Source organism: Crinia signifera, chromosome 6, assembly GCF_055691185.1.
Source record: "Crinia signifera chromosome 6, ASM5569118v1, whole genome shotgun sequence".
Lineage (NCBI taxonomy): Eukaryota > Metazoa > Chordata > Amphibia > Anura > Myobatrachidae > Crinia > Crinia signifera.
Window position 1 is genome coordinate 133,838,985 of NC_139222.1, and position 72,089 is coordinate 133,911,073.

General features: G+C 43.5%; 2 protein-coding genes across 3 annotated transcripts; both read right to left on the reverse strand.

Annotated features, from left to right (window-relative positions):
- Positions 1–6,397: 6,397 nt before the first annotated feature.
- LOC146008211 (keratin, type I cytoskeletal 47 kDa-like) lies at positions 6,398–20,333 on the reverse strand. Its single transcript, XM_083147282.1, has 8 exons — positions 19,926–20,333; positions 14,665–14,747; positions 14,265–14,421; positions 9,538–9,699; positions 9,296–9,421; positions 7,825–8,042; positions 7,441–7,499; positions 6,398–6,498 (listed from the first exon to the last, which is right to left on the reverse strand). The coding sequence occupies exons 1-8, from the start codon at positions 20,331–20,333 to the stop codon at positions 6,398–6,400; spliced, it is 1,314 nt and encodes a 437-aa protein (XP_083003408.1).
- Positions 20,334–45,277: 24,944 nt separating this feature from the next.
- LOC146007085 (keratin, type I cytoskeletal 47 kDa-like) lies at positions 45,278–50,211 on the reverse strand. Of its 2 annotated transcripts, none has more exons than XM_083145467.1 (8): positions 50,014–50,211; positions 48,982–49,064; positions 48,567–48,723; positions 46,816–46,977; positions 46,573–46,698; positions 46,151–46,368; positions 45,687–45,775; positions 45,278–45,378 (listed from the first exon to the last, which is right to left on the reverse strand). In XM_083145467.1, the coding sequence occupies exons 1-8, from the start codon at positions 50,194–50,196 to the stop codon at positions 45,278–45,280; spliced, it is 1,119 nt and encodes a 372-aa protein (XP_083001593.1). In that variant the 5' UTR covers positions 50,197–50,211. The 2 variants fall into 2 exon arrangements, with proteins under 2 accessions (XP_083001593.1, XP_083001592.1); XM_083145466.1 differs by having other exon boundaries at positions 45,687–45,787.
- Positions 50,212–72,089: the final 21,878 nt, after the last annotated feature.

Consider the following 72,089-nt stretch of genomic DNA (forward strand, 5'->3'; position numbering starts at 1 on the left):
TATGTGAGTGTCCACCGCACACGCAAAGTTTGGATGTCGTCCGTAAACACGCCCTGGTCTTCCAGTGTGAGTCCGTCCGTATGCGGAGGTCCGATGGGCGTTTCTTCGGACGATGTCCGCACAGCGTGGCGTGCGGCCCGCTCCGAAAGATTTTGGAAATGTACGCACCGACCAGAATAACCTCCTTCATGTTACAGACAGCAGCGTTTGGTTGGGACAGAAGGAGTGAGGAGTGACTGCTGCAGCTTCTCTCCTATTTTCAGCACACATGCAGCTGTGTGATGTGCTGGGGAGAAAGACAGAGACAGTCAGTACTCTCTCTTCCTGCTTAGTTTGCAGGGGTGAGCAATCACACCTGCCACCCCCTTCCTCTCCCTCTGCCACCACCTCTGCTGCCCACTGGTCCTCATTCTGGTGCCTCCCTGTTGTGGTGCATGCACTTGCTTCACTGCAGCACACATTTAACATTATATTTGTTTTTAAGAAGAGGGATAGCCATTATCCACACCCTTCCTATGGGAACTGGGCCCGGCAGTGCTTTCAGTGCTCCTGCCAATGCTGATCATGCTACATACTCTCAAAAGGGAAGTAGCATATTTCCTACATACAGTACTTGCCTACTTTTGAAAACTAATTTCAGGGAGATTATAGTTATTAGTAGAATTTAGCTCAGCACACCATTGAGGGGGCGTGTCATGCTCCACCCAAAAGGGCGTGTCTAGTTCCATATATGGAGAGATTGTGAACGTGGCACCTAGAAGCGTGGGTGCGTACTGCTACATCTGAGAGGAATCTTGTAAAATGACATATCCAAATGTAGATGTGCCCCAAAGCAGTTAGCAATAGCTACTATACTTGCTAAAATGCTGGGATGATTCAATGTAAATGTATCTATCTCTCATTCCTTTTACCCCAAAAATGTCCAGTGTAATGTGGGCTAGGTGAAATGAGGGAGATTGCTAGAGTAATGAGGGAGAGAGGGAGATTGCTGCTATTTCAGGGAGTCTCCTGCAGAATGCAGGAGGGTAGGCAACTATGATTTCCTATTACTAACTTTTTATAGAATAGAAACATAGAAACATAGAATTTGATGGCAGATAAGAACCATTTGGCCCATCTAGTCTGCCCCTTTTTTTACCCTTCAGGTAAACTCAACCCTTTTTAATCCTTATTTCTTTGTAAGGATATTCATATGCCTATCCCAAGCATGTTTAAATTGTTCTACTGTCTTAGCCTCTACCACCTCTGATGGGAGGCTATTCCACTTATCCACTACCCTTTCTGTGAAGTAATTCTTTCTAACATTTCCCCTGAACCTACCTCCCTCCAGTTTCAGTGCATGTCCTCGTGTTTTATTACTTGTTTTCCTTTGAAGAAAATTTCCCACCTGTACTATGTTAAAACCCTTGATATATTTGAAGATTTCTATCATGTCCCCCCTTTCCCTTCTCTGCTCCAAACTATACATGTTAAGATCTTTTAGTCTATCCAGGTAAGTTTTGTGATGTAGGCCATGAACCATTTTAGTTGCTCTTCTTTGTAAACTCTATAATGTATTTATATCCTTCTGAAGATATGGTCTCCAGAACTGGACACAGTATTCCAGATGAGGTCGTACCAATGACCTATAAAGTGGCATTATTAAGTCTTTTTTTTCTGCTACTGATTCCTCTCCCTATGCAACCAAGCATCTGACTAGCCTTCCTCATTGCTTTGTTACATTGCCTCCCTGCCTTTAAGTCACTTGAAATAGTGACTCCTAGATCTCTTTCCTCCTCAGTAGTTTCCATTATAGTACCCTTGATACTATATTGAGCCTTTGGGTTTTTGAGTCCCAAGTGCATAATTTTGCATTTTTTAGCATTAAACTGTAGTTGCCATTCTCTTGACCAATTCTCAAGTTTACTTAGATCATCAGTCATTTGATTTGCCCCTCCTGGTGTGTCTACTCTGTTGCATATCTTTGTGTCATCTGCAAAAAGGCATACTTTCCCTTCAATACCATTTGCAATGTCACTAACAAAGATATTAAAGAGCACTGGTCCAAGTACAGATCCCTGGGGTACTCCATTGGTAACATGTCCCTCCATAGAATGCACTCCATTTACTACAACTGTCTGTTTACTATCCTGCAACCAGGTTCTTCTCCATTTAATTGTTTTATAATCCAATCCCACACTTTCAAGTTTATTTAGCAGCCTGCGATGTGGGACAGTGTCAAATGCCTTACTAAAGTCTAGATATGCCACATCTACAGCCCCCCCTTCATCTAGTATTTTGGTCACGGAGTCAAAAAAGTCAATGAGACTTGTTTGACATGATCTCCCTGCAGTAAAACCATGCTGTTTTGGATCCTGTAAGTTGTTTAATTTAAGATATTCCTCTATTCTTTCTTTTAATAGTGTTTCCATTATTTTCCCTACTACTGATGTAAGGCTCACTGGTCTGTAGTTACTTGCTTCTTCTTTGCTTCCGCTTTTGTGCAGTGGAACTACATTTGCTTTTCTCCAGTCCTCTGGAACTGCACCTGTATCTAGTGACTGGTTGAATAAATCTGTTAATGGCGCTACCAACACATCTTTTAGTTCTTTTAGTATCCTTGGATGCACTCCGTCTGGCCCCATTGATTTATCCACTTTCAGTCTTGAAAGTTCTGTTAGGACTTTCTCCCTAGTAAATGTACCTTCATCTACCTTATTTTTATGAATGTCCTTGCAACTTAACTGTGGTCCCTTCTCCTTCTATAGTGAATACAGAGCAAAAGTAATTATTTAGATGATCTGCAATTGCCTTGTCTCCCTCCACCAAATTCTCAGTGTCTGTCCGCAGTCTTATTATTCCTCCATTTGATTTTCTGATGCTGATAATGCTGATAATGTCAATAGATCCCCAATTGGGAGGATTAGGGTTAGTCTTGGGGGGGGGGGGTAGATTAGATATAGGCTGTGGGAGAGGGATGTGAGGTTTAGGGCCTAATTCAGACCAGCATGCTAGGTAGCGTACTCATTGTCTAGCAAGCGGGTAAGCTCCACCCCCGACAAACTGCTGCCCTCTTCCGCTCTGCATGTTACGGGAGCAAGCTTCCCCCTTGCTGCCCCCATCCCCAAACACTGCTGTCACTGTGATTGTGGAGTAGGGTGATATACGATTGCAGCAGCAGGGGTAGGACACCAAACACAACTGACTGTGGCGGCCGGCACCTCCTCACTGCAGCAGACAGCAAGGTAAAGGCGCGCTCGCCGGGGCCCCACCTTTAGTGTCCTGTGCTTCCCACATCTGATGCTCTGCCCGCTTTCAGCTGGAGGCTGCGGGCCGCTTGAAATGACAGCACGGGCCACAATTGGCCCCCGGGCCTGACTTTGGACATGCCTGATCTATAGTGTTCATTCTAAAGGAGCCCACACACGCACCGATTCCGGCGTGCGTTGTGGGCTTAACTAGCACACATAGCATCGCATCGTATGCCTTGTGCATACGATGTGCATGCGATGCGATGCTATGCTAGAAAAAGCTAGTACAAAAAGTATGTGCAGCACATACTTTTTGTACCCCAGTCAGAAACCCAGTTGAAACGCCTGTCGGGTCAGCCTTGTTGTACCTTTCTGTGATGTTACTTTGAAATACAAAATACTTTTTTTCACCATTACGAGTGCTGGTCTGCTCCTGTCCTAGGTTGGGTAAGTGCATATATATATATATATATATATATATATATATACACACACACAGGGTCGGTGCTAGGGTGTCCGGCGCCCTCCTGCAAACCATACATTTTGCGCCCTTTCACATTGCCATTGCAACAAGCTGCAGCCCGATTGTGGAGTGTATGCAACATGCGATCCTATGGAGGATCTCGGGTGCATGTTCATGTATGCATACACAATCTCAGTGCTGTGTCCGCAAAATGTTGCAGGCACTAAAGGTTGCAAGAATCGCATACATTATGGGCTAGATCTCATCGCATCGCACAGAGGCGGCACTGCTGCCTGTTCATCATTTGATTGACAGCTGACAGGCGCAGGGAGCAATGGGTAGGGGGCAGATCCGTACATGACATGTCATCCAGGCATTCACAGACAGCGCTACATGCCTCAGTGCAAGTGTCCATGAGGAAGAGGGGGCAGGTCGCCGGAGGAGGACAGTGTGTGCGCGGTGCAGGGAGCTGCTCAGCCTCTCCATACTGCCGCCTGCTGTCAGACAGGCGCAGCGGGCGGTTTGCAGGAGGCAGTGACAGTGAGGGCTGAGGCAGCTTTAGCAGAGCAGGGAGGGAGACAGCCCCTTTTGAGCATGGCGCCTCCCTGCTTTGCAGGAGCTGCTGAGTGGGTAGCGCTGGCCCTGTATATATATATTTCAAACAAAGATAACCCTTTCCCTGCGCTATATATAATAGTGGGGCAGCAACTCTATAGATCCCCCCTGTTAGCGGGGGAGAAAAAGAGATACAAGGAAAGATATAGAGTGTGCCACTCTATGTACCACCACCACCTTAGGGTACAATAGTAAAAGTCACTCTACAATTTGTTAAAGAATCTTTAAAAAGACAGTTGGACAAAATGCTTTTGCAGCACAATATGGTCCAGTAATTCAAGAGTTCATCACAAAGCAACCCGACGCATTTCGTCAATAAGACTTCATCAGGGGTGAAAAAAAATCGATAATAGGATGAATCTATATGAATGGTATAATTGTCCGGATCCACTAGGACTTCTGAACAAATTAAAGATGTTCACTGGTCTCAACTGCGGCCAAAAGATATGATAGAAATTAGCATAATCCCATTTACGCTAGTAAATCAGCACATCCCTATTGGTATCCAAGTGGACTTGACCCTCTAGTGCTGCAAGACTTGCAGCACTAGAGGGTCAAGTCCACTTGGATACCAATAGTGATGTGATGATTGACTAGTGTTAATGGGATAATTTTGTCCATCTGTCTTTTTAAAGATTATCTAAAAAAATGTCTTATATAATTCACTTTAACAAATTGTAGAGTGACTTTTACTATTTTACTCTAAGGTGGTGGTGGTACATACAGTGGAGCACTCTATATCTTTATATATATATATATATATATATATACTAGGTGATTCATCGCGCCCTATGGACGCTCTTCACACCGTCGTAAGGGGCTGCGCCCCCTTAATTTGTGAACGTTTGTATATGAGAAATATGGTTGGAATTGTATGAAAGATGCCCTGTATTGCAACTTGGGTATCCGCGAATTGCGGGAGGGGCGGTCGCGGGGGGTGCCGCAAATTGCGGGAGGGGGCGACGTGGGGGGGTGCCACGAATTGTGGGAGGGGGGGTTGCGGGGGGTGGGGGTGGTTGCTGTGAATTGCGGGAGGGGAGGGGTTGCAGAGAATCGTGGGAGGGGGGTGGCGGGGGGGGTGGGTTACCGCAAATTGCAGGAGGGGGGGTTGCGGGGGCAGGGGTTGCAGCGAATCGTGGGAGGGGGGTCGCGGGGCGGTGTTCCGCGAATCGCGGGAGGGGGGGTCACAGGGTGGGGTGCCGAGAATCGCGAGAGTGGGGGTCGCGGGGGGGGGGGGTGTGTGTGTGCCGTGAATCGTGGGAGTGGGGGTTGCGGGGGGGTGTGATGCGAATCGCCACAAGAAAAAATCAACACAGAAAGGTCAACACATGTAAATGTTGACATAAGTGTGGCACTTCATTGGTATCCATGTCGACACATGAGAATGAATATGAAAACATTAAAAAAATGAAAAATAAATCTTCAAAAACTTATGTCAACCTTTTTCATTGTCGACCATAGCCATGTCAGTGTTTTGCATGTGCCATTTAATCCTGGGGCTGCCGTGAATCGCGCGGGGGGGTGCCGCGAATTGCGGGAGGGGGGGTCGCGGGTGCAGCGGGAGGGCGGGGTTCACGGGGGTTCCGGTGGGGGGTTGCCGCGAATTGTGGGAGGGGGGGTCGCGGGGGGGGGGTGCCGGGGGGTGCTGCGAAACGCGGGAGGGGGGGAATGTGACGCGAAGCGCCACATGAAAAAATCAACACAGAAAGGTCAACACATGTAAATGTTGACATAAGTGTGGCACTTCATTGGTGTCCATGTCGACACATGACAATGAATATGAAAAATAAATCTTCAAAAACTCATGTCAACCTTTTTCATTGTCGACCATAGCCATGTCAGTATTTTTAGTATGCCATGCCACCCAGAACCTTAGTCCACCTGTGATATTTGATGTTTGAAACACATTGGGGATAGAAACTTCAGTTTGACATTCACGCATTGTTCTTTGGGTTGCATGGTAGATTGCAGAAAAAGATTTATTTAATCACATCTGATAAACTTCACAGCTCTTTCAATTTAAGTAATCAAAAATACATCTCCCTTAAGCCAACACCACAGCCTTCTGGCAACAAATTATTTTGTCTTTTTACTTGACTTGTACTTCAACCTCTTCAGTACTTGATGAGACAACCTTTCCATCCACAACTTCTTCAACAATGGTCTTAACCTTCCTGGTTCTGTTTGGATCTGAAAGTAAAATACAGATGAAATTAGATTTCAATAAGTATTCTTTTTTCTCTTGCTTATTTTATCTACAGTATGCTAATTTTAATAAGCAAAGTGATTATGTGTCCTTCCGCCAAGGAATATGAAAAAAGGTGACAGAAACATTCAATACCAAGTAAAATATGATGCTGCAGATATCAGATCTGGAGACTGATGTATTCCACAGATAGAGATGGATTTTCCTTGGATTTTAAATATTTACATTTATAAAATAATTATTTTATTTTCCTGTTTGAACTCTACTTGTTATGATATAACTAGTGGATGCGGGACCATTTGTCTACAACAAGAAGATAGACAGCCATTAGGTCGACACCATTTGTTTGACATGTCATTAGGTCGACATGCCATTAGGTCGACAGTGTCTAGGTCGACAGTCAAAAGGTCGACATGTTTTTTTCACTGTTTTTTGACCCACATGTCGACACAGTCGACATGGACACAGTTTGAAGTGAACCGCAGCCCCTCGCATCGCTCGCTTCACTCGCTATGCTTCAGGCACGGTGCCTCGCTGCGCTCGGCACACTATTATAATCTAACTCCACGCCCTAGTGGATGATAGGGCATGAAATACCGCCTGTCGGCACATGTCGGCTCAAAAAACAGTGAAAAAAACCATGTCGACCTTTTAACTGTCGACCTAGACACTGTCGACCTAATGGCAGTGTCGATCTAATGACATGTCGACCTAATGGTATGTCGACCTAAAAGCATGTCGACCTATTGAGTTGTCGAACTAATGGTGTCGACCTAATGGCTGTCTATCTTCTTGTAGACAAATAGTCCGGATACCATAACTAGTACCCCTGGAAATGTATGAGAATGATTAGGACTCTAAAAAAAAAAAGGATTTACATTCATATAGTTTATAGTTAGTTATCAACATCTATTAGATCAAGTTACCTTTTTTAGAGTCTACAGAAGATGGAGTCTTAATGGCTGAACTTCCTATTTCCAACACACTGCAGGAAAAAGTTTCATATCGTCAAAATCATTCATCATGTGTCAAAAGCTTTTAACATAGTTTCAAAGTTAGGTGGTGTGAGGAACGAGCTCTTGAAGAATACATAATGGATGAGTTTTTAGAAGCAGCACAAAAATGTAGGTAATGTCATACATGGTAGAGGGTGACAGAGGGTGATAATTTTGTAGCCACATCACAAACTCTGCTTTAAACCCTCAACCTACAAATGACACAAACACACTTTTACATGATTCTAATATTGCCTGGATTATTTATGCATAAGAGCCCAGCATCTTTCTGAATTTAGCTTTCTATATGCTTACGTTAGATTTCCCTCCAGCAGGCGGCGATATGTTTCAATCTCTTGCTCCAGTCTGGTCTTGATATCAAGAAGCTCTCTATATTCCTGGCTCTGGCGTTCCATGTCTGATCTGACCTGTATGAGCTGATCTTCTAGACCACTGATGTGAATCTGTAGCTGCTGAAGTTGTTGTCCATAGCGGCCTTCTGTCTCGCCCAATGTTTCTTCAAGGGATTTTTTCTAAATTGTGTCAAGAGTAAATTGTGATACATAAATATATGTTCTATTTTTCTCTAGTTAACACACACAACATATTATTACTGGATAATATATTTTTTACCTGTAGAAACTTTAACCATAACTATTATGCTTTTTTTATAGAGATGAACACTTTAGTAAAGCATTGTGATCACTACAGTTACTTTCTACAACTATACAGTCAATCATTTGTGTAAATATTAAGTCAGAGGTTCCCAAACTTTTTTTAATCACGGCACCCTAGAGTATCATAATATTTTTCAGGGCACCCCTAGGCCAAAGTTTGTTACCAAGAATAAAAAAAAAATGAAATAAGTTGTGCTTAAATGTCATCCTTAGGTCCAGTTATGTGGTGAGGAACACGATTCACTTCTATTTCCCCACAAATTTTATAATTCGAAGCCCCAAGCACTGATTTTGCCTGTTTCATTGGCCATAAATAATTTTAATTGGTTCTGGACCACCAACCTGAGGCACCCCTGCAAGTGTTCCGAGGCACCCCAGGGAGCCTAGGCGCACAGTTTGGGAACCACTGTATTAAGTATTTATGGTAAGTTGACTTAACCCCTTCCCGACATTTGACGTACATTTACGTCATGGTCGGGATGTACTTCCCGACACATGGCATAAATGTACGTCATGATGTCCCTGACAGCAGACATCTTCCCTCATTGCCCCCCCCCCCATCGGCGATCGTTGCGATTGGCTGTTCAAATGTGAACAGCCAATTGCAGCGTTTTATGAGTTATGTGTATAATTTTGACTCTGCTGCCCCCTAGTGTCCCAAAAAAATAAAAGGAGGTTGAAATAATGATTAAAACATAAAGTATACATATGGTCTATGTTAGTTATTAACTATTTTGAGTGGTATGATTATTTGTCTCACAAGCAGAAAATTTAACATTTTGCAAATTGCAAAATGTTCAATTTTTTTACGACATTTTGGTATTTTTTCACAAAAAAAAAGACTGTATCGACCAAAATTTACCACTAACTTAAAGTACAATGTGTCACGAGAAAACAATCTAAAAATCACTGGGATAAGTAAAAGCAATAAAAAGTTATCCCCACATAAAGTGATACATGTCAGATTTGAAAAAAAGGGCTCTGTCAGGAAGGCAAAAACAGGCTGCGGCGGTAAGGGGTTAATGGACATCACTTAAAATGTTGTTATGGTCATAATACTGAGGTAACAGATTACATGTTTATTTAGCAATTTAGTGTTTTTGGCTTACCATTACTAGTAGAGATTGGAGCTCAATCTCTAATCCTTGGAGGGTACGTCTGGTATCTGAGATTTCAGTCTTTTGTGTTTCCACTAGTTCCACACCAACTGAGATTTCCTGCCTTATCTCTTCACTCTGAAATGGTAAGCAATATCTTGTTTGTGTTTCTTCTGATATTCCTCTATAATATTAGCAATACTATATTCAGATTATAAGCACACAAATCAGTATGCCATGAGTAGTCATCTTACTTTTTTTTTGAACCATGCCTCTGCTTCTTTACGGTTCTTCTCAGCCAATATTTCATACTCTTCTCTCATGTCATTCAGACGCTTGGTGAGATCCACACCTGGAGCAGCATCCATGTTTACGGTAACTTCACCAGTAGCACTTTTCCTTGCATTTCTCACCTCCTATAGAAGGATACAGATAAAGTTGTTCAATGTTTAAACAAAATAAATAATTTCCATATAAACTGACTGACAGAGGCTTGTTTGACAATTATTAGAAGCATTATATTCTATTCAGTCTGTAGTAGACTAGCAATACATTGACATGCCAGACATTGCTGCTCTTTCTAATTTTATTTTCCTGATCATTTATGTAGTAGGCATTCCTTATTGTAAATACATGTGACAGAAAGTTAATACTTTATGAATTATACTTGATTAAATGACTGCATGAACAATGGCCTCCACATTTATATATTCTATGTTGCATTTATTGGCCGTATTCGGACCTGATCACAGGACACATTTGTTCTCAAAATGGACAAAACCATGTGCACTGCAGGTGGGGCAGATGAAACATACGCAGACAGACAGTTAGATTTGGGTGAGTTATTTTGTTTCTGTGCAGGATAAATAGTGGCTGCTTTCTTTTTACACTGCAATTGATATTTGTATTTGAACACAACCCAAAACTAACTCTCTCTGCACATGTTAGATCTGCCCCACCTGCAGTGCAGCATGGTTTTGTAAATTTTGAGAACAAATTTGCCCTGCGATCAGGTCTGAATTAGGCCCTATGGCTTTTCAACAACCCCTGGAGATTTTGGAACCATAATGAGACATGGATGTGTGATGAGTAAATTAGATTGTGATAAGAATTTAGACATTTAGTTTATCATCAAGGACAAGTATAAGATTGAATGTTCAAAAAAGATGCCCAAAGCCTTTCTCAAGCCAGAGACTGGTGAAAATGTGTATTATAGTGCAATCTATGGTAGATTATAATTTATAAGTACAGTATTCATCCAATATGTGAGGAGTTTAATGCTAAAAAAATGCAAAATTATGCACTTGGGACTCAAAAACCCAAAGGCTCAATATAGTATCAAGGGTACTATAATGGAAACTACTGAGGAGGAAAGAGATCTAGGAGTCACTATTTCAAGTGACTTAAAGGCAGAAAAGCAATGTAGCAAAGCAATGAGGAAAGCTAGTCAGATGCTTGGTTGCATAGGGAGAGGAATCAATAGCAGAAAAAAATACGTAATAATGCCACTTTATAGGTCATTGGTACGACCTCATCTGGAATACTGTGTCCAGTTCTGGAGACCATATCTTCAGAAGGATATAAATACATTGGAGAGTGAAGGGCAACTAAAATGGTGCATGTCCTACATCACAAAACTTACCTCGATAGACTAAAAGTTCTACATGCATAGTTTGGAGCAGAGAAGGGAAAGGGGGGGCATGATAGAAATCTTCAAATATATCAAGGGTTTTAACATAGTACAGGAGTGAAATTTTCTTCAAAGGAAAACAAGTAATAAAACACGAGGACATGCACTGAAACTGGAGGGAGGTAGGTTCAGGGGAAATGTTAGAAAGAATTACTTCACAGAAAGGGTAGTGGATAAGTGGAATAGCCTCCCATCAGAGGTGGTAGAGGCTAAGACAGTAGAACATTTTAAACATGCTTGGGATAGGCATATGAATATCCTTACAAAGAAATAAGGATTAAAAAGGGTTGAGTTTACCTAAAGGGTAAAAAGAGGGGCAGACTAGATGGGCCAAATGGTTCTTATCTGCCGTAAAATTCTATGTTTCTATGTTTCTATGATTATACACCTGCATCCATTTTTGAAAGCTAATACTTTAGTTTGACAATCAAAACCTTTCAAGCAGTTTCATTGATCATATTTTTTCTCTAATTTGTAAGTATTTTGATGAGGCAGTTATAAATACAAATCATAAAATTATAAAATCATGACTTGTAGTTATAAAAGGCAAGCATTTGGGGGGTTTCAATCCCAAGTCTGACTGTCGGCATGTCCCGACAGCCATGACCTTGGCCCATTTTCGTTTTGCTCACCTGCATATCGTTTTCGGCAAATAACTGTACAGTTCAGTACGGATGGTGTAATGGTTAGCATTACTGCTTCTCAGCACCGAGGTCATGGGTTCAATTCCCACCATGGCCCTAACTGTGCAGAGTTTGTATATTCTCCCCGAACTTGCGTGGGTTTCCTCCGGGTGCTCTGGTTTCCTCCCACAATCCAAAAATATACTGGTGGGTTAATTGGCTCCCAAAAAACGAACCCTAGAATGTCTGTGTGTACGTGTACATGTTGTAGGGAATATAGCTTGTAAGCGCGCCCGCCTTACCACCCACATGCTTGTCCCCTTACCTGCTGGCTTCTCACAGTGCAGTTTCCTGCAATACAAGCCTTCTTTCTGACCATTGCACAGGTAGGAGCCAGTTCACTTTTTTTCTGTACTGTCTTTAGTTATAATGGGGTCCATTGTATTTGGATTACTGTGCGGGGAAGTGTGTTTGACTGACTACTGTGGGCGCCACTGCGGTCATACTACTGTCTAAGTCTGTTTGCACTACTGTGGTGACACTGTTGACTGTTGTTTAAACACTGCGATAGCTACTGTGTGTTTATGTGTGTGTTTGTTTTTCCTGTGGGGATTTGATGGTGTGCCACGAGTTGAAAAAGATTGAAAATCACTGTATTAGGGTGTCAAACTAGACATCAGTGTCATATAAGTTTTATAGGCGGGAGATTCCTTAAAGGTGAGCTATGTCACTCAGGTGGTCATTAACCTAGAGGACAACATCTGAGATACAGAGGTGAGGCCTTCTATAGTCATGAAGAAAATTTCTTTATCCAATGGGATATAGGCAGTTGTATGGAAGTTCTTCAAAAACAAGATGTGGTAGCCCTAGCTGCATTCATGCTGAAGGTCTCTATGCCAGTCTTTTATGAAAGAAGGAGCTGGAAAGCAAAAGCTTGTCAAACTAATTTGGTATAGCTGTGAGATTAGATATCTAGATGTGGAGTCAGATAAGCATAAGTTTTCAAAGGCAGTAGGCTTCCATCATACAGTTCACATTGGTGAAGAAGCAATAAAATGTCTTAAGTGTAGGTAAGCCAAAAAGCAAGTAGAGTGTAGGTCAAAGGTCAGAGTCAGTTCAGTAAAGGAATGGAGACCAGTAGGATTTATCAGGAGTGACAATCTTGTAATACTTGCCTTAGACCATGCGGATAGAGAGAGTGGAGTGAGAACGTTAATTCAGAGTGAAATCCAAGTGAAATAATAAGGACGTTGGCAAGGAAAATCTCGGGCTAAAGGTTGGGAAATATTTATACTTATTCCAACAGTGCAAAGTTGGGTCTAGACTCAGGTGTTTGAGACGTGGGATTTTAAGGAGCCATGGGAGTATATGAGAGTGAGTGTTGGCAGTGGAACCCACGATCAGTGGCCATTGTTTATAAGCAGGGCAACGTGACATTTCTATAATTCTTGCAAGATGTGTTGCATGGAAATAACTGATAAAATGTGGGAGCTGTAAACCGACATTTCTGCATCTTCTAATTAAAATTGATTTAGCCAGCCTATAACCTGTTGTACCCCAGACAAATTGACCCACCACGGCCTGAAGCTCCCTAAACAAAAGGCATCAGTTATGGCAATGGTTAGTGCCTGAAGAAGGTACAGGACCTTTTATAGTGTTAATTCTACCCAACAAGGATAATCTGAGAACTGACCCCTTATTAAAATAAATCTTAATTTTATGTCGTAAAGAATGAGCAAAAGTCTATATAAGCCAGCAACATCAAAGGACAAAAGAACCCCTAAATATCTGAAATGCATAGGGTGCCAAATAAATGAAATGAATCCATGGATCCCCTCTATCACCTGTGGTAGGGTAGAAGTGTTAAATGCAATAGATTTAGTGTATTTTATCTTAAAATTGGAGAGGGTGTTAAACCTACTGAATTCAGACATAAGTGCTTGGAGTGAGATAAAGGGGCCCAAAATTGTGGCTAGAAGATCATTGGCATATAGTGCCAATTTGTTGTCATGAGATCCCACCCTTATGCCATGGATGTCTTGGTTGGCTCTAATTGCTCTGGCAGAGCACAAAGATGAGTGGAGAGAGAGTACAACCCGGTCTCATCCCATTTTTAATTTCAAATGGATTGTAGAAGATTCCGTTAACTCTAACCTTTTCTGCAGGGGAGCTATATGATGCCAGTGTATGCCAAAGACAAGTAGAACCCAGACCTAAATGGCTAAGGACACCCTCTATGAAATGCCAATCAACTCTGTTGAAGGCCTCCTCAGCATCGGTGGATAGGAAGACCACAAGGGAGGGTCCAGAAGGGGCAGCATGAGTGAATAAACCACATTTTTCGATAGCCAATTTAAAAGAATGATAAAAAATAGCCATTTTCTTTTTTAATAATTTATACATTTCCTAAGTAGTATAGCTTACATGGGCAGTATGGACATTTCTTCTCCATTCAAGATATCATATGATAAAGTACAGAGACAATATTTAGCAGTTACTGGTACATTTTGCATTTCAGGCTCTTAGTACCAAAACAAGCCAAGTGCCTTCCCCAGACAAGTGCCGCCCCTAGGCACATGCCTAATTGCCTAATAGGACATTCAACACTGATTTTGTTCTTTCAACAATGTTACTGTATTTACTTAATAAAGCATAAGCTAGTTCTTACCTCGGCATGGTTCTTCTTCATGAAGGCAAGCTCTTCAGACAAGCCCTCAATTTGAATCTCCAGATCTGCTCTAGACAGGGTCAATTCATCAAGGACTCTGCGTAAGCCATTGATGTCAGCCTCCACATTGTGGCGGAGACCCAGCTCATTTTCGTACCTTAGAGTGGAAGGAGAGAAAGGTATATTATAATAAAAAATAAAACAATAAACACACTGGACATATTAAATGCTGCAAGAGTGTATTTCAACCGAACTTAGACGAGGTCTTAATTTATCAAAATAATCTACTGTATTTTATGGCACGTTTTTAATAGTTAGCAAAGCCTTTTAGATTAGAATCCTTTCTAAAAGTCATTAAATAATTAAGTATCTTTGACAATAAATACAGTATGTAGCTTACTTCAGCCTGAAGTCATCAGCAGCCAATCTGGCATTGTCAATTTGCAGAACAACTCGAGAGTTTTCAATAGTAGCAGCCAGGATCTGTAAGATGGAAAAAATGTAAAACAGCTGATTTGTGTAACATGTATGCAGTAGTTATGTATAGCTTTGTATTCATGCTGGAAAAGTCCATGTGATGTTCTGTATACTGTTTCAGTGTACAATATCTTCATGTTTTAGGATACAACCTATAACTGTTCCCACTTTATGTAGATAATTCATAAGAATGATAGACTCAGAATACAATTTCAGCTCAGCTGGATGAAAACTTTTTACACCACAAACTAATTTATAAAGTATAATATATGAATATAGGTACATTCAATCAGGGTCCTAACTAGGTTACCTTGCCCTCAGTGCATCTGCAATATAGGTGCACCACTGGCACACACCCTCCTACCCTATCAGCGCTACACACAGTGATAGGGCGTGCCCCCCCCCCCCATGCTGCACTGTGTTTCCAAACCACGTGCTGAGCAGAGCTCTGAGTCTAGGGAGCAGAGGGGAAGCATCGAGATGATGCTGATCGGGGCTAACCGCTGTATCCTAGACTCGGCGCTCTACTCAGCAGGCAGCACTGTGACCGGACCTGTGATTAAGTGAGGATCTGCTGGCTGTCAAACAGTGCAGGTTCAGAAGGGACATACTGTCAGGAGAGCAGCAGGAACACACGTGGGCACTGGAATGTAACCCATCACAAGGAGAGGAAATGTGACACGGGCAGGGAGGAGCAGGGGCATGGCTGACACTGGGGGAGGGCTGGCACTGGATAAGGAGGACAGGATGGACACTGGGGGACACTACTCCTGTGGGTATTATGCAGTGTGTCTTCCTATACCCGGTACAGTGTGCCTAATGGTGCCATTCATGGAGCGTTATTCCCATACAATGCGATGCGTGCTAGCGTGCACATCACATCGTACAGCACAAGTCTGTACTTTTTGTACTAGATTGCATCACATCTAGGACAACACTCATGCTGCTGTAGCGTATTGCATGCTTTTTGTACTAGATGCAATGCAATCTAGTTCAAAAAGTACTGAGCACATCATTCCATGGATGGGCATCTTACGGGGTTCTACCTGGCACATTAGGGCAGATGTATTAAGCCTTAACAAGAGATAAATGCAAGGGTGATAAGGAGAGATAAACGTCCAGCCAATCAGCTCCTTACTGACTTTTTTCAAACACAGCCTGTAACATGTAGCAGTTAGCAGGTGATTGGCTGGACGTTTATCTCTCCTTATCACCCCTGCATTTATCTCTTGTTAAAGCTTAATACATCTGCCCCATGGTGTCTAAGGAGCTGTACCTTGCACAGTGTGTCTAAGGGGCTATACCTGGCACAATGGGGCAGATGTATTAAGCCTTAACAAGAAATAAATGCAAGGGTGAAAAGGATAGATAAACGTCCAGCCAATCACCTGCTACAGTAACCGACTTTTTTCAAACTGTGGGGCAGATGTATTAAGCCTGGAGAAGAGATAAACTGGAGATAAAGTGGAGATAAAGTGAAAGGAGATAAAGCACCAGCCAATTAACTGTGTTTAAAAATGACAGTTGGGAGTTGATTGGCTGGTACTTTAGCTCCTTTTACCTTATCTCCACTTTATCTCCAGTTTATCTCTTCTCCAGGCTTAATACATCTGCCCCACAGGCTGTAACATGGCAGTTAGCAGGTGATTGGCTGGGCGTTTATCTCTCCTTATCACCCATTTATTTATCTCTTGTTAAAGCTTAATACATCTGCCCCAGTGTGTCTAAGGGGCTGTACCTTGCGCAGTATGTCTAATGCCCCTTTCCCACTGCAGCCTTAAAACGGTATATTGACGATTTTTGAGGGCAAAATACCGTTTAAGGCTGCAGTGGGAAAGCGCCAGAGTTGAAATACCGTTTAAAGTTAAATGGTATTTCAACCCGTTTTTAAAGCAGGGTTTTAAACGGTAATCTACCGTTTAAGAGGCAATGGAAATGCATCTTAAACGGTTTTACCAGCAGATGCAGCGAGGATGGCTCATATTTGAGCCATCATCGCTGAATGTGTATACAGCAGCCGGGCTGAAAGATGCGCGGCTTTCAGTCCAGCTGTCTGCTCCCTCCCTTGCCACCCCCCTCCCCGCCCGCAGCGTCATATACTCACCGCTGCTCACCGGCGCCGTCCCGCTGTCGCTCACCAGCGCCGTCCCGCTGTCGCTCACCGGCGCCGTCCCGCTGTCGCTCACCGCCCGGCAGTCCTGCTCCCCCGCCCGGCCACACAAGCTGGGCGCTCCGCCCCTCCCGGCCTGCTCGCCCCGCCCCCCCGCCTGCTGAACACGGAGACCTGCTCGCCCCCCCCCCCCCGCTGAACACGGAGACCTGCTGAACACGGAGATTATTTATCAGCCAGTAATATATACATTGCTGGCACAGGCCAGCAATGTATATATTATTGGTACCACTGCACACCAATGATTAATTATCAGCCAGTAATATATACATTGCTGGCACAGGCCAGCAATGTATATATTACTAGCACCACTGCACACCAATGCTGTAAAAACGTTTTGAAGAGCTAAAACGTTTTACCTGCAATGGGAATGGTACTTAAATGGCATTTAAAACTGTAATCTGCTGCAGTGGGAATGCTAAATACCGTTTAAGATTACCTGTAACTTAAAATGGGTCTGCAGTGGGAAAGCAGCATTAGGTGGTTGTACTTAGGCAGTGTGTATAAGTGACATAATGTGAATATCTGACACTACTGTTTGGCCTAATATAAATTTGTACTATTATGTGGCCACACTCTTCCCCATGAAGCCACACCCTTAAAAAATTGCCACAGCATCAAAATGTCTAGTTATGGCACTGCATACTGTACAATGAAATATTTATATCACATTATATATATTCATCAATTAGCTTTAAAACATTATGAATGATAGTTTTATCGGTACTTGTTTCCTAGCACGGCCACAATCGTATGGATCGTGTACCTTTAAGTTAAGGTACACGATCCATACGATGGACCCGATTTCCTTTGAAATCAGGTCCATTTGGCCGGCTAGGACAAAATATCGGGGGCATTGCGTCGGTCGGGACCGTTAACAATGGTCCCGACGCGACCGACGCGATGCCCCCGATTTCCCCATAGACTTCAATGTTAAAAAATATTTTAACATTGAAATCGTGTCGGGAAAGGTAAAATATCGGGGGCATCGCGTCGGTCGGGACCATTAACAATGGTCCCGACGCGATGCCCCCGATTTTTCCATAGGCTTCAATGTAAAAATATTTTTTAACACTGAAATAGTGAAAAAATGTGAAAAATGTGAAATGGGCCAATATGACCCATTTCACATTATAGATGTCCCCGTCGTCACCCCACGATAGACGCCAACCCGAAGCGTGGCGAGCGCAGCGAGCCCGCGAGGGGTGGCGGTGCGCGTCCTCCGACCTTTTCATTCCCCTACTATCCACGTCGGCGTGGAGTTGAGAATAGAATAGTGTGGCGAGCGCAGCGAGCCACCGAGCCCGAAGCGTGGCGAGCGCAGCGAGCCCCGCGAGGGGACGCGTATAACTTCACAGGTATACGCGTCCCCTCGCGGGGCTCGCTGCGCTCGCCACGCTTCGGGCTTGGTGGCTCGCTGCGCTCGCCACACTATTCTATTCTCAACTCAACGCTGACGTGGATAGTAGGGGAATGAAAAGGTCGGAGGACGCGCACCGCCGCCCCTCGCGGGCTCGCTGCGCTCGCCACGCTTCGGGTTGGCGTCTATCGTGGGGTGGGGTGTACGCCGTTAAATTTGGGGGGGTTGGGAATATTTTACATTGAATCCAATGTAAAATCGGGTCCCAGGGACCCGATTTACATTTCATAAAAAAAAAAAATCGGGTCCAAAATCGGTCGGTCGCGTCGATCGCATCGCATGCGACCAAATCGCATGCGATGCGATCGACCCGATTTTTCCGACACGACCACCCCGATGTAAATCGGTGTGGCCGTGCTAGGAAACAAGTACCGTTTTATCAGACATAATTTAACTTTGACTAATTATTTGTTTCATGGGTACTTGTTTCCTAGCAGGGCGCCTAGTACGCTGTAAGCGTACAGGTCTATTCTCCATAGTAAAATCGCATTGTGCGATGCGATTTTTTTATGTAATTTATTTACTGTTCTGTTGACCCCAGGGGATCGCATCGCGCCTCCCGCAAAATCGCATGAGATCGCATGCAATTTTATAGGGTGCGATGCCATGGCATTAGCTATACACTTGTATGAAATACAATGATGTTTCACTGACCCCCCCACTATCAGCGCCACCCCAAAACATAGAGAGTGCAGTGAAACGCGTCCTCCCGACCTTTTCATACCCCCACTATCCACGTCAGCGTGGAGTTGATTTTATTTGGTGTTCCGCGTCCGCTCGCCACGCTTCGGGCTTGGTGGCTCGCTGCGATTGCCACACTATATAAAATCAACTCCACGCCGACGTGGATAGTGGGGGTATGAAAACGTCGGGAGGATGCTAGGAAACAAGTACCGTTTCATGTTATAGCTTTAAATAATTGATATAGCTAATAATGTTCCCCTCCTTCAGTTGTACAGTGTTTGTTTCTATTCCTAATGCATTCTAAAATATTGTGTAACTTTTGTGTGAGTCCAGAAAGCAAAGGCCAAATGTAATAGGGTGTGAGAATCAGCAAGTAAGAGATTTTGGGATAATTTTCCCATTTTTTTTAAAGAGAAATCATTTACACTGATAAAAAAAAAAAAAAAAAAGATTGATTTTGGCATGTAAATGATTGCCGCGTTAATAAATGGGAATATTCTCCAAAAATCTTTCACTTTCCGATTCTCTTACCCTGTTACATTTGTCCATATAACCGAAACCTAGCATTTTATATCCAGCTTCCAAATGTATCACATATTAATTTGTAGATTTTGTATTTATCATACAGATGTAACAAAGCTCATCTTACACTTTTCCACCGGCAATGTGAGGCAGTGGTTATCGTATCCCACCGTGACTAGTTTGTGTGTTTTTGCGCTATGCATTCCTATGGAAGTGGCAAATGAGTCACCTGGCAAATGAGTTAAGATCAGCATGGACACATATGTATTTGTATGATTTGTATAGTTATCACCTTTACCATATATTGATTTGTACAGTATACAGTATAGTAAATACTAATTTAATTTTGTTATTTAAAAAACATTTAAAATTATGTACAGAACTTTACCTTCCTTCTCAAGTCATCGATGGTCTTATAGTAATGCTTGTAATCTATGCCTGCTGTAGATTCTGAATTCTTAGCTTGTTTTTCATACCATTCTCTGATCTTAGTCTCCAGGTCAGTATTGGAAGCCTCCAGTGCCCTCACTTTATCCAGGTAAGAGGCTAGACGGTTATTGAGGTTTTGCATTGACTGTTTCTCGCTTCCAGCAGTGCCACCAAAACCACTAGATACACCCCCACCAAAACCAGCAGCAGAGAATAAGGAATACCCACCACCAGCTGCACCACTATTACTGCTAGCAGAATAACCACTTCCAGCACCATAACCTGCGCCGCCTCCATAGCTGCTACCCCCAAGCCCTCTTGAGCTTGATATTTCATAGGATGAGCTTCTAGTAGAGTAATTAGCCATGGTGATGTTATGGTGGAGTCCCTCTGACCCAGACAAGTGTGGATACAGAGAATAGAGGTTCTATTTATATGGGTTATAGTGGGAGTTTCAGTTTTAACATCCTTTCATAGAAAACAAAATCTGGTCAACACCTGTTTAACTGCTATAGCGATGACCGATTTATTTACCCCTATAGAAGTTATGCAGCCCTCATGCTATTTATTATACGTTGGCTAGAAACTGGGAGAGGCACATTCTTTTTTCTGTGGAAGCTTATTCCACATTCTTTCTCACCTTGCCTTGTTCTTCCTTGTATCCAACTTACAGTTTTCTGTCACCTTAGGTACTTTAAATCATGCAAAGAAGAGGCCTCACCATTAAATCTTTAACTCTACTACTTTGCAGATGAACTTAAATGTAAACTTCTTACTTGCAGTGTCCATTTTACTGCTGATATCTATATACTAAAATGTATATAAGGAGAAGGAAGACAATTATGCTGCGTTCACATTGCCTAAATGTTTAAGACCCAGTATTTCAAAATGGTATTTAAAACGGGTCTGAGCCACTAAACCCCTTTCACATTGCAGGTGAAAACCGTTTAAAAAAGCATTTAATACCATTCACACATTCAACCCGTTAAACCCCAAGGAACAGGTTTCAAGCCAAAGAAATAGAGCCGTCCACACTGCCAAAAAACGGCTAGGACACTGCTTTTTAACCGTTTAACAAATGCCGGTGTTTGTTAAATGGTTAAAGCACCCTGGAGCTTTCACACTGCAGCTCTACCCGTTTTAAAAGACTAAAAAAAGGTAAATTTACCATTTAAGAGCTGCAGTGTGAAAAGGGTATTATACATATAGATTGCCATTTTTTTAATTGCATATTGCAGTGTGCAGTATATTAGAAATGTGCACAGTTAAGGAAAAAATACTTATTTTAAAGTGAAAAAAATGGTTAACATAGCAAGGTTTTGTGGCACCCTAGGCAAAAAAAAACTGTTGCCAGCTGTGCTGCGCCCCCCGCCCCTTTACAGGCCTGATACACTGATACAATGGACCACAACAGGTGATGAAGATGACGTGGGGGGACTTTTGTCAATCTAGGAGGGTGGCCAGCGTGGATATTGTAAAAATGATCATTCTATTACTTACTGGCCTAGTCTGCCTGCCCGAACATGAGGACTCCACTGAGCCTTGGGTCCGGGTCGGGTGTACCATTTTTACCACCCTGTTGCCAGTCCTCCGTCAGTTCCATCAGCTTATAGCACCACTGGCAGGGTTGACGCTGCTGCTAAGGGATGAGAAGGCAGGACTGATGATGGTGGCGCTGCTGCAGTTAAGGTGCACGGACGGTATAGAGGAGGATGCTGCTGCTAAGGAACGGGCGGACAGGACTGTTGATAGCGGCACTGCTGCTAAGGGTGCACGGACGGTATAAAGGACGCCGGACTGCTACTGCTAAGGGATGGGCAGGATTGACGATGGAGGAGCTGCTGCTAAGTGGCAAGCGGGAAGGTGGGCAAATGGCCGCAGATTGCTGCAGTCCAGTATTACTTTCCTCTATCTCCTTGCTCGTCCGCCCGCTCGTCCGCCCTCCTCTCACTTTCTCTGCCCGCTGGAAACCGCGGATATGTTTCTGTGTGCTGGCTGCTGGGTGAAATGTGGATGCCACAAAAATCAATATAATTAAATGTTGGGCAGAAGTAAGTGGCGACCTCCAGTGGCTTGCGCCCTAGGCAGCTGCCTAAAGCTGCCTAGTGGTAGCTCCGGCCCTGCTTGGGTCTATGATTCAACTTACAGAATTAATTTAGCATTCTAAACATCTTTTTGTAAAAGACTTGAAGATAACATGCACAATTATAATAGTTAAATAGGAAGCATCAATAGTCTTTTGAAAGAAGGCTCAATGGATTAAAAAACATAAGCTCAAGATTATAATACTAAAACATAGTAATAGTGGCCATATACAAGTTTGAGCAGATGGTCCAAAAAATGAGAGGCTGAGGGATTTCAGGAATTTCCCCATGCCTCCATACACTTAATGATAGTAGCATCACAAGGGTGTGTAGGCTGCACCTGGGTGTCACCCATGAAAGAGTAACACCTATCGAAGGGTGACACCACAGTGCCGACTTCTCCTCATTGACCTGTGCTGCAATGTAACATTATATGCAGCATCTGGCTACTGTCAAAGTGTAGGAGCCAGCATTGCAACCATAGCAGTCCATGGCACACCAGGAGTGACAAAATCAGAGAGAACACATTCCCTCTTTATGAGGCCATGGTCCTCCTAGCAAGGCCATGTCTACAGCATGTTCTGGTACACCAGGGGTGAAATGTAATAGGATGAGAAATTCAGAAAGTGAGAGATTTGGTAAGATATCTCCAGGTTTTTTTTTAAAGCGGCAATCATTTACAATGCAAAACCAGTTTGATTTTGAAGTGTAAATGATTGCCACTTTAAAAAAAAACTGGAGATTTCTCACCAAATCTCTCACTTTCTGATTCTCTCATCCTATTACATTTCATCCCAGGACTAGGTACACTTCAGGGGGCATGGCCTAATTATGGAAGATAGATAAATCCCCATAGAATAAATAACCTAATTCAAATCTGATCGCAGGACAAATTTGTTCTCAAAATGGGCAAAACCATGCAGGTGGGCAAAAAGTACATGTGTAGAGATAGTTAGATTTGGGTGTTATTGTTTCTGTGCTGGGTAAATACTGGCTGCATTTTTTTACACTGTAATTTAGATTTCAGTTTAAACACATAACACCCAAATATAACTCTGCACATGTTACATCAGCACAACCTGCAGTGCTCATGGTTTTGCCTATTTTGAGAACAAATTTGTCCTGCAATCAGGGCTAAAAATACTGAAACAATAGTACTTTAAGCCCTTCCCTGGCCACACTGCAGACCAGCACACATCAGCATGTGCTGGGTTGAGAAGAGCTGCTTTAACTGTTGTTGCCAGATAACAGGAGCCCCACTGGGCCGCTCCAACAGACCTGGACCTGGGTAATTTGTAGCCCCTCCCCCACTCTCTCGACACTACTGGGTGTCACCACAGGTAGTGTTGCCTCCGTAATGATGTATGGATGGACATAATGTACAATTCACTACTTGAGTCACCAGAACAATGTTTGGGATGATTAGACAAGCTTGATAATCAGAACTTGTGAATTTGAACTGCCATTGAGTAAGTGCCATTTTAATAAGTGCAGAGTTATATCCAAGAAGGAGTGGTGTGTTTAGAAGGTGAATTGTGGGATTAATCTGAGGGGATTGTATATTTTGTGTGTTTAAACTGTGTATTTTTTTTATTTTTTGCTCAGTACATTGCTGCAGGAGGGAGTGTGGGAGTGGTTATCTGCTCAGGTGGGTACCTGATTTGTAGCAGCAGTATAAAAATAGCAGGGGGCAAGTGAATGTAATGAACTTGTGAATTTGAACTGCCATTGAGTAAGTGCTATTTTAATAAGTGCAGAGTTATATCCAAGAAGGGGTTAAACCAGGTTGCAAGAGGCTTCTCTCCTTTCTGTTTGTTTCTGTTTTTTTTTCCTCTTTGCTTGAAGCCCAGGTGCCTGACCTGTTAAAGGGTCCACAAAGTGCAGGTAAAGTGTGCTGCATGATCTGAGAGTGGGCCACTGAGGAAAACGTGCAAATGGAAGAAATTACAGAGGAAGCGGACAGATACAGAGTGATGTGTCAGCAGACTGCAAGACAGCTAGTATCAGCAGGAGACCAGAGGACAAGATAAGAGCCCTACTGTCGCTGCTGCAGACACATCAGGTGTGAGGACACCAGGAGTGTGACACAGCTGCAGGAACAGATAAGTATCAACTTTCTTATATTTTGATAGAAATTAACTTGTAGTGTGTAATTGCATTGTAATTTAACTTTCTATTGTATACTAGGGGGTTAGTTGCAGGGAGGTAGATAAAATGGGTGGGGCCCAGATTGAGAATCTCACTCAGTGCATGTCATGCAAGATGTATGCGCACCTGGAGCAAGAGTCCCAGTGCGAATACATCTGCACGAGATGTGAGCAAACGTCCGCCCTGGAAGCCCAGGTCACTGATCTAGAGCGGGCCTTTCAGCGACTGAGAGACATTTACAATCTTGAGCAAAGCCTAGATAGAACGGTGGAGGAGTTGCAGTTGGGGTCACTGGTAGAGGAGGAGGATCAGGCAGCCAGCTGGGTCACGGTTAGAAGGGGAAACAAGAGGGACAGGAGGGACAGGAACGACATCTCGGATCTATCACACCTGAACAAATTTGCCCGGTTGGACGAAGTTTTGGGGGAGGATAGAGACAAAATGATGGAGCTGGGGGAGACTGCTCCCTCTAGCAACCAGAGGAGCGGTCCCTCTAGCTCAAATGGGATGACAGTTAGTGAGGTACCAAGGCAGATAGTGGTGGTAGGGGATTCCATCATTAGGAGAACAGACAGGGCAATCTGCTATCGGGACCGCGATCGCCGCACGGTATGTTACCTCCCGGGTGCTCGGGTACGGCACATCGCGGACCGAGTCGACAGATTGTTGGGAGGGGCTGGGAGCAACCCGGCGGTCTTGGTGCACATCGGCACCAACGACAAAGTCAATGGTAGGTGGGATGTCCTCAAGAAAGAGTATAGGGAATTAGGTAAGAAATTAAAGGCGAGGACATCTAGGGAAATTTTCTTGGAAATATTACCAGTGCCACGTGCTAGCTCAGGGAGGCAGAGGGAGATCAGGGAGGTAAATGTGTGGCTTAAGGACTGGTGTAGAAAGAGGGATTCGTGTTCATGGAACACTGGGCGGACTTCTCGTCAGGCGCCATCTTTTTTGCCGTGATGGATTGCACCTGAACGAGGAGGAGGCTGCGGTGCTGAGGGGAAGGATGGTTAGAGGGTTGGAGGAGATTTTAAACTAGGCGATGGGGGGGTGGGGGAAGCAAGACATTATGGGACCATCAGGGATAGAAGCCGGACTGGGATCAGGAATCATATGGGGAAAGGAGATGGGGGGGGGGGACAGAGACACAGACAAAGTCCTGGGACATAACAAGGGTATAATCGGGGGGTAACTGTCAGGGTGCATCAGGAATATCATGTAATAAAATGTTATGTTGTAACAGTCAGGTTACCCCATTACAGTTCTTAGGTACAGATGATCTTAGTATACAGGAAGGAGGGAAGGACAGAGGAAGAATTCCCAGAACTATAAATAGGGCAGGCATTGTGCATGGTGGGGAGGGCTGTATAGAGTCTACTGAAGGGGAGAGAGGAAAGAGGAAGCTAGTAAAGAATTCAAATGGGTCCTGGGGTGAAACTAATCACAATATTAGAGCCATATCTAAAAATAAACATAAATGAAAGTGCTTACTGGCTAATGCAAGAAGCTTAGTGAGTAAAATCGGGGAGCTAGAAATGGTGATCAGTAGGGACGACTACGACATCATTGGTATTACAGAAACATGGTGTAATGAGTCGCATGACTGGGCATTAAACATGGAGGGATATACACTCTACAGGAAAAACAGGGAAAATAGAAGGGGTGGGGGTGTGTGCCTATATGTAAATAATAACTTAACATCATGTGAGAAAAATATGAGCACAGACCTAGAAGAAGACAACTCGGAGACAGTGTGGGCAGAGATAACCGACAATAACAAAAAAACAAAAAACAAAATTATAATAGGGGTATGCTATAGACCACCAAATATAAATGAAAGGGAAGAGTCTCTTCTTTTAAACCAAATCAAACAATCATCAAATCAGGGTCAGGTATTAATTATGGGGGATTTTAATTTACCCGACATTGATTGGGAAAACGAAACAGGTAAATCAGCAAGAAGCAATGGGTTCTTAAGCTTACTTAAAGACCAGTTTATTACACAAACGGTAGAAACTCCAACTCATGATAAGGCACTCTTGGACTTAGGCCCTTATTCTGATCGGTGCGGCCCGATCAGAATATGCGGCCGCAACCGTGCAGGCGAATCCCCGCCTTCCATACGGATCGCCACCTGCCGTCCGTACGCGGATATGTGGCGATCCGCATAAAATTGGACAGGGATACGCCTCCTCCGTCTTGGGAGCTGCCCCTGCATTCGATGGTCGTCGAACATCGAATGCAGGGCCGCACGCTCCACCAGGTCCCGCAACACAAGACCACACGGACACTTGTCCGTGTGAAATCATGTATGGGGGCGGGCAACTGACATCCGGCGATGTCAGATGCCCGCCCCCTACACACGCGTCACGGCTTCATTACCATGCATACGCCCTGCGTTTGCATGGGAACGCCCATGAAACGGGGGGCGTATGCATAGGGTAATGAGGCTAAGTAGCCCCTCACGCCCCTCTACGCCCCCTGTGCGGCGTATAAAGAATCCATGCGGCGAAATCGCCTGCACATGCGCAGAGTGACCTCTGCACATGCGCAGACGATAAACATCGGCGGGCCGTACGCAAGCGGGAATATCCGCACCGATCAGAATAAGGGCCTTAGTATTAACAAATAACACAGACTTAGTTTCAAACACAAAAGTAATTGAACAATTAGGGAACAGTGATCACAATATGGTTTCACTGGAAATCAACTTCAGTAAATTACATCAAAAAGGATCTGCAAAAATACTAAACTTCAGAAAAGCGAAATTTGAATTATTCAGGGAAGCCCTGAATAACAGGAATAGGGTGGGAAACGGTTATGGAGGGAAAAAATGTAGAGGAAATGTGGGATACTCTAAAAAAAGTGCTTGATTCACTAACTATTGAATACATTCCTAAAGTAAATAAAGGTAAATTCAATAAAAAAAAGCCACCATGGTTGGACAAAAAAGTAAGGTCAGCTATCAACAATAAAAGAAGAGCATTTAAATTCTATAAAAATAACTTGAATGAGGAGGCGTTCGAAAATACAAAGAATCAAACAAAACTTGTAAAGGGGTAATCAAAGCAGCTAAAAGATTATATGAAGAGCGCATAGCCACTGAAAGCAAAACCAACCCAAAGAAGTTTTTTAAATACATAAATAGTAAACGTTTAATTAAGGAAAACATAGGCCCACTAACTGATACTAGTGGAAAAAGTGTTACTGAGGACAAGGGAAAAGCAAAACTGTTAAATGAGTTCTTCTCATCAGTATTTACTAAGGGAGAGCAGACTGTGGAACGAACATTTACCACAAACGGGACAAATAAGCCAGATCTCATTGTGGATTTCACACCAAAGGAAATAGTACTGAGGCTAAGCAAACTCAAAACAAATAATTCACCAGGGCCAGATGGGATTCATCCGAGGGTATTAATGGAATTAAGGGATGAACTAGCTACCCCCCTACATTATATCTTTAGCAAGTTACTATCGTCAGGTATAGTACCAAAAGATTGGAGAATAGCAGAGGTAGTGCCAATATTAAAAAAAGGAAAAAAGGAAGATCCCGCTAATTACAGACCCATTAGTTTAACATCAATTGTGGGTAAACTATTTGAAGGATTTTTAAGGGATGGTATCCAGGAATATTTAGACCATCACCGTCTACTCAGTACTAACCAACATGGGTTCGTGAAAAATCGTTCATGCCAAACTAATTTACTAGGGTTCTATGAAGAGGTTAGCAAAAACCTCGATAATGGAAATGCTGTAGATGTGATTTTCCTAGATTTCGCTAAAGCATTTGATTAATAAAATGGAGAACCTAGGATTGGGTGAAAATATCTGCAGATGGGTAGGGAATTGGCTATGTAATAGAGAACAAAGAGTGGTCCCGAGCATTTCAGATAAGGGATACTCAACTTGTATATTCATGTAATACTTGCAGACATGGCCATACTGGCCCACAAATTCCCCCCAAAAATGGGTATGCCACATTGTCAGACCCTTCTTTCTAACACATAAAAAATAATATACATTCCACAAAGAGAGGTGCAGGTGTTTGGGCATGCCTGCTTTTTCTTGACATTCCCAGAAAATGGTCGGTTACCATCCACAAATGACACATTCCTGTCAGTCAAGTTGTGAGAGAATCGTGATAAAAGTATTTGCTGATTTTTTTGTTGCTGTTTGGCCTTGCGCAAGTGCACTATGAACTGTACACATGCACATCATCGATCCACAAGTATAATAACTTATCTTACCTTAAGTAGCACCCAAATGAAGAGGCCAATCACGCACCTGAGCGGGTGGCGCAGCATGATGACATCATCAGAAACAAACCATGACGCCGTCAACCTAGTGTGTCCAGTGACATCCATTACCATGACAACAATGTAAACAATGCAAAATACAGACACTTTACTATATCCACAGAAATTTTAGATACCACAGAGGCAGAACTCTGGGAGGCAATGCAGTCATCTGCCGCTGGGCTCCTGCTCCCAAGGGGGCACCTCTCCGCCTCCTGGAAGTTGAAATCAGTTATTTAAAAGTCAGTGATGTTACTTCTGTGGCTGAGTTCTGAAATATATATGTGTTCTCTATCTATCTATCTATCTATCTATCTATCTATCTATCTATCTATCTATCTTTCTAAACAGAAATATACATTTATATAAGGTTATATAGGGTTGTATGTCTTGCCTCCTGGAACGAACTTACGCCACTGAGATACCATATTATCTTGTTAGTGATTTATATGATGATTGAATGTTCTACACTCTACTGCTTAAGTCTACTTTATTCTGTGTAGATCTATATTCGTTTGCCCATGCCTAGCTGCTTTTGCGATGTGATAGATCAAAGGATGATATCCTCCATTTTACATACTGTACTGCTTCAGTTAATCTAGGATGAGATGCTGAGAAGCTATGATACTGCAAGTCTGCTTACCCTACAGGGTTATATCTTACCAATAACCACAAACACATATATGTTTGTGTACCCATGCTATCTTATGTTTTACATGTACATTGATGTACCCTGGAGAATTACAGCTATATTATATGGACAATCATTTCAGTCTGTATCAATAAAAGTTTAAAGTTCCAGAAGTTTCATTATGCATTAAGAGAAGATGGGCTTGGTTAAGCTGTCTGAATAGTTATACACTCCACAATGAGGGTCAGTAATAAATCAATAAAAATACATTTTCCACACAGCTATTAATAGGAAAGCATAATTATGAAAAATTAATTGATTAACACAGCCAGACCAGATTGCTTTTTAAGCTTGTGGGGCTTATTATTGTCAGCACATACCCATAGTGGTTTTTAGTCTCAAAGGACTGGCTCCAGACTCCCAGTGTCCTGTGGATGTTTGTGCAAACAAGTATCTTTGCCACTCCATATGCAGGCAAAGTGGTCAGCTTTTCCAATTTGGTGAACACAAGCTCGATCGTCCTGGATCCCATTGGACAGGGAGTCCATGCATTGGGCTCTCACACTTGTCCACTGATAAGTGGGGCTCCCTTCTGGTGCTGTAGCGGCTGGCTGGTATAGCCATATTCACAAGCAGTGTGGCCGCGATAATTCTCTTGGCAGGCTGACAGCGGCAAGTGGGCTCCAAAATTTCACATCACCTGCAGCTTCATGCGTTTCACCGCTCACAGAGTGGCTTTAAAAAAAAGGCAGAATACAATCTGTATTCCACACTGAAACCTACTTGATGGTTGCTTGGTGGTGAACTGGCATCAGGGGGGAGCCGATGCCGATGGGGTACCATAGCAGCAGGGGGAGAGCCAACACTCAGATGGGACTTGTCAGTAGCAGAGGAGAGCCATTAGTACAACATGTGGATGCCCAGTGGGGATCTAGCAGCAGCAGCAGGGGGAGATCCTATGCTCCGCAGGAATCCAGAGCAGAAGACCCACCACTCAGAGAGGACCTAGCAGTAGCAGGGGAGCCCAGTGTACAACATATCTGGATGCCCGGAGAGGATCTGGCAGCAGCAGGGGAGAGCTGATGCCTAGCAGGGATCCAGAGTAGCAGGGGGGAAACCAACACCGGTCAGAGACCCGGCAACAGCAGTGGGAGAGTAAGGGCTCCACACATGGATGCTGCAGTAGACTATTTCTTCTGCACCCCAGCATCCCAATGGTCAGCAGCAATGGAACTCTGCAGCCATCCCTACCAATGCAGAGCTGTGGTTGACATACCTATTCTACAGTCAGTGAAGACCCAGCTCCACACTACAATCTGGGCAGGTCATGGAGCTCTGCTCTGGGGCTTGATAACAGCAGTAAGAATATGTAATGGGGGACAATATGCAATGGGGGACAATAGTCAGTTCTTCTTTAGGCCAGGAGCCCAGCAGCAAATTATCCCATTACCTCTTGGAGTTCCGCCTCTGTATGTATATAATGGTATATGATAGCACTCAATATGAGTATGCTTCTACTATAATTCACACTATGGCACGAAGATTTGCTTTCTTTGCTTTACAGTACACATATTTCTCGGTAAAGTGTTCTTTTTTTTCTATAACTTCCAACAATCAAATGTTTGTCTTAATTTTTATAATGTACTAGTAAGAATTTATTTTACCAATTCTGTTGTTCTGTTCTACTTTTGTCAATGTTATATGCTTAAAAAAGCCCTAAGCTAGTTCTTATCTCCTCGTGGTTCTTCTTCATGAAGACAAGCTCTAGACAAAGTCAGTTCATCAAGGACTCTGTTGAGGCCATTGATGTCAGCTTCCACACTGTGGTGAAGAGCCAGCTCATTCTACATTTTATATCCAGCTTCAACATTTATCACATATCAATTTGTAGTTTTTGTATTTATCATACAAATATGAAAAACTCATCTTACACTTTTCCTCTTGCATCGCGGCATTCGGACTAGTCACAGGGGTATGGATCATATGGTTGACCTAAAGATGGTCGACAGTCATTAGGTCAACACCACTAGGTCAACATACTGCAAGGTCAACATGTGTCTAGGTTGACATGGGACAAGGTCGACAGGACATTAGGTCGACAGTCAAAAGGTTGACATGGGTTTTTTCACAGTTTTTTTACCCGTCAACATGGACACAGGATTAAGTGCACTGCGTCCCCTCGCATGGCTCGCTGCGCTAACCATGCTTCAGGCACGGTGCCTTGATGTGCTCAGCACACTATTTTATTCTCCCACCACACCCTAGTGGATGGTAGGGCATAAAATACCGCCTGTCACCACATGGCTCAAAAAACTGTGAAAAAACCCATGTCAACCTTTTGACAATCGACCTAGACTATGTCGACCTAATGCTTGTGTCAACCTAATGACCTATCGACCAACCGACCATATCACAGACACAGCATGCATATTCCCCATGCATTCCTATGCAAGTGGGTTTTAGCACACTATTCACTGCAAATGAGTTGCCATACATCAGTATATTGATTTATATATACTGTTTAAAAAAATAAAGGGAACACTAACATAACACATCCTAATGAATGAGATACTCTTATTAAATACTTTGCTCTTTACATAGTTGAATGTGCTGACAACAAAATCACACAAAAATTATCAATGGAAATCAAATTTATTAACCCATGGAGGTCTGGATTTGGAGTCACACTCAAAATTAAAGTGGAAAAACACACTCAAAATTAAAGTGGTGAAATGTGGCTTTGGTGGATGGAGCACGACATGATGTCCCAGATGTGCTCAATTGGATTCAGGTCTGGGGAACAGGCGGGCCAGTCCATAGCATCAATGCCTTCATCTTGCAGGAAATGCTGACACACTCCAGCCACATGAGGTCTAGCATTGTCTTGCATTAGGAGGAAATCAGGGCCAACCGCACCAGCATATGGTCTCACAAGGGGTCTGAGGATCTCATCTCGGTACATAATGGCAGTCAGGCGAGCACATGGAGGGCTGTGAAATGCCATGCCACACTATTACTGACCCACCGCCAAACCGGTCATGCTGAAGGATGTTGCAGGCAGCAGAACATTCTCCTTGGCATCTCCAGACTCTGTCACGTCTGTCAGATGTGCTCAGTTGAACCTGCTATCATCTGTAAAGAGTACAGGGTGCCATTGGCGAATTTGCCAATCTTGGTGTTTTCTGGCAAATGCCAAACGTCCTGCACGGTGTTGGGCTGTAAGCAAAACCCCCACCTGTGGACGTTGGGCCCTCATGCCACCCTCATGGAGTCTGTTTATGACCGTTTGAGTAGACACATGCAATTTGTGGCCTGCTGGAGGTCATTTTGCAGGGCTCAGGCAGTGCTCCTCCTGTTCCTCCTTGCACAAAGGTAGAGGTAGCAGCCCTGCTGCTGGGTTGTTGCCCTCCTACGGCCTCCTCCATGTCTCCTGATGTACTAGCCTGTCTTCTGGTAGTGCCTCCATGCTCTGGACACTACGCTGACAGATACAGCAAACCTTCTTGCCACAGCTCGCATTGATGTGCCATACTGGATGAGCTGCACTATCTGAGTCACTAGTATGGGTTGTAGACTCTGTCTCATGCGGGTGCCGGACGGGGTCCCGACAGTCGGGATCCGGACAGTCATTAATCCCGACTGTTAAAACACAGACGGCCGGGTTCCCAATGGCCGTCGGCTATTTTCCCTCGTGGGGGTCCACGACCCCCATAGAGGGAGAATAGAATAGGTGGCGAGCGTAGCTCGCCACCGTGCCCGCAGCGTGGCGAGCGCAGAGAGCCCGCAAGGGGCTTTGTTGCGCTGGCCACGCTGTCTGAGACCAGGCAGTCGGGATCCTGACGTCGGGATAATGACTGTCAGGATCCCGACTGTCGGTGAATCATACCACACCCTTCTCATGCTACCACTAGAGTGAAAGCACCGCCAGCTTTCAAAAGTGACCAAAACATCAGCCAGAAAGCATAGGAGCTGAGAGGTCTGTGGTCACCACCTGCAGAACAACTCCTTTATTGAGGGTGTCTTGCTAATTGCCTATAATTTCCACCTGTTGTCTATTTCATTTGCACAACAGCATGCAAATTTGATTGTCAATCAGTGTTGCTTCCTAAGTGGACAATTTAATTTCACAGAAGTGTGATAGACTTGGAGTTACATTGTGTTGTTTAAGTGTTCCCTTCTTTTTTGAGCAGTGTATATATATATATATATATATATATATATATATATATATATATATATATATATATATATATATACAGTAAATATCCATGTTTATGTAATTTTGTTATATGAAAAACTTTTTTTCAAATCTTTCTTTTATTGAAGCGTAAAATAAAAGGTCAATACAGATATATTGTGTACATCATCTATTATACATACAATAAAGTGACAAAATAAAAGAGTTTACCATAGCCTCATGTCAACATGTCAATGTAATTTGTTCAATGAGGTACTGCATATAAAAATCAAAAAGAAAATCAATACAACAAAAGTAAAAAATAAATAAAAAAATCATGTAGTGGGTCCGATTACACAACTAAGCCAGTATATCCACATACAGTATATAGGCCCGTGGGAATGTGGAATGAAGTTATAATTGGGCAATATTGGGAGATTGGGGGATCCTGCATATAAATTTGTGTTTCGTAGCACAGAGTATTTCTAAAGCAACTCCACACCTGTTCTGTTAGGGTATGGGACAGAGTTTCTATATAGCTCCCCTATGTATTGAAAAACTTTTCAGTAGATGTTTCTTTCCGTAAGGATATATCAAGCCGTTATACTGTATGAAGCACATTTTAAAAAAAACAACATAATTGACTGAATTGTACCTTGCTTCTCAAGACACTTATGATCTCATAGTATTTGTTGTAATCTTTGCCTTTTGCTCCACATCTACTGTATTTATTTTTTTATACCATTCTTTGATCTTAATCTCTAGGTCAGTAATGGAACCCTCCAGTGCTCTCACTTTTTACAGGTAAGAGACAAGACGGTTATTGAGGTTTTGCATTGTCTGCATCTCACCTCCACCAAAGCTACCAAATCTACCTCCATCAAAACCAACAGCAGAGACTAAGAAATAACCACCACCATAGTTGCTAGGAGTAAAACCAATTCCAGAGACACCACATGCACCTCCTCCTCTGACCCAGTGTGGATGCTTCTCCTCTGACCCAGTGTGGATACAGAGAATGGTTTGTAGCTTCTATTCATTTAGGCTCTGGTGAGTGTTTCACTTTTATTGTTCTATATTTAAAAAATTATATCTGGTCCACACCTGTTAAACAGCTCTCATGCCCTTAAAGAAGTTATGGAGCCCTCCGGCTGTTTGTTATACAGTATGTGGGCTTCATCGTTAAAATGCATGTTGCAGTATGCAGTGTATTAGGAAAATGTAGTACAGTTAAGGAAAAATACTTGTTTGAAAGTGGTGAAATAATTAGCATTGCTGCAAATAGCTTGGGGCTGAGTTTCAACGGTTGTTTCAGAATTGATTCCACATTTCAAACAGCTTTTTGTAAAAGGCTTGAAGATAACTTGAACAAATGTAATTACTAGATGGAAACCATATATAGGGGCCGATTCAGATCCATTTTGTTTGGGTCTGAATTCATCACCCTCCCTGATGTTCAGGGTTTGCACATGCGTGATTAAGTTTCAAACTCGCTGAGCTGTTTGATCCGGCAGGCAGGGGGCGGCAGCAGGAGAACGCACTTTATTTTATGGGGTCCCCATAAAAATGCTGGATGTTCCTCTATGAACGAAAGCATGGCGATGCCTGCTAGGGGCAGGCAGCTGACATCACATGACATCAGTGCCCACAGAGAATTTGGCAGATAACGGCCAGAATAAAAGTAGATTGACTTTTATTCCCGAAATCTAAGGAACAGGTCTGAATCAGGACCATAGCCTTTTGATAAAAGGCTCGACAGATTATACCAGTGTTTCCCAAAAACTTTCTTGGGTACTCTTTACCTAGAAGGGCGCCCACGATTTTGATCGTGGGCATCGTTAGGAAAAAAAAATTGCGTCGGTCGCATCGCATGCGACCAAAAAATCGCATGCGATGCAACCGACGCGATGCCTGCGATTTCCCATAGGGAACAATGTTAAATGTCCCAATTGACCCGATTTTCCTGTTCAATGTCTCAATGGACCCGATTTTCCATAGGAAACAATGTTAAATGGCCCACAGAGGCCAAATAGGCACCCTGAAGTGTGAAATGGCCCCCACAATTGATAACGCCACCCCACGATCAACGTCAACCCGAAGCGTGGCGAGCGCAGCGAGCCCGCGAGGGGCGGCGGTACGCGTCCTACGACCTTTTCATACCCCCACTATCCACGTCGGCGTGGAGTTGAGAATAGAAAGTGTGGCGAGTGCAGCGAGCCACAGAGCCCGAAGCGTGGCGAGCGTGGCGAGCACAGCGAGCCCCGCGAGGGGACGCGGACAGCTGTGAAGCCCGCGAGGGGACGCGTATATCTGTAAAGGTGTCCGCGTCCCCTCGCGGGGCTCGCCACGCTTCGGGCTCGCCGCACTTTCTATTCTCAACTCCACGCCGATGTGGATAGTGGGGGTATGAAAAGGTCGTAGGACGCGTACCGCCGCCCCTCGCGTACCGCCGCCCCTCACGGGCTCTCTGTGCTCGCCACGCTTCGGGTTGACGTTGATCGTGGGGTGGCGTTAACAATTGTGGGGGCCATTTCACACTTCAGGGTGCCTATTTGGCCTCTGTGGGCCATTTAACATTGTTTCCTATGGAAAATCGGGTCAATTGAGACATCGAACAGGAAAATCGGGTCAATTGGGACATTTAACATTGTTCCCTATGGGAAATCGCGGGCATCGCGTCGGTCGCATCGCATGCGATTTTTTAGTGCATGCAATGCCCGTGATGGGCGCCCTTCTAGGTAAAGAGTACCCTTTCTTGAGTGACAGTGCCTGATTGCTTCAGCTTTTTTTTTACGGCTTTTTTTTTTAAACCTTAGGGACAGGTTTTTGGCCATGTGCACTGCAGGTGGGGCAGATGTAACATGTCCATGGAGAGTTAGATTTGGGTGGGTGTGTTAAAACTGAAATCCAAATTGCAGTGTGATAATAAAGCAGACAGTATTTTCCCTGCACAGTATTTTCCATGCACATCACCCAAATTTAACTCTCTCTGCACATGTTACATCTGCCCCACCTGCAGTGCAGCATGGTTTTGTTCAACTACACAATTTGCAGCCTTGCTAACTGGTCTGAATCAGGCCCATAGACTGAACAATAATCACCCAGAACTGTTGTCCATCAGTAGGATCAACATTTTTATAGTTTAGTGCAGTGGTTCTCATCCTCAGTCCTCAAGGACCCCACACTGTGCATGTTTTCCACGTCTCCACACAGAATCACAGGTGAAATAATTAGCTCCACCTGTGACCTTTTAAAATGTGTCAGTGAATAATGAGTGCACCTGTGCAACTGCCATGTGACCTGGAAAGTGTGTACTGTTGGGGTTCCTTGAGGACCAAGGTTGAGAACCACTGGTTTAAGGTATGGCAGCATATCTCCCAACATTCAAGTCTTGTGACTTGGGGGTATGCAGTCAGTGGATAGACACCATCTAGATCAGGGGTGGCCAAACCTGTCCTTAAGATCTACCAACAGTTCATATTTTTTTAGGCAACCTGTGCATCTATAGTAGGAATGTTTGCAATGTGACAGTTAATAATGAATACAGCTGTGCACCAGCTAGGTGATTTGGAAAACTTGGACTGTTGGTAGTTCTCGAGGACCGGTTTGGCCAGCCCTGGTCTAGATGGACAGTCACTAGGTCGACCACTAATGGTTGACAGTGACAATTATTTGACACTCTGGGCAGCTGTACTTGTTGCTCAATACACCCAACAGCTGCTGCTGTCCAGCATAGCCAGCCTCTTTTACCCAGTAGTTCTTTGCTCTTCTATGGTTGGCCCCAATGAGCTGCACTCCATACAGGTGGACCCTGACTCACCTGTACCCCATCCTTCCCTCTACCCCACAGTGCCCTTTTGGCGGCCTGGTTGAAGCTGCCTCCAGGGAGAAGCCAGGTGCTGATGGCCAGTGTTGTGGCTTGAGGAACAGCACTGCCACAGTTATGAGGAAGAGGGGAGTTGGCAGTGCATGGTACCTAACAGTACTTAATCCCATAAAGTAAATTCACTGCTACACACATTTCTAAGAGGAGGGGGTGTGGGACTGTGTGTGTGTGTGTGTGTGTGTGTGTGTGTGTGTGTGTGTGTGTGTGTGTGTGTGTGGGGGGGGGGGGGGGGGGGGGGGAATATGATCTCCTATTTTTAAGTATTATAGTAATTTGTGCAGAGAATTCTGGGTACTTGTGTATTATCAGGGCCGCCCATCACATCGCATTGCATACCTTAATTAGTTGTATGCGATGGTATGCGATGCGATATTCGGGTGAAAAGACCCGCAATGTACAATAAAATATTGCATAGCATCGCATACCAGCAAAATGGCACGCGATGCAATGCGATTTTTAATTGTACAAGCACTCTGATGGGTGCTTGCTATCTTAAATGCACCTCCATTATCAACGCCAACCCGAAGCGTGGCGAGCGCAGCGAGTCAAGTAATCCGCGTCCCCTCGCGGGGCTCGCTGCGCTCCCCACGCTTCGGGCTCGGTGGATGTTGCAGGCAGCAGAACATTCTCCTTGGCATCTCCAGACTCTGTCACGTCTGTCAGATGTGCTCAGTTGAACCTGCTATCATCTGTAAAGAGTACAGGGTGCCATTGGCGAATTTGCCAATCTTGGTGTTTTCTGGCAAATGCCAAACGTCCTGCACGGTGTTGGGCTGTAAGCAAAACCCCCACCTGTGGACGTTGGGCCCTCATGCCACCCTCATGGAGTCTGTTTATGACCGTTTGAGTAGACACATGCAATTTGTGGCCTGCTGGAGGTCATTTTGCAGGGCTCAGGCAGTGCTCCTCCTGTTCCTCCTTGCACAAAGGTAGAGGTAGCAGCCCTGCTGCTGGGTTGTTGCCCTCCTACGGCCTCCTCCATGTCTCCTGATGTACTAGCCTGTCTTCTGGTAGTGCCTCCATGCTCTGGACACTACGCTGACAGATACAGCAAACCTTCTTGCCACAGCTCGCATTGATGTGCCATACTGGATGAGCTGCACTATCTGAGTCACTAGTATGGGTTGTAGACTCTGTCTCATGCGGGTGCCGGACGGGGTCCCGACAGTCGGGATCCGGACAGTCATTAATCCCGACTGTTAAAACACAGACGGCCGGGTTCCCAATGGCCGTCGGCTATTTTCCCTCGTGGGGGTCCACGACCCCCATAGAGGGAGAATAGAATAGGTGGCGAGCGTAGCTCGCCACCGTGCCCGCAGCGTGGCGAGCGCAGAGAGCCCGCAAGGGGCTTTGTTGCGCTGGCCACGCTGTCTGAGACCAGGCAGTCGAGATCCTGACGTCGGGATAATGACTGTCAGGATCCCGACTGTCGGTGAATCATACCACACCCTTCTCATGCTACCACTAGAGTGAAAGCACCGCCAGCTTTCAAAAGTGACCAAAACATCAGCCAGAAAGCATAGGAGCTGAGAGGTCTGTGGTCACCACCTGCAGAACAACTCCTTTATTGAGGGTGTCTTGCTAATTGCCTATAATTTCCACCTGTTGTCTATTTCATTTGCACAACAGCATGCAAATTTGATTGTCAATCAGTGTTGCTTCCTAAGTGGACAATTTAATTTCACAGAAGTGTGATAGACTTGGAGTTACATTGTGTTGTTTAAGTGTTCCCTTCTTTTTTGAGCAGTGTATATATATATATATATATATATATATATATATATATATATATATATATATATATATATATACAGTAAATATCCATGTTTATGTAATTTTGTTATATGAAAAACTTTTTTTCAAATCTTTCTTTTATTGAAGCGTAAAATAAAAGGTCAATACAGATATATTGTGTACATCATCTATTATACATACAATAAAGTGACAAAATAAAAGAGTTTACCATAGCCTCATGTCAACATGTCAATGTAATTTGTTCAATGAGGTACTGCATATAAAAATCAAAAAGAAAATCAATACAACAAAAGTAAAAAATAAATAAAAAAATCATGTAGTGGGTCCGATTACACAACTAAGCCAGTATATCCACATACAGTATATAGGCCCGTGGGAATGTGGAATGAAGTTATAATTGGGCAATATTGGGAGATTGGGGGATCCTGCATATAAATTTGTGTTTCGTAGCACAGAGTATTTCTAAAGCAACTCCACACCTGTTCTGTTAGGGTATGGGACAGAGTTTCTATATAGCTCCCCTATGTATTGAAAAACTTTTCAGTAGATGTTTCTTTCCGTAAGGATATATCAAGCCGTTATACTGTATGAAGCACATTTTAAAAAAAACAACATAATTGACTGAATTGTACCTTGCTTCTCAAGACACTTATGATCTCATAGTATTTGTTGTAATCTTTGCCTTTTGCTCCACATCTACTGTATTTATTTTTTTATACCATTCTTTGATCTTAATCTCTAGGTCAGTAATGGAACCCTCCAGTGCTCTCACTTTTTACAGGTAAGAGACAAGACGGTTATTGAGGTTTTGCATTGTCTGCATCTCACCTCCACCAAAGCTACCAAATCTACCTCCATCAAAACCAACAGCAGAGACTAAGAAATAACCACCACCATAGTTGCTAGGAGTAAAACCAATTCCAGAGACACCACATGCACCTCCTCCTCTGACCCAGTGTGGATGCTTCTCCTCTGACCCAGTGTGGATACAGAGAATGGTTTGTAGCTTCTATTCATTTAGGCTCTGGTGAGTGTTTCACTTTTATTGTTCTATATTAAAAAAATTATATCTGGTCCACACCTGTTAAACAGCTCTCATGCCCTTAAAGAAGTTATGGAGCCCTCAGGCTGTTTGTTATACAGTATGTGGGCTTCATCGTTAAAATGCATGTTGCAGTATGCAGTGTATTAGGAAAATGTAGTACAGTTAAGGAAAAATACTTGTTTGAAAGTGGTGAAATAATTAGCATTGCTGCAAATAGCTTGGGGCTGAGTTTCAACGGTTGTTTCAGAATTGATTCCACATTTCAAACAGCTTTTTGTAAAAGGCTTGAAGATAACTTGAACAAATGTAATTACTAGATGGAAACCATATATAGGGGCCGATTCAGATCCATTTTGTTTGGGTCTGAATTCATCACCCTCCCTGATGTTCAGGGTTTGCACATGCGTGATTAAGTTTCAAACTCGCTGAGCTGTTTGATCCGGCAGGCAGGGGGCGGCAGCAGGAGAACGCACTTTATTTTATGGGGTCCCCATAAAAATGCTGGATGTTCCTCTATGAACGAAAGCATGGCGATGCCTGCTAGGGGCAGGCAGCTGACATCACATGACATCAGTGCCCACAGAGAATTTGGCAGATAACGGCCAGAATAAAAGTAGATTGACTTTTATTCCCGAAATCTAAGGAACAGGTCTGAATCAGGACCATAGCCTTTTGATAAAAGGCTCGACAGATTATACCAGTGTTTCCCAAAAACTTTCTTGGGTACTCTTTACCTAGAAGGGCGCCCACGATTTTGATCGTGGGCATCGTTAGGAAAAAAAAATTGCGTCGGTCGCATCGCATGCGACCAAAAAATCGCATGCGATGCAACCGACGCGATGCCTGCGATTTCCCATAGGGAACAATGTTAAATGTCCCAATTGACCCGATTTTCCTGTTCAATGTCTCAATTGACCCGATTTTCCATAGGAAACAATGTTAAATGGCCCACAGAGGCCAAATAGGCACCCTGAAGTGTGAAATGGCCCCCACAATTGATAACGCCACCCCACGATCAACGTCAACCCGAAGCGTGGCGAGCGCAGCGAGCCCGCGAGGGGCGGCGGTACGCGTCCTACGACCTTTTCATACCCCCACTATCCACGTCGGCGTGGAGTTGAGAATAGAAAGTGTGGCGAGTGCAGCGAGCCACAGAGCCCGAAGCGTGGCGAGCGTGGCGAGCACAGCGAGCCCCGCGAGGGGACGCGGACAGCTGTGAAGCCCGCGAGGGGACGCGTATATCTGTAAAGGTGTCCGCGTCCCCTCGCGGGGCTCGCCACGCTTCGGGCTCGCCGCACTTTCTATTCTCAACTCCACGCCGATGTGGATAGTGGGGGTATGAAAAGGTCGTAGGACGCGTACCGCCGCCCCTCGCGTACCGCCGCCCCTCACGGGCTCTCTGTGCTCGCCACGCTTCGGGTTGACGTTGATCGTGGGGTGGCGTTAACAATTGTGGGGGCCATTTCACACTTCAGGGTGCCTATTTGGCCTCTGTGGGCCATTTAACATTGTTTCCTATGGAAAATCGGGTCAATTGAGACATCGAACAGGAAAATCGGGTCAATTGGGACATTTAACATTGTTCCCTATGGGAAATCGCGGGCATCGCGTCGGTCGCATCGCATGCGATTTTTTAGTGCATGCAATGCCCGTGATGGGCGCCCTTCTAGGTAAAGAGTACCCTTTCTTGAGTGACAGTGCCTGATTGCTTCAGCTTTTTTTTTACGGCTTTTTTTTTTAAACCTTAGGGACAGGTTTTTGGCCATGTGCACTGCAGGTGGGGCAGATGTAACATGTCCATGGAGAGTTAGATTTGGGTGGGTGTGTTAAAACTGAAATCCAAATTGCAGTGTGATAATAAAGCAGACAGTATTTTCCCTGCACAGTATTTTCCATGCACATCACCCAAATTTAACTCTCTCTGCACATGTTACATCTGCCCCACCTGCAGTGCAGCATGGTTTTGTTCAACTACACAATTTGCAGCCTTGCTAACTGGTCTGAATCAGGCCCATAGACTGAACAATAATCACCCAGAACTGTTGTCCATCAGTAGGATCAACATTTTTATAGTTTAGTGCAGTGGTTCTCATCCTCAGTCCTCAAGGACCCCACACTGTGCATGTTTTCCACGTCTCCACACAGAATCACAGGTGAAATAATTAGCTCCACCTGTGACCTTTTAAAATGTGTCAGTGAATAATGAGTGCACCTGTGCAACTGCCATGTGACCTGGAAAGTGTGTACTGTTGGGGTTCCTTGAGGACCAAGGTTGAGAACCACTGGTTTAAGGTATGGCAGCATATCTCCCAACATTCAAGTCTTGTGACTTGGGGGTATGCAGTCAGTGGATAGACACCATCTAGATCAGGGGTGGCCAAACCTGTCCTTAAGATCTACCAACAGTTCATATTTTTTTAGGCAACCTGTGCATCTATAGTAGGAATGTTTGCAATGTGACAGTTAATAATGAATACAGCTGTGCACCAGCTAGGTGATTTGGAAAACTTGGACTGTTGGTAGTTCTCGAGGACCGGTTTGGCCAGCCCTGGTCTAGATGGACAGTCACTAGGTCGACCACTAATGGTTGACAGTGACAATTATTTGACACTCTGGGCAGCTGTACTTGTTGCTCAATACACCCAACAGCTGCTGCTGTCCAGCATAGCCAGCCTCTTTTACCCAGTAGTTCTTTGCTCTTCTATGGTTGGCCCCAATGAGCTGCACTCCATACAGGTGGACCCTGACTCACCTGTACCCCATCCTTCCCTCTACCCCACAGTGCCCTTTTGGCGGCCTGGTTGAAGCTGCCTCCAGGGAGAAGCCAGGTGCTGATGGCCAGTGTTGTGGCTTGAGGAACAGCACTGCCACAGTTATGAGGAAGAGGGGAGTTGGCAGTGCATGGTACCTAACAGTACTTAATCCCATAAAGTAAATTCACTGCTACACACATTTCTAAGAGGAGGGGGTGTGGGACTGTGTGTGTGTGTGTGTGTGTGTGTGTGTGTGTGTGTGTGTGTGTGTGTGTGTGTGTGTGGGGGGGGGGGGGGGGGGAATATGATCTCCTATTTTTAAGTATTATAGTAATTTGTGCAGAGAATTCTGGGTACTTGTGTATTATCAGGGCCGCCCATCACATCGCATTGCATACCTTAATTAGTTGTATGCGATGGTATGCGATGCGATATTCGGGTGAAAAGACCCGCAATGTACAATAAAATATTGCATAGCATCGCATACCAGCAAAATGGCACGCGATGCAATGCGATTTTTAATTGTACAAGCACTCTGATGGGTGCTTGCTATCTTAAATGCACCTCCATTATCAACGCCAACCCGAAGCGTGGCGAGCGCAGCGAGTCAAGTAATCCGCGTCCCCTCGCGGGGCTCGCTGCGCTCCCCACGCTTCGGGCTCGGTGGCTCGCTGCGCTCGCCACACTATCTAAAATCAACTCCATGCAGATGTGGGTAGTGGGAGTATGAAAAGGTCGGAGGACGCGAACCGCCACCCCTCGCGGGCTTGCTGCACTTGCCATGCTTCGGGTTAGCGTTGATAGTGGGGGTGGCGTTGACAATGGGGGTGCATTTAACATAGTAAGCACCCATCAGGGTGCTTGTACAATTAAAAATCGCATGTCATACAATTAAACATTGCATCTGATCGCATGCGATGCGATCAGATGCCCTGCGATGACAATCTTGGGCGCGGTGATAATACACAAGTACCAAATTCTGTGTTTTCTTTTGAGGTGTACTGTACTGGAGAGATGATATCTTCCCAAGACCACCAGAAGCACCTCTGACTGCCACCCAGGTCCCACTTCTCAGGAGTGTCTTATTTACTCTCTGTCCGCCCAGCCCAAATTCCAGAATGAAGTAATTTTTCCTCACATTTCCCCTGAATCTTCCTCCCTCTAGTTTCAGTGCATGTCCTCGTGTTCTGTTGCTCCTCTTCCTGTGAAGAATGTCTCCCTCCTGTACCTTGTACATAGACTTAGATTATTCTGTTTTAGTAGCAAAATGGAGATACATGTAATGTCTAGATAATCAGTGGAGCAGAGAGGGGGGCCTGTACTTTTTACCAGTGCCAAAGTCTGATGGAGGAACCTACTGCCCTCCTCCCCCATTGCACAGAGCCAGGCACAGAGTGAAGGAGAGAGTGAACTAACTGCCGCTGCAGCAGCCTCTCTCCCACACTGCTCAGTGCTGTATGCTGAGCTGGGGAGAGAGGTAGCGGCAGCCTTTCCTCTCTCTCCCTGAGTGGGTTTGCAATGCAGCCTCTGCTAAGTTTTTTTCATATTACAGGGCTGTGGCCATGCCCCCTCTATTACCCATGCACCCGCTTCCCCCCGCCCTTTTTTTTTACCAGGGCCTGGCAAAGGTGTCAGCACCCCTGTAGATAATAAAGAAATCTGCCACGTCAGAGGTCATAGAGAATCCAGGAGCTCAGAGAAAGGGAGAGATATGTGCTTATTCTGATAATGATTTACCTAAATGCCCCACATTAGAAGGTTGCATAAAGAATCCAAAGGAAGACTGATAGGACAGGAAAGAGTAGAAATGACAGTTTTTTCCTTCATATTTATCTTTGTACATAAATCCCTTAGTATGAAGCAATGCCTTTAAATTTGCCTCTCTGATTGTCACTAGCTGCATTTGGAAGTTGATATTAGTGTTTTTCCTATAATTACATTAATAAGCATCCAGTCTAGATGACACAGAACCACAGAACAGAACCACAGAACCACCATAGACAACACCATAGACAATCACCAACAACAACTTTATTCTCCATGAATTGGGGATCCTGAATTCGATGTTATTGCGAGAACTGTTATGACAATTATATGTGCAGCCTACAGTCTGTGTATAACAGCTACCTATGTCTGTATGATGTCACAGAGGTATACTTTAATATTATAAATATAAATTGTTTAAAAAAATAGTTCTGACACTTTTGCTTCCATATCTGGAAAATTGTTAGGGAGTTTTGGAATTTGAAACACATTAAGGATACCGCAGTTTTACAATCATGCATTGTTCTTTTTTTTTTTTATGTAGTTAAGTTGTCTGTGACTGGTATTTGCTGTGGCATTCATAGTTTATATTATAACAATGTTTCACTAATAACACTTAAGAGAAAATGCATTACTAGATGGTAGAATGCAGAAAAGGATTTATTGAATCAAATTTGATAAAACTTCACAGCTCTTTCAATTAAAGTAATCAAATAGAAGTCTCCCATAAGCCAACACCACAGCCTTCTGGCCACAAATTCTTTTGTCTTTTTACTTGACTTGTACTTCAACCTCTTCAAAACTTGATGAGACAACCTTTCCATCCACAACTTCTTCAACAATGGTCTTAACCTTTCTGGTTCTGTTTGGGTCTGAAAGTAAAATGCAGATGAAATTAGATTTCAGTAATACTCTATTTAATCTTTAATATTTTATCTATGCTTATTTTAATAAGCAGCGTGATTATATGCCCTTCCTCCAAGGAATACGAAGAAAGGTGACAGGAACATCCAATGTCAAGTGTATTGTGATGCTGCAGATATCAGATTTGAAATATTTACATTTATAAATTCTGTTACATTTTATTCTGCTTTGTCTTAGAATAATTAGGATGATCAGTCAATCATTTACATTTATATAGATTATAGTTAGACAACCAAAATGTAATAGGTCATATTACCTTTTTTAGAGTCTACTGAAGATGCCTGTGATGTGGCAATCTGTGAGGAGGAAGATGAAGTTGTCTTGACAGCTACAGCTGTGGTTGAACTTGAACTTGAACTTCCACCAAAATTCAGCTGACTGCAAGAAGAAAGTTTAATATCATCAAAAACATTTCATCGTGTTTCAAAAACATTTAATACATTTTCAAAGTTAGGTGGTGTGAGGAATGAGCTCTTGAAGAAAAAGTAGTGGATGAGATTTTAGGAGCAGCACAAAAAAGTAGACAATTTCATAGATGGTAGATGGGAAAATAACAGTGGAGAACGTTTAATTACGTTTGCTTATAATCTTATAGCCACAATGCAAACTCTGCTTTAAACCCTCAACCTACAAATGACACAAACACACTTTTACATGATCCCAATATTGCCTGGATAATTTATGCAGCATCTTTCTGTATTTAGCATTATATGTGCTTACCCTAGATCTCCCTCCAGTAGGATGCGATATGTTTCAATCTCTTGCTCCAGTCTGGTCTTGATATCAAGAAGCTCTCTATATTCCTGGCTCTGGCGTTCCATGTCTGATCTGACCTGTATGAGCTGATCTTCTAGACCACTGATGTGAATCTGTAGCTGCTGAAGTTGTTGTCCATAGCGGCCTTCTGTCTCGCCCAATGTTTCTTCAAGGGATTTTTTCTAAATTGTACCAAGGGAACATTGGGATACATTAGATGTTCTAATGTCTCTAGCTAACACACTACATAGAATTTTTGACGATAATACTTTATTTTCTTGTATTTTCTTGGTAAGTTGACTTAATGACATTTAAAATGTTGTTATGTTCATAATACTGAGAAAACAGACTTTATGTTAATTTGCAATTTAGTGTTTTTGACTTACCATTGCTAGTTGAGATTGGAGCTCAATCTCTAACCCTTGGAGGGTACGTCTGAGGTCAGAGATTTCAGATTTGTGTGATCCCACTTGTTCCACACCAACTGAGATTTCCTTTGTTAATTCAGCACTCTGAAATAGCAAGCAATATATTGTTTATGTTTCTTCTGATATTCCTTTATGATATTAGCAATAGTATTAGCAATACTACATTCACACTGATAAATATGTCATGAGAAGTCATCTTACTTTTTGGGCAAACCATGCCTCTGCTTCTTTACGATTCTTCTCTGCCATTACTTCATATTCTTCTCTCATGTCATTCAGACGCTTGGTGAGATCCACACCTGGAGCAGCATCCATTTCTACATTAACTTGGCCAGTAGTACTGTTCCTTGAAATAAGCAACTCCTATAGAACCATGCAGATAAAGTTGTTCAGTGTTAAACCAATAGAAAAAAATGACTGTTACTCAGAGGCTTGTTTCAAAATTATTACAAGCAGTAAACTTAATTGAATATAAATTATTGTATAGTTGGCAAGTTTAACATTGACATGTCAGACAGTGTTGCTCTTTCTAATTTTCTTTACCTGATAATTTATATAGAAGACATACCTCATTGTACATACATATGGCAGAACATTAATACTTTATGAAATGTACTTGATAAAACGACTGCATAAAAAGATGCCATCCACATTTAGAATTTACATATTAATACTATGGCTTCTCAACAACCCCTGGAGATTTTGGAACCCTAATGAGACATACTGTAGGTGTGTGATGAGCAAACAAGTTTGGATAAGGGTTTAGACATTTACTTAGAGCTGACCCTAGGCATAGGCAAACTAAGAAAATGCCTATGGCATTAGGAAGGCCTGGGAGCATCTCAAGTCTATGTCATAATAATTATTTTAGAACCACACCCATTCTTATCAAGAATACATCCCTTTTTGTTCTGCATGCCTTCAGCTTGCACTGTACCTATCTAAAATATGCCGGTTGGGTCACCCAATGCTTTTGCTGGCCTGTGCACCAAAATTAGGATTACTACGGGATTTTGCTAAATGCTGCTGTGATCTGTAATGCTTTGTAATGGGTGCTGGGTCAGAGGCGAAACTAGGGGTAGCACCAGCGAAAATCTTGCCTAGGGTATTAATTTGGTTAGGGCCTGTTCTGCATTTACATTTTAAACTTAAATGACAAATACATGTTTGTTTGTTTGTTAAAAAAAGATTCTCAAAGCCCAAGAGACTGGTGAAAATGTGCAGTTTAGTACAGTATACTTCCAATATTTGAGGATTATACACCTGCATCCATTTTTAAATGCTTTAGACAGTAAGCCCTTTGAAGCAGCTTTCTTGAATATATCTTTACTATGATTTGTAATTATCCTGAAGAGGCTTTACAGTGCCTCATTAGAATAATTGCAGTTCACATAATTATGATACAATGATTTGTAGTTATAATACGCACCATTATGAGTTACATTTAGTGTTTACTTTGCACAGCTGTATGGGAGATGCCCACACTATATCATTCTATAATAGTAATAATACAATATATTATTATAATATTATTAATAATATATAATAGCACTCATCATGTGTATACTTCCATTTCCCACACTACAGCACAAAGATTTGCGTTCTTCTGTTTACACATATTTCTTAGTAGTGTTCTTATTTTTCTAGAAACTTCCAGCAATCAAATGTTTGCCTTTTAAATGGTACTATAAAGAATGAACTTATTTTACTAATTCTGTTACTATGTTGTACATGGGCAGGTCTAGGCAAAACAGTAACTGCCACTACCCTTTACTTAAAATATATATGTTTTTTATTGATTGGTTATAAGCCAATATTTGATGAAAGCCAATTTAGTAGAATAATCAAAGAAACTTTTTTGCAGATACTGGTACATTATACGCGGACAGTACCCCCACAAGCATCGAAAAGCCACCCCCAAATAAATGACACCCCCCACCCCCCATTTTTACCTCATCATGGTTCTTCTTCATGAAGGCAAGCTCTTCAGACAAGCTCTCAATCTGGATCTCCAGATCTGCTCTAGACAGGGTCAGTTCATCAAGGACTCTGCGTAGGCCATTGATGTCAGCCTCCACACTCTGGCGGAGAGCCAGCTCATTCTCATACCTTAGAGTGGGATTAGAGAAAAAAAGATATAATAATAGAAATAAGACAATAAAACAAACCAGGGCATATTTAATGCTGCAAGAGTGTATTTGAGACAAACTTAGAGGGGGGCCTTTAATTATTATATCGTTATCTTAGCATAAGAATAAACATACAGTATTTGTCACATTTTAACAGGCAGCAATGCCTTGTAGATTAGAATCCTTTCTAAAAGTTATTAAAAAATGAAGTATCTTTGACAATAAATATGTAACTTACTTCAGCCTGAAGTCATCAGCAGCCAATCTGGCATTGTCAATTTGCAGAACAACTCGAGAGTTTTCAATAGTGGCAGCCAGGATCTGTAAGATGGAAAAATGTAAAACAGCTGATTTGTGTAACAAGTATGCAGTAGTTACTGTATGTATAGCTTTGTATTCATGCTGGAAGAGTCTATGTGAACTTCTGTATACTGTTTCAGTGTATCATCATGTTTTAAGAACTGCTTAAACTTGTAAATGTTTCCATTGTATGTAGATAATTCATCAGAATGATAGACATTTTCTGCTCACCTGGATGATACATTTTTACATGACAAACTAATTTATAAAGCATAATCTATGAATTTAGGTACATAAATCAATATATTTATCACATTATATTCATGGATTGTCTTGAAAGCAATATAAAAAAAAATAATATGTTTTTTATTTAAATTTGAACAAGTATTTGTTTCATGCTATAGCTTTAAATTATTTAAATGGCTACTATTGTGCCCCTCCCCCTCCTCATTCAGATGTATGGTGCTTGTTTCTGTTCCTAATGCATTCTATATTCTTGTGTAACTTTTTATGTGAGTACAAATATGAGCCCAGGACACAAAGACTAGGGGCCAGATGTATTAAGCTTCAAAAGTGATAAAATGGAGAGTGATGAACAGCCAGCCAATCAGCTTCTACCTGTCATTTTTTTAAATACAGCCTATAACATGACAGGTAGGAGCTGATTGGCTGGCTGTTTATCACTTTCCATTATATCACTTTTTGAAGCTTGATACATCTGGCTCTACAACTGAAACCTAACTTTTATATCAGCTTCCAAATGTATCACATATCAATTTGTAGTTTTTGTATTTATCATACAGATCTGACTGTTCATCTTAAATGTTTCCATGTACATATATGTATTTACATGTATGTATAACATATTGATTTGTACAGATTTCATCTTTATCACATATTGATTTATATAATAAACACTTATTTGTTATTTTAAAGACACTTAAAATTCGTATTATCTACAGAACTGTACCTTGCTTCTCAAGTCATCGATGGTCACATAGTATTGGTTGTAATCTTTGCTTAATGCAGATCCTCCAGCAGCAGCATTTTTCTCGTACCATTCCCTGATCTTAGTTTCCAGGTCAGTATTGGAAGCCTCCAGTGCTCTCACTTTATCCAGGTAAGAGGCTAGACGATCATTGAGGTTTTGCATCGCCTGCTTCTCACTTCCAGCAGAGCCACCAAAACCACTAGATACACCCCCACCAAAACCAGAGACTAAGGAATACCCACCACCAGCTCCACCACCAAAGCCACTAGATCCACCTCCACCAAAACCACCAGCAGAGCCTAAGGAATACCCACCACCAGCTCCACCACCATAGCTGCTAGCAGAATAACCACTTCCATAGCCACCACTTGCGCCTCCTCCATAGCTGCTGCCCCCACTTGAGCTTGATACTTGGTAGGATGAGCTTTTCGTAACGGGACCAGCTATTGTGCGTCTCATGGTGGAGTTTCTCTGACCCAGACAAGTGTGGATACAGAGAATGGTCTTTAGGCTCTATTTATATGGGCTCTAGTGGGTGTTTCAGTTTTAAAGTGAACGTCCTTCTATAGAAAAAAAATTCTGCCTGGTCAACACCTGTTTAACAGCTCTCTCACGACAACAGATTTAGTCCACCCTTATAGAAGTTATGCAGCCCTCGGGCTGTTTGTTATATGTTGGCTAGAAACTGGGAGAGGCACATTCTTTTTTTTCTGTGAAAGCTTATTCCACAGTCTTTCTCACCTTGCCTTGGGCTTCCTTATATCAAATTTAGTTTGCTGTCACCTTAAGTCATTTTAGTCATACAAAGAAGAACCCTCACCATTAAATCTTTAAAACTGCAAATTTACAGATGAAAGTACATTTAAACTTCTCACTTGCAGTGTACATTTTACTGCTGATAACTCTATACTACAATATTTAAAAGGAGAAGGAAGACAATTATATATAAATATATATATATATATATATATATATAGCTGTGTGCGAGTGGTCTCGGTGAATAGAGTGTTCACCAGGCACTCGCACACAACAGTGCGGGTGCGGAGCAGCGGGCCGGGGGATGCACCCATGGGAACTCCCAGTGTTTCATGGGCGTTTCCATGAAAACACTGGGCATTCTCATGGTAATTCTCTGAGGACGCGGTGCCGGGGGATGGGCAGCTGACATCACCGGATGTCACCTGCCCACCCTGTCCTCGCACAAGACACACGCAAAGCTAAGACTCCTGAGAGTGTCTTGGTTTTGCATGTACGCTCCACATCTTCCAATGGTCAGCGACCATCGAATGATGTGGGTCTTGCACCCTAGGCTGCCAATGGATGTTTATGCATCCCATTGCCCTTAATGGATTAATGGAGCACGGGTGCATTACCCACGCATGCGCATTCCATTCTCTCCGAACGGAATGCTGTCATATAAACAAGCGTGGCTCTGTGTGGATGGACAGTTCACTGCATGGTATCAACAAAGCAACAAATAGGATGATCAGCCATGCATTATAATCAAATAAAATGGTCCTGCCATTTTCTGAAGTTAAACACTTAAACTCAGTTAAACAGTTAAACACTTAAGGTGCATACACACGGAACGATGTTGGAAATAATCTAACATTGTTACCAATGGTATCAAAGTGTTCCTTGTGCGTACACATGAGATGATTTTAAATACTTCACAAAAGATTGGTTTGTGATCTGCCTGCATGCATGAAAGATCATGGACCAATCTTAACGATCAGCGGCTAAGCACATCGTGAAAGATACAAGGAAAAATTTGAACGATTGGTCATTCAGATAGATCGGGAATGACCACATCTTGCTACAAAACTTTCCGTGTGTATGCACCTTTAGCATTCATGAAAATATACTAAATAATAATCAGTTAGTACTGTTGTCCATCAGTCGGATCATAATAATTATAGTTCAGTGTATAGCAGGGTGGGCAAATATTCTCTTGCATAGTTTTCTTATGGGGGCAGCTGCACTTTCCTTTGCCTGGGCCCCTACAACAGGGGGTCTGGCCAGACCTCCCCCACATTATCCACACAACCCCTTTACCAGGCCCCAGCCCCACCACAGCTGTCGGCATCTCAATATTACCTACTTAAAAATAATAACTTGTCCAATCATTTTATGCCACAATGTTTTTGTCACATTACACATAGTTTTAGTGTAAGAAGATTAAAAAATAAGTTTTACAGTAATTGTTCTTTTCTTCACACAACCTATATGGTGACTTCATGTTAACTTTGTACATGTAAATACATAGTTTTGTTGGTGTTCAGTAGAAGTAAACTTCACACAAGTTTGAATACATTTTTCATTTCCAACACGTAGGATGAACTAGAATCTGTAAGATTGTAAACTGCACTATTGTGCCATAATGCTGCGGTAGAGAACATGGTGGAGCTGTAAAAATACAAGGAAATATAACCATCATGTTAAATGTTATTTTCACACACCTTAAAATTTCACTCATTCAAATATTTTTTCACAAATTTCAATTATTATTGTTTTAGATATTCTCTGCTAGTGGGTATGCATACTATATGTATTGCAGCTGGCTCGTGAAAATTGGGTCCCTATCTCGGCCCCCTAGAAGGGTGAGCAAGCCTTTCGCATTCAGCTGGCTCCCCCCACAGCCTCCTCCTTCACTGGTGTAATACCGGTATTCTCGGCTCTTCAGGGTGGGGCCAAAATTATGTAAATTGCATCATTTTAGCCCCTACTTCCCAAAGAGCGTCAATTACTGGTTAAAATCCATTAAAAAGTATTACAGATATTGTTGCATTGCTCTATTTATTTAGTGATTGTTTGAGTGTTTCTATCTGTGGAATCAGGGGGGATCATTTCTGACCCTGCAAAATAGATAAACTCACCTGTGCAGTATTAGAGAAATCTACAAAACATGGCCTGTTGTTGGACTTGAGTTGACATCCCACAGGCTAAAGCACAGAAATCCGTGACAGAAAAATGGGATATCCCAAAATCATTACTCCCAACTGTCCCACTTTTATTCAGAATAGACCCCTTTATTTGAATCTGTCCCGCTGTCCCATCTGTGCGATGCAATGTTCCATGGTGAGAAGTTGTGTGGGAGTACTGTTACCGCTCCTTTGCATAAAAAGCAGCATTTAAATAGACACCATGCACTGTGAGGAGAGTGTAGGGGGTAGCGCAGCATCTCAGAGAGTGCAGGGCATGCCCCAATGTGATGCAAACAGGCGGTGCTGCAAGGCCATTCCCCTTCTTTAAAAGTCTTTGTCCCCTGCAATACTGCATCCCTTTTTTCAAGTGAATGCACCAAAGTTGCACAAGGGATCCTGATTGAGTAAAAGTAAATAGAATATTGGGAGGTATGTACTGTACTATGCACACTATTTTACAAAAAGTTACTGTACAGTATATAAAGGTAATGCTATAATGAACACTTAAGTGCAAAACTATAAAATGCACAATGTCATTTTTACAATGTCACATGCACTGCACCTATTTGTTAAGTATTTGTGGGCCAGCATGGTCATGTCTGCAAGTATTGATGAGTGAATATATTTTAAAATTTACCATAAAAGGAGTTTCGGGTAGAATAGACTAGTTTTGGCCTTTTTTTAATGGAAAATTGTTATACTTCCCCATTCATACAAAGGACATGTCACCAGTGTGCGACTCTTGCTTAGTTTTACTTATTTTACACAAAAAATGCAAGTGTACAATGACCAGATTTGTTATTAGCAAATGCTAAAATAAACAATATAGAAACCTTAGTGAAGAGTCTAGTCAATTTAATTATTCTTTTTATTATTATAATCAAAGCTGTATTTTGCATAAATTATTTATTTATGAACTAATTTATATAGCTCACACCAGTGACATAACAATAACCCCCACAGACCCCGTGGTGGCTTGGAGGCACTGGGTAAGTGAGGGCTCCTTTGAGCTGTGGGGGCTATTGCTACACCGCAGCTGGGACCTTCAGATCTACTTGTCTGCAGTCCTGGCGCTCCTCCTGCTGTCATTAAAAATACCCCTCCAAATATGTCTGCCCCCTCACAGCAGACAGATATTAAGGATGCTCATGTCAGTGTGCATGTTTGAACAAAATAACAAGATATTGACTGTGCCGCAAAAATACTGCAGCCCGTGAAGCACCTGGGATCTACCCCATCCAAAGTAACACCGGCGCTGTACCCCCATGTACATGAATGTTATTATGAATAGTCCACAAACATGGAAACTACTTAAGTGGAAATTCTCAGATGCTGTAAAATCCTTGATCTGATCGATATATTCATACATTGATAAATGACCTTGGGTTTAAGGCCCTATATGCATATAGGGGTTTCTTTTTAAGGGATGATATCACCACCCATAACTCTGATCCAGTGTTATGCATGTATCGATCACACTTCTCTGTGGATGATTTGGGTCCTCACTGCACATAAAGGTTTCTTTGTTCTTCTATATCACCCACAACAGTCAATGGCCCATTGAGATCTGTATCACATGAATGGTGACCCCTATGTACAAAACTCACCTAGGGAAAGTTACCTATGTTCCTTGAAAGGTATCTTTTGGTTACCTCTCCCAAGGAAAACATGAAGAAATATATTGAATTTTTCATGAAAAAATACTTTACTGCCAAAACTACAGATGTAAGACAAGCCAAAATGTATAAAAATATATAAAATTCCAAAAAAATGAAGTGAAAAATGCACAAACTGATAAAAACACACAACCTAGTACCTGTAGACAATCTGAGTTCCCCTTTTCCGGAATGTGCATCTGTTTCCCCTTTTTGTTTGTGTCTAATGTCTTTCTCCCTTAAAGGACTGTCCCTAATATGTAAGGATGTACAGTACTAATCATTTGTGTCACATCCAGGTTTCAGCTCAAGGAGTCCCTCTGCACATGATGGGGTGGATCCGATTGGATCCCTCTCAGGAAGAATAGCCCATAGACTTCAATAGGATTATACCAGTAAAACTTGGCATTATCCTCCACACCGAAGCCACGATGTCCAGGCCTTAGTCATACCTTTTTGTTTGCCTAATTCTAAATATATGTTATAGATCTCTTGTCACACTATTTATAATTGCACCAGGGGATTTTCCCTGTTGCTCATATCACCTATGTAAGCTTGCAATACACATGGCTGTTTGTGGTATATACTGTCAGTAAGTAAGATCCACTGGATGAGTCCAATGGTTACCTTAAACGTTGTTATCGCTGCAGGTGAGAGTACGATGTCCACATTGTATAGTGAGGTGCCAGTTATTAGATTTATAGTTCCCTTTTTTTCTGCAGTACCCTCACTGTGCTCTTTTCTGCGTCTTTCTTGGCCTGTGGATGCCAGTAACATGAGTGCACCACGTAATCTGGCAAGGGTCGCACTCTCACCTGCATCTATAACACTGTTTTAGGTAACCACTGGACTCATCCAATGGATCTTACTTATATACCACAAGCCATGTGAAATGAGCAACAGGGCAAATCCCCTGCAGTTATACATTGGGCGGTATTCAATGAGCCTGATTCGCCATGTTTTTATGGCGAATTTGTGCTGTTTGGCGAATTTTTGACTAAAACGGTGAATCACCCTATTCAATGACCACATGGCGAATACATTTGAAGGTTTTTTTCGCCATGATTCACCGAGTAGCAATCGCTATCTTTTTATGGAGAAGTGGAATGTGAACTTTTAAAATAAAGTGTTTTGTTTTTTACATTTGGTGTCAAAAAATCAGGAATTTTATTCTGAGGAGGGGCATGCTACTTTTATTCATTTTTTTTTTTACACAGCAGCCAGCAGGGGGCGCCGGAGCCGAGCCTCTCATTACATATTCATATATTCACTGCACCCGATCGTTACGATCGGGTATAGTGAATATAGGTCCCCTGCTGGCACCCCCGGGGGGCAGCCTGTGCTGCCTGGCACCCGGGGAGCCCACCTAACCCCCACAAACGTTCTGGGCTAGGCAGAGAGACTTCCATCTCTCTGCCTGCCACCGTCCTCAGGCTCCCTGCGGCATACGCCGCAGGAGCTCATATTCGCCAGTCAGGGGCAGCGAGCCCCTGACACGTTGAATACCGGAGCCCGCCGGCTCCGTAACGTGGCGAATGTGCAGCGAATCCTAAAAAGGATTCACTGCACCTCGCAGGTATTCTCATTGAATACAGCCCATAGTGTGACAGGAGAGCTATAACATATATTTGGCTCTTTTTCTCTCTGTGTGTGCTACTGCAAGCATATGTTTATATTCTATAAAAGTGTACCGCCTACCAATGGTTAATATTAACCTTTTGCAATGTACAGTTGTGCAACAGAGGGCAAACTGAAACCACTTGATACACTTTCTCTCATTCCCTTGTCCTATACCCAACGGTAAAACAGGAGAACAGCAGAGGTGGCACACCACTAAGATACAGGTTCTACTAAACCAGCATCCTTTAATCTTCTCCCCTTCTGTTTGGTTTTTCTCAGTGGACCTCCACCCCCCACTCACAATCTCGACCACTCCATTAACCTTGTCTCGCCCACATCTGACTTCTGCAACTCTCCCTTCCCTCTGTCTGACCACCATCTACTCTCTTTCACCCTCGGCTCTTATCTCCTCTATTCCGCCCCACACCCAGGCCCACCCTCAGCAGAAGCAATATAGGGTGAAATGTAATAGGATGAGAGATTCAGAAAGTGAGAGATTTGGTAAAAAAAATCTTTAGTCTTTTTTTTTTTAAAGCGGCAACCATTTACACTGCAAAACCAGTTTGATTTTGCAGTATAAATGATTGCCGCTTTTAAAAAAAATGGAGATTTCGGTACTTGTGTAGTTTCACGGTGGAACTGCCTTCGGATCGCATCGTATGCAAATGGTATTATATGCAAATTGCACATGGTTTGCATATGCTTTGCATCTGATTTGCGTACATTGCAATTTAGCACACCCCACTATCCACGTCAGCCCGAAGCACAGTGAGCCCTGCGAGGGGACGCGGAAAACGAGCCCGAAGCGTGGCGAGAGCATTGAGCCCCACAAGTAATACACATAATACACGTCAAGTAATCTGCGTCCCCTCGCGGGACTCACTGCACTCGCCATGCTTCGGGCTCTTTTTCCGCGTATGATGCGATCTGTGGGCAGTGCCGCCGTGAAACTACACAAGTACCGAGATTTCTTACCATAATTCTCACTCTCTGATTCTCCCACCCTATTACATTTCACCTGTTGTATCTCTCGACCCCATTTTCCTCCCTCAATACTCTCCTTTTTCCTCTATCAAACATGTCCTTCCCAAGCAGACGGCCTCCTTCTATAACTCCACATGCTCCTCAACACTCACTTTTGTTGACACCCATCGGTACTTTTTTATTATTTATTATTTATTTATTAACAGTTTCTTATATAGCGCACACAAATTACGCAGCGCTTTACAGAGCATAGTTATGAGCAAAAACACATTACATTACAAGACAATTTAGGACAAGTACATGGTTAATATGGATAGTTGCATCAGGGGACAGGACACTGAAGCAATCATCAGGGTGGCAGTGGTTTATATATTCTAAGAAAGGCACATGAGGAGAGAGGGCCCTGCTCGTGAGAGCTTACATTCTAAAGGGGAGGGTTAGACAGACAGGGGTGACACAGAAGGGAAAGAAGTGGGCATAAACAGTAGGTTAGGATGAGAGATGGTCAGGTTTTATGCAGGAGGGTTGGAAGGGGTCAGCTTAGTCTTTGATATTTTAAGTCTAAAAAAGTGCTGGGCCATCCAAGAAGGTACTTGTTTAGTTTCACGGCTGCCGATATATATATTTTTTATCTGTTCATAACCCCACTATCCACTATGCATGGAGTTGATTTTATATAGTGTGGCGAGCGCATGAATTCCGCGTCCCCTCGCGGGGCTCGCTACGCTTCGGGCTCGGTGGCTCGCTGCGTTCACAACACTATATAAAATCAACTCCATGCGTAGCGGATTGTGGGGTTATGAACAGATAAAAAATCGGATCGGCCGATATCGCATCCGATATATCGGCCGATATTGCATCCGATATATCGGCCGCCGTGAAACTAAACAAGTACCCCCCCATCTCCTCAAACACCCTCTACCATTCTAAATGCCTACCATGGCACTCTGATCTGGTTCATGCAAAAGATCTAGTGCACTATCAAGCACCTCTGGAGAAAATTCTGTACCCTGGCAAACTTCCTACATTTAAAGTTTCTATTCGCTTCCTACAGTTCTGCCCTATCCCTCACCAAGGAATCTTTTTTCCAATCACTTCTCCCACCACCTCTTTTATATGTTCAAAACTCTCATCCAATATTGAGGCAATCCAGTGAATTTTCCTCCCCCTCAACAGCTCTGCGGACCCTACAGTATCATAGTCTCCCTCCAGCCTTCCCATCTTTTTATTGTTATTATTTTCCTGTATTTGTATGACACTACAAGGGATCTGCAGTGCCCAATTACAGAATACATAAACAAATAAGAAAAACAGGAAGTCAGTGGCATGCAGTAAAAAAAAATATATGCAAAGTATGTGATACATAAACATACTGTAACTGCAGGGCCGGATTAACAATGGGCCTGATGGAGCTACAGCTCCAGGCCCACTCTCCAAATAGGCCCATTTTGTAGCTGAGGGCCAGGGCTTTCCAACGAGCCCAGCCCCGCGACGCTAGCCCCCCGGGAACAAGAGATACCACCAGGCAAAACTGGAACGTTTTCCCCATAGGATAACATGGGCCCCGCTAATTCCGACCTCCACCCGATTCCAACGGCTGCCAGTTCCTCCGCCGGCATCACAGAAGCTCAAGGTTGATCTCAGTCTAACCCATATCGCTGGGCCTTTAATCTAATATCAGGCTGGTCCATATGGGTTCATTGGTTCTAGAGATATTGCGGGTAAACCAATTTTTTTTTTGCATTTTTGAAATGTAATTTCATGGCAGTTCATGTTGTTTGAGGAGAGATTTCTCTGGAACCAAACGGCCCAGTTTCACTGGACCAAAATCATTCGAAGCCTACATGTAAATGGGTCAGTTGGTTCTGAAGATATAGCTGGTTGTTTAAAGGGGTGCAGTTTTCTCTCCCCTTTACACCAGAAAATGCAGGGACTAGGCTGGTGTAAAAGGGGCCATACCGGGAATGTCCCTGCATGATCCTGGGACCATATTCCCAGGTAAATCCCTGCATTTTCTGGTGTGAAAGGGGTATTATTTCAAATAGCCAGCACATGCAGTGCTCTGAATACAGTCAGGTAGCCCCCTGCTCCCTGCCCGGCTGTCAATGGCTGTCATTTCTGCCCGGCAGCGGCTGTCCCCCAGTTACCGCGAGCATCTATTCCCCTTCGCAATGAGCTTGTAATCCCACATAGCAACAAGCATGGAACCCCTGGCAATGTGCATGGAACCCCTGGCAATGAACATGTAGGTAAGCAATACTTAGGGCGGGATGTATTAATATACATCGCCGCCCTTCGCCGGCTGTCCGCCGCCATGCCAGCGCATATGTACTAACATATGCGGCTGGCATCGCGGTGCGGTAACGGAGAACCCCCGCGATACCTGTACTGTGGTCTGCGGGGGATCTCCGTCACCTCCCAGCCGGCTCCTGATGCCTACACGCCGGGGACAGCTAAGCAGGCTGTCCCCGGCGCCTCCTCCTCCCCCCTGCAGCCGGAAGGACGTCCGTCTGCGTTGATAGGGGGAGGAAGGGCTTACCTTCCGGGGTCCAGGAGGATGTGCAAGTAGGTAAGCCCAAGGGAGGGGGAGAGGGGGGGTCGGCGAGGTGGCGGGGTTGCGGCGACGCGGCGAAAAGAAGCCCATAGGCTTCTATAGGGTATCGCCACCCAAGGGTGGTGATACCCTGCCCTGTGATAACGATGCGGCCGGGTAATAGTACATAGAAAAATGCGGTAAAACAGGGGTTTTACCGCATTTTCCCTTTAGTACATCCCGCCCTTACTGTATGTAGCATAATTTTTAATAGGCATTATGGTGTTTGGCATAATATGTATTGGAGATTATGGTGTGAGGCTTGTCATGTAATGGGCATTATGGTGTAAATTTTTAATGCGCGCCTTTGGCGCGCAATGCCCCTATTTATGAAGCATATTGTGCATTACTGCTCAATCTGTTTAGTATAGTGCAGGCATGTCCAAACGATGTCCCTCAAGCTGTTGTGAAACTACAAGTCTCATCATGCATTGCCACAGTTTTGCTATTAAGGATTGCTAAAACTATGTCAAGGCATGCTGGGACGCGTAGTTTCACAACAGCTGCAAGGCCACTGTTTGGACATGCCTCGTATAGTGTGTATTTTGGCTTGATCCATGTGGCAAAATGTGAATTTTGCCTTAATCTGTGTGGCATAATGTGAATTTTGGCTCAATCGGTGTGAATTTTGGCTCATTCCATGTGGCATAATGTGTAAGAGGCAAGTACAGTATAAGGGGGTTACGATTGTGTTGCATGATTTGTATAAGGGTTATATGGTGTGGTAAACTTAGGTGACCATATAAAAGGTGCTGAAATGTTGTCTACCAAGTTTTGGCTTTCAGTATTTTTTTTATGACTTGAATGCCGCCTCACCCCGCAAGTATCTTAGGACATTGGCATCCTGTGGGTGTACCTTTGGAGGGCACCCGCCAATATATCTCCCTGCATTTTTCCTATGCCAGCCCCCTGCCTTTTCCAGGCATATATAATTAGTTGAAAGTATTTACACAAATAAATAGAGACACACCCATGAGCAGACCACCCAACCAGAACACTGGTCATGCCCCCCACATTATTAGGTGCTGGCCACCACCCCTATTATTGCGCATAATAGGCCCTTGATCATTTTCAGCTCCAGGCCCATTTAGACCTTAATCTGGCTCTGTGTAACTGCATCAGCAGACAGCACTGAAAAAAGTATCAGGGCAGTAGAAAACCACAGCATTTGTTGCCATCAAAGATGGTTGAAGTAAGAGAAGACTCTTTTCACGTCACCACAGAAAAGGATGTCCGCTCCATCATCTTATGCATTCTGTCATTCACCTTACACTAAGACCCCCTCCCCTCCTATCTCTTCTGCTCCTTATCCCCCTCTGCCTGCTCTCACCTTGCTCCCCTTTTCAACCTATCACTTTCTATGGGCATGTTTCCTGCACCATTGAAACTCTCTTCTATTTAAAAAAAACCCCTCAACCTTGACTTTTCGTCACCCACTAGCTAACATCTCTCTTCTACCATTTGCCTACAAACTACTTGAGTGGCTTGTATACAGCCTTCTCACCAGCTACCACTCTGACAACTTCATCCTTGGTCCTCTTCATTCTTGATTTTCCCATTACACTCCACTGAAACTGCCTTAGTAAAGTCGGGTGCCGGACGCGGTCTCGACAGTCGGGATCCTGACAGTCGGGATCCCGACAGTCATTTACCTGACGTCAGGATCCCGACTGTCAAAACGCAGACAGACAGTTGCCCGATGGCCACCCGCTATTTTCCCTCATGGAGGTCCCGCAGCGTGGCGAGCGCTGCGAGGGGCTTTGTTGCGCTCACCATGCTGTCTGAGTCCGGGCAGTCGGGATCCCAACCCGCTTATAAGTTTGTTCAGCCTTCATAACTACTTTTGTGTTAATGACATGCAACTATACCTTCCTTTCCTGACCTCTCCCTCTCTTTCCTCTCTCATGTATCCAGCTGCCTCTCTGCCATCTCCTCCTACTATTATCGCTCTCTGCAGCTCAATATGGACTAAACTGAACATATAATCTTTTCCCATTTAGAGTCTCCATTCCCCATATATCTCATCTCCCCCATTCCTCAAATCCACTGCTTAGATGTCACTCTTGCCACTCCCCCTACATTGCCCCTCCTGTCCAATCTATGGCTTAATCCTGTTGGTTGCAGCTAAGCAACATCATTTGCATCAGGCCATCCCTCTCAAAAGCTCTTGATAAACTCTGCAACTAGACTTCTCTTCCTCATGCTGCTCCACAACTGTCACTGCCCTTTGATAACTGTAGTGGCTCCCATTCCCCTTGTGTCCACTACTAGAGTGGTGCAGAGCAGGGAGGGAAGGTTGGAGTCAGGGGTGGATTGGTAGAACTAGCCTGGGAAATTTTTGGGAGCAGTCCTATTTCTGTGGCCTGCACTCAAATTGACGCACTCACCTATGCGCTATCATACTGACACTCTCCCTCACCCTCTGGCCTGCGCTCTAACACATTGATGACCTCCTTTACCCCATCACACTGACACCCTTCTTCACCCACAGCCTGTACTTTATAATATATAATATATAATTAGTCTATAAAAATATATATAAATGTGCACAAAGAGATATTATATATATCAATTTAAGCTATGGTAGAGTGTCTAAAATAGTAACATTTCTAAAATAGAATCAATTAAATGAAAAGACATACAGTATGTATCAATGGAATATACACTATTAGAACAATTTTGCTAAAAATAAAAGGCAGGGAAAAAATGCATAACATATTAATTATATGATTTGACAATACAAGTACCGCTAATCATATGTACTTATTAGGAAAAATCAACCTTACTAAAAAAGGATTACAGTAATTCATGAAAAAAATATTTTTTCCCATAGAAAGATGTCAAGACCAGCTGTCTCATTTAACCGCTTTGGAGCTAGGGTGCCCAAATGAGGAATCCAGCAAGACTCGCATTCTAAGAACCTGCGGCCTTGATCTCCTCCCCTGATGGATTGGGGAATGTGGTCTATCATTCGATATTTTAAACTTGAAATATTATGGGAAGCCTGTACAAAGTGACGTGCTAGTGGTTGTTCACTTGTACCTGAATGTAGAGCTTTTTTTATGGCTGACCGATGGGCAGCCATCCGTTCTGTAAAGCTGCTCTCGGTTTTTCCAATATAACTCAGTCCGCATGGACATATTACTCGATAGACTACAAATCGGGAGTTGCAAGACAATGTGTGTCTTATGGTTAAAGTACGTCCTGTAAATGGATGTTGAAACGTATTACCAAAGTCTTTTAGTAATAGGGATTATGTAAGGGCTAATGGAATTATAGGAATTGACCCATGGTATAAACGGGTCATTATTTTTATTTGTTCTGGTGGAAAATAACGACTCTCTATTTAATGCCAACAGCTTACTTTTGAGGCTATGCTGTTCATCATAATCATAACCCGATCTGTAAAGTTGATAATTATGTCGTCAAGCTGTATTGAAGCAGTATCAATATCGGAATTGATTCTGAAAGGCCATCTATTCATCAATGCATACTCTTCCACTTAGCCTAGTCTCCAGGCCACTCTTCCTGCCTCATGCCTTGGCCATCATTTGCTTATCATTTTGCCAGATTTGCTTACTCCCTGCCACCTTGCTTCAGCCTCATGTCACTGGCTAGCCAAGGTCTATTGATCTCAGCTGCAATACAATACATAGAACAATACAGTAGGGGATCCTATTACTCACTTAATATTATCAAAGGACTAGATGAGGATGGCTCCATCTGTACATCTCATATTTAGCAACTGTCTAGAATATATGTGCATCCCTGCTGAATCATAATGGTTCATCTCTTCCAATGGAAGCCTGCCCATAGTAGTACGCAGACAACAACCTTGCTTATTAACATCACAGCTAACCTATCACAGCTGTACAGTGTACTTTGATTTGTGGTGCTTATTCTTACCTATGCTCTGTTTTAGTTTTTTAGTTACTATACTTTTAAGTTCTGTGTACCCTGTATTGTGCTAATGTGTATCATATGTATGCTGCTGCGTACCACTTATGTAACCCCCTGGAAACTAAATAAAACACATAATTACATAGCAATGTTGTGCATCCTGGATTTTTCAGGATTGTACTGGATTTGGGGTCTGTCGAGAGCTAAATATCCCCATTACATGGGATAGGGCATCTGGATGTGTGGCTGTGGCTAAAGTTACTGAAGGGTGGTCCCAGCCCCTGCCACATAGTCATATTAAAGTCTGGTAGTCTGTAATCTAATTTTCAGATGTTGGGCTTCACTCTTCAGAGATAACTAAAGCCCCCCATCCAATACGCAAACTTGTCTGAAGCTACAAATCTCTTTAGATTTCCATTGAACTCTCCCAGATATCTGATCTTACACTGAGCTAATTTTTCTCTCTATTCTACTTCAGATACACCTGGTCAGACCTATGATAAACCCCCCGACAGCTTCAGATCAGATGGATCTTTGGTGCAGCACTAAAGGCCCCCATACATTGAGGCAATTTGGTCAGATTTCGGACGATTGCGACCATTCGGCCCGTTAAATCGGACCAAATCGCCTCTCCCTGACATGCAGTCGGGTCCGATGCACGGTCCCGTGCGCATCGGACCCGACTAGGTGGTCGGTCTGGCTGGCCGTCCGACCACCCGTTCCGGGGCGGGCAGGAAGCAGGGAGGCATGCGATCCATCACAATGGATCGCATGTGTCCCTGCCGCCGGGAAGGTCCCGGCGGCTCATACTCCGTTGGGTGTCCGTACACTGCTACGAGATCGTCAGATGGATCTGAGACTCAGCTGCATATCTAATCTGAGGAAGCTCAGATTTAGCCTTTTTTCGTCAGATCGTTCTATCACATCTACAGTATCTGAATCTGACAAAAAAAAGGCCAAATCTGACTAGTGGATTGCCATCTCTTCGGCCTAATGAACCACATTTGAGAAGATTTATTCAGTATGGGAGAATAGAAAAGCATATATCATTTTAACATTTATCTATGCGGTGTCCTTAGATGGTACTGTATTTGCTTATTTGCTTATTTTTTGAGATGCAGCACTAATGATGTGTTGAAACTTGTTTTTATATTCTATTCTATTATTTAACCCATGTCAAATGCCTTTTACTATTACAAGATTCTAATTATTTTAATATTATTTATAGTAGCTACAGTAGCAGTAGCGCACGCAGGGGGGTTCTGAGTACCCAGAAACCCCCCCCAGGAGTCTAAGCTGAGGGTCCCCTCTTTCCATGGGTATAAGAATTGTAAAAATCGGCCCTTGGGAACCAGAGATATCTGACTTCAAAGCAGTGGTCCCCATCCAAACCTGTTAATTGTTATTCTCAGTCAGATATTTCAGGTTCTGTCTGACTTAGAGTTTTTTTGAGGGTATATTCCAAAAGCTGTGACTCTTCCCCTGTGAGGGACACTAGTAGCTTGTCTCTTGTTCCCAGAACCAGAGATATCAGCCTTCCAGCAGCTGGTTACTGCTCCAGCTCCACACACCTAATATGTAGTATTATATACTCGTGGGCAGATTGCTCTGCCTCCTGAAGTATGATCACCTAGTCCCCAATACCATTTGGTAGGTGGGATTCTCTAGTTTTTAATTCCATTAAAATCTAAGAAATCTATTTCCGGGAACTGGAGATATCTGCAGTCAAGCAAGCTGTCCTCCCACCAGAAAATTATGAATAATGAGCCTATTCAACTATACACCCCTCCTCTGCATATTAAACCTCCTCTACCACCCTGGAAGTTATGTATCAGGGCCCCTTCATTCAGCCCAATGCCCCCTTCTCCCACCATCTGTGCAGTAAAGGGGTAATTAGTGGAAATCCAGGCCCTACATGCTGAGCGGTTGATATAATACCACCCGCAGGACATCAAAGCTTCCCCCACCCCTACCGCTGGAGGATCGGTAGGGGCCCCAATACATTGCTATGCCCCGGGGTCTTGCACTGCTGTTGACACCCCTGTATGTATGTGTGTGTGTGTATATATATATATATATATATATATATATATATATTTTTTTTTATTATTATTATTATTATTATTTATATACATTTGGTCTATCTATAATACTTTAACTGACCCGGCATATACTGGGTCACCTAAGCGTCCATCTCCATGCTTTGCTCCGCCCCTCTGGAAACCCCCTTCTGAAAATCCTGCATTTGCCACTGAGTAGTAAGCATCTAATTGTAGCAATTTCGCAGGACATTGCTGCATCCCAGCTATTATAACTCCTGATGCTGTGCACTGTGTGAAGGGGACATTTGAGCTTTTGAGCTGTAATTTGAAACACTTCATTACAATGAGCACAAATAGTGAATCATCCTAGTTTTTACCTTACCAGACTGTCATCCCAATGTCATTCCTTTTAGTATGTCCCTACATTATCAGAGTGTGTCCTGGATTTAACTTTTGGAAATATACAGTAGCAACCATAGACCCCTGACCTGTTGGTAGCAGAGGAGATGAGGGAAAGGATCTCCCAGTCCTTTCTTTGCTTTCAGCCGCAGGCAGCACTACCAGTGACGTCAGTGTCTGCTGAGGCAGGTCTGATGTTTGGCAAAATGAGAAAGTCTGCAGGGAAAGGTCTTGTAGTTGACAGAGGGCCTAATTCAGGTTGGCTTGGTCCCCATATTCACCATACTTGCCTACTTTTTAAAACTAGTTTCAGGGAGATTATAGTTGCTAGCAGAATTTTGCAAAGCTGAGGGGGCGTGTCATGCTCCACCCAAAGGGCGTGTATACAGTGGCGTAACAAAAACTTTTGTGTCCCCCCACCAGGACAAGTTTGCTTCCCCCCCCCCCCTAGTTTAAAGACAAGACCCCCCGGGGAGCTGGCAGGGGGGTCCATGCGGCGCGGGGGTACCTGCGGTCAGGGAGAGCCTGGAGGCCCCTGCGGCGATGAGTATGATGTTGCCGGGGTCCCTGCAGTGAAGTGGAAATAACTCCACCACCTGGCGGCCCGGGAAGCGCTTATAACTTTGAAAACACAGGCCGCACACTGATTGTCTGAGATTCAGCCAATAAGCATGCGCCCAATGTTTTCAAAGTCAGAAGCGCTTCACGCGCCGCCGCACGGCGGTAGCATGTTATTTCCACTTCACTGCAGGGACCCGGGCAACGTCATACTCTCAGAGCCGCAGGGACCTCCAGAGTCCAGCCTCTTCCTGACCGCAGGTAGTTGTACCCCCGTGCCGCACGGACCCCCCTGCCAGCTCCCCGCTGCACCCACAAGAAGGGGGGAGCTGGGGGAGAAACAATAGTGCCCGCAGACCCCCGGCGCCACTGCGGGGGCTGCGGCCCTATAGTTACGCCACTGCGTGTATAGTTCCATATATGGAGAAATTGAGAAAATAAATTGTGAACATGGCATCTATGGGAAATGGTGCTGATGATTCAATATAAATGTATCTGTTTAGGTGATATGAGGCAGATTGCTAGACTAATGAGGGAGAGAGGGAGATTGCTGCTATTTCAGTGAGTCTCCTGCAGAATGCAGGAGGGTAGGTAATTATGGTATTAACGCTGGGGAGCGATGCTGCAGCTCTGTATAGACAAATATATATATGCGCAGGGCCGCAGTGCGAGTGCCTTTGGTGACTATTACAGCTCAGACTGACTTTTATCTGCAAGCAGGCTAAAAATCCTTCAATGGTTGGCAACCATCGAAGGATTTTTCGCCCATACAGCCGCATTTAAATGGATGTGTCAGCTAACTCATTCATTCGGATGCCACTAAGGGTGGGCGGCATTTAAACAATTAATTTATGCTGTTTACAGAGCCAACCTGAATTGCCCCCAGAGTGAAATAGTCTGCAGGAAGATGACTGGTAGGTGACAGTGTGAGAGGGTCTGCGATGACAGATTTGTCGGGTGACAGGCTGAGGTACAGGTGTGGTGGGTGACAGGGTGAGAGTCTGCAAAGGCAAATCTGTTGGGTGATAGGTTGATAGAGTCTGAGGGGACAGGTGTTATGGAATCCATGATGAGAGATTTTCGGGGCAGATGTGGTGAGTAACAGGTGAGAAATGTTCTCACATTTGGAAAGTGATAAAGTGGTGAGAGATAAAGTACCAGACAATCAGCTCCAAGCTGTCATGTTACAACCTGTGTTTGAAAAATGACAGGTGCTAATTGGTTGGTAGTTATTCCTCCCAAGGTGAGAGAGTCTGTGGGACAGGTGTGGTTAGTTATGGGGGTCTGAGTCTGTGAGGGCAGGTTTGGTAGCTGACAGTTTGTGAGACTCTGCAGGGTCAGGTGTGGTGGATAACATGGTTCCCCTCCCCCATCCTCTTCAGTGTACATCTCTCCAGCCCTCCTACCCTTCTTCTACTTTCAGTAAATACATCACAGACACCCACTCTTCAATGATGACCACAGCTCTTGTGTCTTGCAAGTGGCTTTCTCCACTTCAATGGTGTGCAGCATCCAGCCCTGGTATAGTATCACAATTGCACATGTGCAACTGCCGAGCCTGAGAGGAGCTTGAGTTTAGGGAGGCAGAGCTGCGTCATAGGTTAATACAGAGAGGAACAGTAGGGGAACATCTTTTTGCCTGCCACCCGCATCTAGCTATCCATGTACATGCACCTGCTGAGATGGCCCAAGATCACTAACATTGTACATTGTACAAACCTGAGGGCAGGTGACACAGACCACCTTTGGTCCAGAGTATGTGGTCACACAGGAATTTCACCTGGTTTTTCATCAGCCACAGAACCTGTTTATATCATAGGTGTCCAGGATTAAAGGGTTATTTTGACAAGCCTAAATATACAGAAATTCCCCAGCCCGACCCTCACATGGAATCTTCTCAGACAAATTATTACCTCTACAGATGGACAGTACACATCAAAGGTCATTCACAGGTCATCATGCTGGTAATTAAAAGAAACACACTTAATAAATACACGGGTTTGAATGTTTGCCTAATATGTTGTCATCCATAACATAATCATGATAGTGTTATTTGGTATGAGAATTTTAAGAATCTGCCTGTAATATTTAATCTTTTGCAATTGTATAAGTTATGTGATATACCTGTAGGGTGAAGTGATTGAAAGATGGGATCTTATTGAAGAAGGAATGTTGCTCATACTGTAGCAACCAATCAGATTCTACTTCCTATTTATTTAGCACCTTCTATATAATAGAATCTGATTGGTTACTATGCACAACATCCAATTTTCAATAGAACTCCCATCCTAGTTAATTTACCTTCTGGTTTATTAATTTCCATGCAAAAAGGGCCTTATAGTTTTTGTGTTTTGAAGGTGTTCAGAAACAGGTTGCATTTGAGATACCAGCAGTTAGGATGCTGGCAGCCAAAGTACCGATCTCACCTCCCATAATCCCAGCAAAAAACAACAACTTATACCCCTTTTACACCGCCGCAAAAACCAGGGTCATCGGTGGGTCAGATGGGTTATGCCGTGTCCCTTTATACGGGACTTCTACCCAGGTCCTGACCTGGGTAGAACACGGCTAGGACCTGGGTAGAGGGCGGTGTAAACGGGTATGCCGGGTCATCTGACCCGGCTCCCATTTACATGAATCGGGTATGTACAACTTGTGGACCGCAAACTCTGCTATACTCTGCAGACAGCAGAAGCGGTGGAGGTGAATGGATGCCTGTGTGCAGCATCCATTCACCTCCCAGACGACAGCTGGGGGGAGGGGTGCACAGGGGGCTGGGGGCAGCCCAGCAGCTGACCTTGGTGCTGGGCTCCACCAGCACAGCGGTCAGCGGTCCTGGCGGGGATGACCGCGGTCCTGATGCTTAGAGATGATGTCATCTCCAAGTGCTGCCTCCATCTACACTGCGGGTAGGTAACGCAGTGTAAACGTGTTAAATCCAAGATCCGAACGGGCTTGGATCCTTGTTCCAAATGCTGGGCCGGACCGGGGATTTTTGGTGTAAAATGGGTATAAACTAACCTTAATCATAACCATAGACCTCCCTTACTACAGTTTAACTCTAACCTACCTCCCCTGTGGCCTAACCCTAAACCCCCCACTGTCTACAGCCTAACCCTCCTACCACATCTTATCGCTAACCCTCCTCATCACTCCTACATTTGGGATTCTGGTGTTGGCATTTGTTATGATTCTACTGCAGGTCTCCTGACAGTCTGCATGCCAACTACATTCCTAAGAAACTAATGACAAACAATGGCAGTTTTAAAAGCAATGTCAAAACAGATATTTAGTATGTAATTATTATATTTTGACCTTGAAATGTACCAGCAATGGCCATTTTCTAGCCAGCTGCATATAAAATTTACTAGAAAGTTCGATTAATTGGCATTAATAGAATTTATTGATTATTAGATGTTTCTATTTTCACGTAGGTGTCTAAGGTTGTTAAAAAAAAAAACGACATTAGTTTGCATGGTGGTACTTTAGAAACACATAGACACCTGTTTGCTGAATTATTGATGTTACAATGAATAATATACGCTACTGTGTATTATGCACCATTTGCAAAGCTTACATTTTGGATTTGTACCAATGAGCCTGAAACCTTTAAGTTATTATAACAAGATAATACTCTGACTGACTGACCTACGGGCATTGAAATAGTTGGCAGGGGTGTAGCTGGAATGAGTGTGAGCTCAGTAACAATGTGCAGTTCTAATACTGGGGCAGATGTATGAACGTTCGTTATGGGGGAGAAGGGGTATTAGCGCACGTTATGTGCGCTGATACCGCTTCTCCCCCATGTATGAAGCAGCCAGCGTGCGGTACAGGACAGAGGCGCTATGCGCCCCTGTCCATATCGGCGCTGCTATCAAAATGATAGCAGGCCGAATGTATGAACGGTCAGCATCGCTGACCGTTCCGCACGAAGCCGGGTTTGGCTTCGCCAGCATCAGGCTGGCGAAGCCCTATCTAAACAGCAGGGACAGCGCTGTCCCTGCTGTCAGCTGTGGGCTGCGCTGGGGATCTCGCGTGAACAGCGAGATCCCGCGCATGCCCAGTGCGGCCGGCCGGGGGACAGGAGATAGCGCATCAGTATTAACTGATGCGCTATCTCCAGAAAGGGACATCGCCGGAGGGGGAGTATCAGTGCGGTATCAGTGCACATAACGTGCGCTAATACCCCTTCTCCCCCATAACGAACGTTCATACATCTGCCCCATTGTTTTCTATACCACAGTTTTATGCCTCAAGTTTTTCAATAATGATGAAAAAAAAATGATTATTATGATATATTTAGAATATAACAGCATTTTTTACTGCATATATATGTAGATTTTTATCCAGACATTTTATATTTATAATTATGCAAATATTATGCAACAAAAATACACATGCAATATATGGATGTGGGTGTGTGATCTGCTCTGTAAATAAATATACTGCTGATTTTTCATTGTACTGTTACGTATTGAAATTAAATGAAACGCAGTCTATATAATAACAAAACTGCCAAGGCATGATGGGACTTGTAGTTTCACAACAGCTGGAGGTCCATAGTTTGGACATGCCTGCACTAGAATAAAGGCACACTCATTTGGATTATATAAAGTCAACTTTATTGGGGGTCATCTATATGGATCGCACTGAAGAAAGTGCTTCTGCCCTAAAACATTTGTCACCATCCCCTCTCAACCTTACTGCCACAGGCAGGAGTATTACTGGTGCCATGCCCTTATGATCTTCTGACCTGTATGTGCCGGGGCAGGCCTCTGCAATATGCTGTCAAAGGTGAACTCGCTGGTGTCATTTCATCTCAGTTTACCTGTTCTATGTCCTGAGGGAAGGAAAATAGTATAAAGTGAAATCTTTTGTATAATTCTATAGCAAGTTAGGTTAGACAATACTGTACATAGGGTGAAATTTAATAGAATGAGATATTCAGAAAATGAGAGATTTGGTAAGAAATCTACAGGTTTTTTTTTCAGTGGCAAACATTTACACTTCAAAATCAAACTGGTTTTGCAATGTTAATGATTGCGCTTTAAAAAATATTTTACCAAATCTCTCACTTTCTAAATCTCTTATCCCATTAACTTTCCCCCCTAATATGATACACTGTATGTACTGTCAAACCTTTTTATGCCTTAGAATATGTACTCCTTTTCACCAAGCTAAGTCATGGCAATTATTCAGTAACAAATTGTCCTTTCAAACATTTAGGGGCACATTTATCAATGATCGCATTTGCAATGCGTTCTGGGCGGAATATTACCGCCCAGGATTGCATTGTAAAATGCGATCAGATCACTGGGATGTATCATCCCTGGCACTGCAGGGACAGGGCTCCGAAAGGAGCCTGTCCCTGCGAAGTGCT

Coding starts and splice junctions, on each gene's coding strand:
- LOC146008211 (XM_083147282.1), bottom strand. CDS start 20,333: ATGGCTAATTACTCTACTAGAAGCTCATCCTATGAAATATCAAGCTCA. Junction 14,748..19,925: donor TCGATGACTTGAGAAGGAAG/GTAAAGTTCTGT, acceptor TCCATCTTACAG/ATCCTGGCTGCTACTATTGA. Junction 9,422..9,537: donor AGGCATGGTTCAAAAAAAAA/GTAAGATGACTA, acceptor TTACCATTTCAG/AGTGAAGAGATAAGGCAGGA.
- LOC146007085 (XM_083145466.1), bottom strand. CDS start 50,196: ATGCAAAACCTCAATGATCGTCTAGCCTCTTACCTGGATAAAGTGAGA. Junction 45,788..46,150: donor CTACTGGAGGGAGATCTAGG/GTAAGCACATAT, acceptor TTTTGGTGGAAG/TTCAAGTTCAAGTTCAACCA. Junction 45,379..45,686: donor TTCAGTAGACTCTAAAAAAG/GTAATATGACCT, acceptor TTTTACTTTCAG/ACCCAAACAGAACCAGAAAG.